We start from the raw sequence: 68,625 nt of genomic DNA on the forward strand, positions 1-68,625 counted from the left end.
GGATCATGGGCATTTTTCCCCGCCCATTTTAGCAACCTGAGCCTACCTAACCCGACCCGACTCGCACTGTAATCAATGTTGCGGGGCAACAGTCTGTGTGGGTCAGATTCATAAATCTGTCAGTTTAAACTTCTTGTCAAGAATAAAATTTGATTCAGGTAATTGTCTTTTTTAATGTTTTTTAAATCATTTCTTTTTAAATGGCTCACAAACAGTGTTTGAGTTGTTTTTGTAGTAACCGGAACCGACCCGACTCGCAGGGTGATTGACAGGGGGGGACTTTTTGTGCGTGATTATAGGGTTAGATTCACAATTCTGTTGATTATTGTTAAAGAATAAAATGTTTATAAACACGCATACATGAAAATTATATAAATGTATATAACACACACAATTATATTTCTTCTAATCCAATAATGAACTTTATTTCAGACTAGACAAGGGACATTAAATAACAAACATTGTAAATAAGAAACATTGTAAAACTCCCTGCAACTTAACACACACTAGGCCTTATCCCCCCGGCACTCTCTCGCCTGCCCCCTTACTACCAAAGATCCTATAGCAAAGCTATAAGATCTTTGCATACTACAATGTCCTCCCCCCCCCCCCCCCCCGCTACTATGCCCCTCGCCCCGCACTCCCCCTCCCCGGGCTGCTCTGCTCCGCTATAGGATCTTTCTATGGGATACGTCAAACCTCTTGAGCAAAGAGCCTGTAAGAACAAGACGGTTCCTCTCACGTGAGGTCGGTTCAGGGGCGGATTCATGGACGATTTTATGAGTCATTTTAGAAACCAGCCCCGCCATCTTGTACCGGCCAAAGATTCGATCCGCAGCGGGGAGAGGGAGTGTGGGGCCCGGGGAGAGGGAGTGCGGGGCCCCTCGGGGAGAGGGAGTGCGGGGCCCGGGGCAGCGGGGGAGAGAGTGTGGGGCCCGGGGAGAGGGAGTGTCATAATTCCGGGGAGAGGGAGTGTGCGGGGCCCGGGGAGTGGGAGAGGGAGTGCGGGGCCCGGGGAGAGGGAGTGCGGGGCCCGGGGAGAGGGAGTGCGGGGCCCGGGGAGAGGGAGTGCGGGGCCCCGGGGAGAGGGAGTGTAAATAACCCCGGGGAGAGGGAGTGCGGGGCCCGGGGAGAGGGAGTGCGGGGCCCGGGGAGAGGGAGTGCGGGGCCCGGGGAGAGGGAGTGCGGGGCCCGGGGGAGGGGGAGAGGGAGGGCGGGGCGGGGGGCAGCGGGGAGAGGGAGTGCGGGGCCGGGGGGAGGGGGGGAGAGGGAGTGCGGGGCCCGGGGAGAGGGAGTGCGGGGCCCGGGGGGAGAGAGAGTGTGGGGGCAGGGGCCCGGGGAGAGAGAGTGCGGGGCCCGGGGCAACGGGGAGAGGGAGTGCGGGGCCCGGGGCAGCGGGGAGAGGGAGTGCGGGGCCCGGGGCAGCGGGGAGAGGGAGTGCGGGGCCCGGGGCCCGGGAGTGCGGGGTGGGGGAGGGATGTGGGGGCCCGGGGGAGGGAGTGCGGGGCCCGGGGCGGCGGGGAGAGGGCGTGCGGGGCCCGGGGAGAGGGTGTGGGGGCCCGGGGAGAGAGAGTGCGGGGCCCGGGGCGGCGAGGAGAGAGAGTGCGGGGCCCGGGGCAGCGGGGAGAAGGAGTGTGGGGCCCGGGGCAGCGGGGAGAGGGAGTGGGGGCCCGGGGGAGAGAGGGAGTGCGGGGCCCGGGGAGGGGGAAAGGGGGCCCGGGGAGGGGGGGGGAGAGCGGAGTGCGGGGCCCGGGGAGAGGGGGGAGAGGGAGTGCGGGGCCCGGGGAGAGGGAGTGCGGGCCCCCGGGGAGAGAGAGTGCGGGGCCCGGGGGCCGGGGAGGAGGGAGTGCGGGGCCCCCGGGGAGAGGGAGTGCGGGGCCCCGGGGAGAGGGAGTGCGGGGCCCGGGGAGAGAGAGTGCGGGGCCCGGGGAGAGAGAGTGCGGGGCCCGGGGAGAGGGAGTGCGGGGTCCGGGGGAGCGGGGAGAGGGAGGGGGGGGCCCGGGGAGAGGGAGTGCGGGGCCCGGGGGGAGGGGAGAGTGGGAGTGCGGGGGCCCGGGGGGAGAGGGAGTGCGGGGCCGGGGCAGCGGGGAGAGGGAGTGCGGGGCCCGGGGCAGCGGGGAGAGAGAGTGCGGGGCCCGGGGCAGGGGGGGGAGGGGGGGCGGGGCGCGGGGCAGCGGGGAGAGGGAGTGTGGGGCCCGGGGCAGCGGGAGAGGGAGTGCAGGGTCCAGGGCCCGGGGCAGCGGGGAGAGAGAGTGCGGGGCCCGGGGCAGCGGGGAGAGAGGGAGTGCGGGGCCCGGGGGCAGCGGGGAGAGGGTGTGCGGGGCCCGGGGCAGCGGGGTGGGGAGGGAGTGCGGGGGCCGGGGCAGCGGGGAGGGAGAGTGTGGGGTCCGGGGCAGGGGGGACAGAGAGTGCGGGGCAGCCGGGGCAGCGGGGAGAGGGAGTGCGGGGCCCGGGGCAGCGGGGAGAAGGAGTGCGGGGTCCGGGGCAGCGGGGAGAGGGAGCGGGGAGAGGGAGTGCGGAGCCCGGGGCAGCGGTGAGAGGGAGTGTGGGGCCCGGGGCAGCGGGGAGGAGTGGGGGGCCCGGGGCAGAGGGGAGAGGGAGTGGGGAGAGGGAGAGGGGAGAGGGGCCGGGGCCCGGGGGCAGCGGGGAGAGGGGAGGGGAGCCCGGGGCCCGGGGAGAGGGAGTGCGGGGCCCGGGCAGCGGGGAGAGAGAATGCGGGGTCCGGGGCAGAGGGGAGGAGTGCGGGGCCCGGGGCAGAGGGGTGAGAGGGAGTGCGGGGCCCGGGGGGGGAGGGGGTGCGGGGCCCGGGGAGAGGGGAGTGCGGGGAGTGCGGGCCCGGGGAGAGGGAGTGCGGGGCCCGGGGCAGAGGGGAGGGAGGGAGTGTGCGGGGCCCGGGGAGAGGGAGTGCGGGGCCCGGGGGAGAGAGGAGTGTGGGGCCCGGGGGAGAGGGGATGTGCGGGGCCCGGGGGCCGGGGAGAGGGAGTGCGGGGCCCGGGGAGAGGGAGTGGTGGGCCCGGGGCAGCGGGGCGAGGGAGTGCGGGGCCCGGGGAGAGGGAGTGTGGGGCCCGGGGCAGCGGGGAGAGGGAGTGCGGGGCCCGGGGAGAGGGAGTGCGGGGCCCGGGGAGAGAGAGTGCGGGGCCCCGTGACCTCTGGGGCCTACACTTTGCCTGTGACAGGGCACAGAATAAAGATAAACAAGTGGGGAGGGCCCCGCAAACTGCAGCAGACGCCCGTGACTGAGGTGAACAGATAACGTCTGAACCTCACCGCAATGTCGGCGGTTGAAAACATACTGACGGTGTGATAATATTCAAGGCAAAGCATTTCCCAGTAATCTTGACTATCACCACCTCCTGCCCCATATCAGTGAGCAAGTTCTGATGTAGGCACAGAGTGCTGGAGTAACTCAGCGGGTCAGGCAGCATCTGTGGAGAACATGGATAGGTGACGTTTCACAGAGTGCTGGAGTAACTCAGCGGGTCAGGCAGCATCTGTGGAGAACATGGATAGGTGACGTTTCACAGAGTGCTGGAGTAACTCAGCGGGTCAGGCAGCATCTGTGGAGAATAAGGGGTCTGTGTTCATCAGCCAATGAAAGTAAGCATGCAGGTACAGCAGGCGGAAAATGGTGGCGCACCTGAATGCAGCGGCTTTGCTCCCCCCCCATGTGGATATTGTTTCGTCCGTCTGTCTGGGGACCTGCAACCGGACATACAACCGGCAGGACCTTTTAAGGATTGGGAAGTTGTGTAGCGAACTAGAGTTCGTAAGAAGCTACCACAACGACAATATCCCGCCAGAAATCACCCGCCCAGCGGAGTCCGAGTGGATCACCATACCGAGCGGACGGTGCGGGAGGCGGCGCAGATGGAGGCGGCAGAAGCGCGGTTGTCGAGCCGGCATTCACGCTAGGCTAAAGAAAGATCCTTACAGACCAGCGCTACCCAGCATCTTTCTGACGAACGCCAGATCGCTCAGAAACAAGATGGACAAGCTGAAGCTGATCAATGAAGAAAACACAACTGTGCAAACCTGCTCGATTATGGTGATAACTGAGACCTGGCTTCGCGCTGGGATCCCGGACGAGGCCATCAGTCTGGTAGGCCGCACAGCATACCGGGCCGACAGGAGCCGTGACTCTGGTAAGAACAGAGGAGGGGGGCTATGTATTTACTCTTGTGACAAATGGTGCACAAATGTAAACGTTGTCGAGAGACATTGTTCACCAGACATGGAGTTTATTACATTGAAATGTCGACCCTTCTATCTGCCGCGGGAGTTCACAGTTGTCATTATTCTGGCTGTTTATATTCCACCACGTGCTACCGTCAAGCTAGCACTGGACACCCTGCTAGCATCAATCAACAAACTACAGACTGTGCACCCTAATGGGATTTTCATCGTGGCTGGAGACTTCAACCAGGCTAATCTAATAACTGTCCTCCCTAATTTCCACCAGCATGTCACGTGTCCGACGAGAGGTCAAAATACGCTGGATCACGTGTACAGCAGCATTAGGGATGGATACAAAGCCTCCTCTCTCCATCCCCTCGGCCAGTCTGACCATCTATCACTCTTTCTCACCCCGGTATACAGACCTCTCATTATGACAACCAAGCCCAGTGTGAGAAACATAAAGACTTGGCCCGAGGGCGCTGCCGCCCAACTTCAGGACTGTTTTGAGCGCACCGAGTGGGACCTGTTTGCAAACCAGGACATACATGAATATACATCCACAGTCATGTTCTATATACAGAACTGTATTGACAACGTCACTGTCGACAGGGAGGTCAGGTGTTATGCAAACAACAAACCATGGATGACCCGGGATGTCAGGAAGCTGCTGAGGGAACGCAACTCAGCCTTTAGATCTGGCGATGATGAACTGTACAGCACTGCCAGATCTAAACTAAAGAGAGCCATCATGGAGGCAAAGACAGCCTATAGAAGAAGGTTAGAGGGGTATTTCAACGAGAGGGACCCTCGGCGTGTCTGGCAGGGCTTTCAGCAACTTACCAACTACAAGGGCAAGGAGGTGCCGACCATCAGCAGCAGTAACAACTCGCTAGCTGAGGAGCTCAACCACTTTTTCACCCGTTGTGAGCTGAATGAGGCAGAGCCTGCACCTGCAGCCGCACCCAGCACTGACGACCTGGCACTCACTGTGAGTACGGAGGACGTCAGAAGAACACTCCGCAGGGTCAACCCCAGGAAGGCTGCTGGCCCAGATGGCATCCCAGGGAGAGTACTGCGGGACTGTGCAGACCAGTTAGCGGAGGTTTTTAGCGACATCTTCAACCTCTCTCTGTCAACGTGCACTGTCCCTAAATGCTTCAAGACTGCCACCATCGTGCCTGTACCCAAAAACACATCCATCACCAGCTTGAACGACTACAGACCTGTTGCTCTCACTTCAACGGTGATGAAGTGTTTTGAACGGCTGGTCCTGGCCCACATTAAGTCCTCACTCCCATCCACCCTGGATCAGCATCAGTTTGCATATAGAGCTAATAGGTCAACGGAGGATGCCATCAACATGGTTCTATATTCTGCACTGACACATCTGGAGAGCCGTGACTCATATGTGAGGATGTTATTTGTGGATTTTAGTTCTGCATTTAATACCATCATCCCCAGCAGAATGGTGGGCAAACTGGCTGATCTGGGTATTAATGCCAACACATGCAGATGGATCAAGGACTTCTTAACAGACCGCCCACAGACTGTCAGGATGGGGTCCAATCACTCCCCAGTCCTGACACTCAGCACAGGAGTGCCACTAGGTTGTGTGCTGAGTCCCATCTTGTATACAATATACACCCGTGACTGTACACCAACACACAGTACAAACAGGATCATCAAGTTTGCGGACGACACGACTGTGGTGGGACTGATAAACAACAACGACGAGTCTGCCTACAGGGATGAAGTCCAAGAACTAACTGACTGGTGTACTATAAACAACCTGGTACTCAACCCTTCAAAGACAAAAGAACTGGTCGTTGACTTCAGGAGGAAGAAGAGAAAGGAACCTGTTCCTTTAAACATCAAAGGAGACACGGTGGAGAGAGTCACTGGCTTTAAGTTCCTGGGAATTTACATCTCCCAGGACCTCAAATGGAAAATGAACACCGACACTCTCGTGAAGGAGTCACAGCAGCAGCTGTATTTCCTGAAGTCTCTGCGGAGAGCAAACGTCTCACAGCCACCGCTGCTGTCCTTCTACCGATGGGCGGTGGAAAGTATCCTCTCCTATGGAATCCTGGTGTGGTTTACTAGCTGCACTGTGGCTGAGAGGAGAGCGCTGCAGGAAATTATAGAAACTGCACAGAGCATTACAAACACTCAACTGCCCTCCCTGGATGATATATACAGGGCCCGTGGCTTGCGCAGGGCCACAAACATCCAGCAGGACACATCCCACCCTGCCAATCACCTTTTCACTCTGCTACCCTCTGGGAGGCGATACAGGTCTCTGAAGGCTCGCACCGATAGACTAAAAAATAGTTTCTACCCATGTGCAATAGAAATGCTTAATTCCAACAGAGAACATTGGGGAAGCTAAATGTAATTCCAAGAAATGCAACATTCTTTTTAAATACTTATTTATTATTTTACTAATAAGTGTACATATGTGTCAATGGTTGTTGTGCTTGTATTTGTTTAACCGGAGGTGATGTAATGGAATTTCGTTGCACAGTATTCTGCAATGACAGTTAACGTATTCATTCATTCATTCATTAAAGAAAGCATGTTGGCCTTCATAACAAGTTGAGTATAGGAGCAAAGAGGTCCTTCTGCAGTTGTACAGAGCCCTAGTGAGACCACACCTGGAGTATTGTGTGCAGTTTTGGTCCCCTAATTTGAGGAAGGGCATTCTTGCCATTCAGGGGCGGATTAACCATTAAGCAGACTAAGCACGTGCTTAGGGCACCAGGGCCAAAGGGGCACCACAAAGATGGGAAAGGGTGAAAAGAAAAAAAAACGAATGAAGATTTGTAAAAAAATTCCGTATCTCCACTTTTTATGTAATTGTTGAAAAGTTAGAAATGGAAATGAGGAGACGAAAGGTGTACACTGAAATAGCAGACAGATTCTCTTGTCTGGCAGATGTTCCTAATGCCACCCAACAAGGTGCTAATTCCCAATTATCAGAAAGTGAAAGGTACTCAAAGACTTGTCAGACACTCATTGATGTTTATCCAGATGACATGAACACTTTGTCTACAGAGCTTCAGCAGTTCCATTCATATGCTCTTCATAAGTTTAAAACAACCAAGAAAACATATTTCACTCACATGGAACTTTACAACACAATTACAGAAGACAAACTAGAGAGTGCCTTTCCAAATGTTGAAATTGCCTTAAGAATATGTTTAACATTAATGGTCACCAACTGCACAACAGAGAGGTCTTTCTCACAACTGAAACGTATAAAAAACCCAAATAGATCAGTTATGCTTCAAGAAAGACTCGACTCACTGTGTATATTAATAATTCAAGCAGACATTCTGAGAAGTATTAATTTTAAGGATGTTATCAGTGATTTTGCGAAAATGAAATGTAGAAAAATGCCTTTCAGGTCATGAATATTGGAACTTTGATACATTTAACTTGTGAAATATTAAAATAGATGTTGTATTGCATTTTTGTAGAACTTTCTGTAGCCCAAGCTTGGTTTAGTTTGTACAGTATATTGTGTTATCATATGAATACATTTTTGTACTGCTGCAACCTGCATTGTATATCTGGTCAGACATGTCAACAACTAAAATCGACTGGATCAGTGTGGAAAGGAGGGGGGCACCAAGATTGGTCAGTGCTTAGGGCACCAGTGAGCCTTAATCCACCCCTGTTGCCATTGAGGCAGCGTAGGTTTACAAGGTTAATTCCCGGGATGGCGGGACTGTCAATGGAGCGGCTGGGCTTGTACACCCTGGAGTTTAGAAGGATGAGAAGGGATCTTATTGAAACATATAAGATTATTAAGGGTTTGGACACGTTTGAGGCAGGAAAGATGTTCCCAATGTTGGGGGAGTCCAGAACCAGTGGCCACAGTTTAAGAATAAGGGGTAAGCTATTTAGAATGGAGATGAGGAAGCACTTTTTCTCACAGAGAGTTGTGAGTGTGGAATTCTCTGCCTCAGAGGACAGTGGAGGCAGGTTCTCTGGATACTTTCAAGAGAGAGCTAGATAGGGCTCTTAAAAATAGCGGAGTCAGGGGATATGGAGAGAAGGCAGGAACGAGGTACTGATTGGGGATGATCAGCCATGATCACATTGAATGGCGGTGCTGGCTCGAAGGGCTGAATGGCCTCCTCCTGCACCTATTGTCTATTGGATAGGTGACGTTTCACAGAGTGCTGGAGTAACTCAGCGGGTCAGGCAGCATCCGTGGAGAACATGGATAGGTGACGTTTCACAGAGTGCTGGAGTTACTCAGCGGGTCAGGCAGCAACTCTGGAGAACATGGATAGGTGAACATGGACTATCCTTGATCAGACTTTACTGGCTTTACCTAGCACTAAAAATTACTCCCTTATCATGTATCTGTACACTGTGGACGGCGCGATTGTAATCATGTATTGTCTTTCCGCTGACTGGTTAGCACGCAACAAAAGCTTTTCACTGTACCTCGGTACACGTGACAATAAACTGAACTGCACTGAAGGGGATGTTTTGGGTCGGAACTCTTCTTATTTTAGTTTGTTGTCATGTGCACCAAGGTACAGTGAAAAGCTTTTTGTTGCATGCTAACCAGTCAGCGGAAAGACAATACATGATTATAATCGAGCCGTTTACAGTGTATGGATACATGATAAGGGAATAATATTTAGTGCAAGGTAAAGTCCAATTAATACGTGCGACACATTTATTGTTTGTAGGGAATAAAGTTTAGTGCAAGGTGCGGTGAGTAAAGTCCGATTAAATATAATCTGAGGATCCCCAATGAGGTAGATAGTCAAGTCAAGTTTATTTGTCACATACACATACAAGATGTGAAATGAACGTGGCAATGCCTGCAGATTGTGCAAAGAACTACAGAACAGAACCAGTATTTACATATTAGAAAAAAACCCAGCACTTTTAAAAAGACACAACACAAGATTAAATTAGTCCCTGGTGAGACACTAGTTCAGGACCGCTCTCTGTTTGTGGTAGGATGGTTCAGTTGCCTGATAACAGCTGGGAAGAAACTGTCCCTGAATCTGGAGGTGTGCGTTTTCACACTTCTGTACCTCTTGCCCGATAGTGGTTCGACAATTGAAAGATTCTGAAGAAGGGTCTCGACCCAAAACGTCGCCTGTCCATTTGCTCCTCAGGTGCTGCCTGACCTGCTGAGTTCCTCCAGCGCGTTGTGTTTTAACCTTGTTTAATCTCTTTCCCCTCGTTGCCCTTTGCCTGCCCATGCCGTCCTCCACCAGCTTTTGCTGAATCTTAAAACCTATAGTTCCAGTTCTGTTGCGTGATCGTAAGGGCACGCTTCTTGGTTTCATCCTAGGTTGACTAGATGGGCTGAATTCCATTCCTCTCAGCTGGTTCTGGTAACAGACTCCCCAATCCCATTCTCCCCACCTTCCCCACAACTTGTTACTTCCCCACATGCCCTTCACAAAAGGGCTATTTGCAGAGGTTTAGTATAGAGATACAGTGAGGAAACAGGCCCTTCGGCCCACCTAGTCCGTGCCGACCAGCGATCCCCGCACACTAACACTATCCTGCAAACACCAGTGCGGAAACAGGCCCTTCGGCCCACCTAGTCCGCGCCGACCAGCGATCCCCGCACACTAACACTATCCTGCAAACACCAGTGCGGAAACAGGCCCTTCGGCCCACCTAGTCCGTGCCGACCAACAATCCCCGCACACTAACACTATCCTACACACCAATTTACAATCTTTACCAAAGCCAACGAACCTATAAAGCTCCATCTTTGGAGCGTGGGAGGAAATTGGAGCACCCAGAGAAAAGCCACACGGTCACAGGGAGAAGGTACAAACTCCACCCGTAGACAATAGGTGCAGGAGGAGGCCATTCGGCCCTTCGAGCCAACACCGCCATTCAATGTGATCACGGCTGATCATCCCCAATCAGTACCCCGTTCCTGCCTTCTCCCCATATCCCCTGACTCCGCTCTTTTTAAGAGTCCTATCTAGCTCTCTCTTGAAAGCATCCAGACAACCTGCCTCCACTGCCCTCTGAGGCAGAGAAATCCACAGACTCACCACTCTCTGGGAGAAAATGTGTTTCCTCGTCTCCGTTCTAAATGGCTTGCTCCTTATTTTTAAACTCTGTGGCCCCTGGTTCTGGACTCCCCCAACATCGGGAACATGTTTCCTGCCTCTAGCGTGCCCAAGCCCTTAACAATCTTATACATTTCAATGAGATTCCCTCTCATCCTTCATCCATCACACAGAACAGTTTGTCGCTGTGTGCCACCACGCATCAAAGTAATGAACCAGTCTCAGGATAATTTACCGAAGAACAGGATAAAGTTATGACTTTTGACAAATTGTACGCTTTCAGTAATCGGGAAGGGTGCTATTTTAAGTACAGCAACATGTCACATAGCTCCAAAATAAAACACGACCTCGTCAGCAGAAGAGGATATTGCAAGGATGTGGTGGCCAAATATCTCTTAGCTTCGTCCCTCCTGGCAAATATAGAGTAAACTTGCCTTTGGCACCACTGTGCACTCTTATAGTGTCCAACTAGGACCCGACTATCACCAAACTGCAGAGCGGTCCTGACCTCCCATCTACCTCATCGCAAACCCTAATGCCCCTGTCCCACTTAGGAAACCTGAACGGAAACCTCTGGAGACTTTGCGCCCCACCCAAGGTTCCCGTGCGGTTCCCGGAGGTTGCAGGTGGTTCCCGGAGGTTGCAGGTAGTGGAAGCAGGTAGGGAGACTGACAAAAACCTCCGGGAACCGCACGGAAACCTTGGGTGGGGCGCAAAGTCTCCAGAGGTTTCCGTTCAGGTTTCCAAAGTGGGACAGGGGCATTAGACTATCTTTAATCGGACTTTACTGGACTATGTCTTGCACAAAAACGTTGTTCCCTTCATCCTGTGTCTTACACTGTGGACGGCCTGATTGTAATCAAGCACCAGCAATGGCTGCCTCGTCAACAGCCTGTCTGCCCCTTCCTTCTTTGTGTTTTGTTTAGTATGTGTTAAATGTATGTTTTTAGTGTTCTTTAGCTTGTTTTATGTGGGGGGTGGAGGTGGAAGTGGGGGGTTGTTGACGGGGATGTGATTTTTTTCCGTATCGTGTCTCCGTCCACACTGCGGCCTGACATCGAGGTGTTAGCGCCCCCTGTCGGGGGTCGACCTCGGAGTTACAACCGCAGGAGCCTGCGGACTTTAGCAATGAAGAGGATGTTAGGAGGCTGCGACGGGACTTGGATAGGCTGGGTGAGTGGGAAAATGCATGGCAGATGCAGTATAATGTGGATAAATGTGAGATTATCCACTTTGGTGGCAAAAACAGGAAAGTAGACTATTATCTGAATGGTGGCCGATTAGGAATTGGGAAGATGCAACGAGACCTGGGTGTCATGGTACACCAGTCATTGAAAGTTGGCATGCAGGGGCAGCAGGCAGTGAAGAAAACGAATGGTATGTTAGCATTCATAGCAAAACAATTTGAGCATAAGAGCAGGGAGTTTCTACTGCAGTTGTACAGGGACTTGGTGAGACCACACCTGGAGTTTTGCTTACAGTTTTGGTCTCTAAATCTGAGGAAGGTCATTATTACCATAGAGGGTGTGCAGAGAAGGCTTACCAGACTGCACCTTGGTATGACAGGACTGTCTTATGAAGAAAGCCTGCATAAACTTGGTTTATACTCTCTAGGATTTAGAAGATTGAGGGGGATCTTACAGAAACTTACAAAATTCTTAAGGGGTTGGACAGGCTAGATGCAGGAAGATTGTTCCCGATGTTGGGCAAGTCCAGAACAAGGGGTCACAGTTTAAGGATAAGGGGGAAGTCTTTTAGGACCGAGATGAGAAAAACATTTTTCACACAGAGAGTGGTGAATCTGTGGAATTCTCTGCCACAGAAGGTAGTTGAGGCCAGTTCATTGGCTATATTTAAGAGGGAGCTAGATGTGGCCTTTGTGGCTAAAGGGATCAGGGGGTATGGAGAGAAGTCAGGTACAGGATACTGAGTTGGATGATCAGCCATGATCATATTGAATGGCGGTGCTGGCTAGAAGGGCCGAATGGCCTCTACTCCTGCACCTATTTTCTATGTTTCTATTAACATTGTCCTGGTTAGAGAACGACTTCGGAATCTTCAGGCCGCAGGAGCTTCGACCGCCCCGACGCAGAAGAACAAGGAGGAAGAAGATTGGACTTTATTGCCTTCCATCACAGTGGGGAATGTGGGGAATCCACTGTGGTGGATGTTTATGTTAATTCTTATGTAGTTGTGTGTCTTGGTGCTTTTTTTATACGGATGTATGGTAATTCGGGTTTCACTGTACCTTAAGTGGTACACGTGACAATAAACTGACCTTTGAAACCTTTGTATCATTTTTCCACTGACTGGATAGCACGCCACAAAAAAACGATTTTCGCTGTACCTCGGTACACGTGACAATAATAAACGGAACTAAAGTAGATCTGGGACCTTCTTCCCCTCTGTTATTAGGCTTCTGAACAGTTCATAGGTTCATATGTTGTAGTAGAATTAGGCCATTCGGCCGATCGAGTCCACTCCACCACTCAATCATGGCTGATCTATCTCTCCCTCCTAACCTCATTCTCCTGCCTTCTCCCCATAACCCCTGACACCCGTACTAATCTAGAATCTATCTATCTCCACCTTGGGTGATCAGCCATGATCACATTGAATGGCGGTGCAGGCGCGAAGGGCCGAATGGCCTACTCCTGCACCTATTTTCTATGTTTCTATGTTAAAAAATATCCACTGACTTGGCCTCCACAGCCTTCTGGGGCAATGAATTCCACAGATTCACCACCCTCTGATTAAAGAGATTCCTCCTCATCTCCTTTCTAAAGGTACGTCCTTTAATTCTGAGGCTGTGGCCTCTGGTCCTAGACTCTCCCACTGGTGGAAACATCCACTCCACATCCACTCTATCCAGGCCTTTCACTATTCGGTGAGTTTCATTCAGGGCCCTCCGCTCCCCATTCTTCTACAGTCCAGCGAGTACAGGCCCAGTGCCGACAAACGCTCATCATAGGTTAACCCAAAGTTCATAGGTTGTAGCAGAATTGGGCCATTCGGCCTACCAAGTCTACTCCACCATTCAATTATGGCCGATCTATCTGGTATCCCTGTCACTAGGACATCTTCCCCAGCGGTTCATCCTCTCCACGTCCATTCTATCCAGATCTTTCACTATTCAGCCAGCGAGGAGACTGTCTGATTCCCCTCGACGCCATCGCAGACATTGGACTTTGTCTATGGAACTGGTCTAGAATGCTCAAAAACATTTGGACTGGTACATGGATAGGATAGGTTTAGAGGGATATGAGCCAAACGCAGGCCGTTGGGGCTAATGCAGGTGGGACATGTTGGTAGGCGGGGGCAAGTTGGGCCGAAGGGCCTGTTTTCATGCTGCATCTCTAAACTAAACTAAACTAAACTAAACATACAAACTGCGTACAGACAGTATCCATGGTCAGGATCTATCCTGGGTCTCTGGGGCTGTGAGGCAGCATTGGCCAGTGTGATGTCTTGTAATCACACTCTAACGAACGACAATGCTGTTGGCCAGCCCTGCCCTTCCACTTCAGTTCATGCCAACTTCAAAACATTCTCAGCTGGGCACAACATGTTGGAGTAACTCAGCGGGACAGGCAGCATCTCTGGAGAGAAGGAATGGGCGACCTTTCGGGTCGGGACCCTTCTTCAGACTGATGTCGTGGGACAAAGATAGAATGTAGTCGGAGACAGTAAGACTGGTGGGAGAACTGGGAAGGAAGGGGGAGGGGGGGATGGAGAGAGAGAGGGAAAGCAAGGGCTATCTGAAGTCTAAAAATTATCTGCCCCATCTGTCTCCTTTTAAGACAGAAACACTTGAGGATCAGTTGACAGATTCCTGGAAAGAACAGTGATCCGTGCTGAAGATTCAGATACTGAGAAGAGGCGGTTTGACATATACGGGGCAACGCAGGGCAATGGCTCCCTTCCATCATGTCTCTGGCCAACGCCACTCTCTGTCTGAACAGCTGCCAATCTGTCCATGGCCCCAGTTGTTCCATTGACTCACAGATTCACACAGATCACAAACAGGCCCTTCGGCCCCAGCGGTTCATCCTCTCCACATCCATCGTATCCAGGCCTTTCAATATTCGCCCAACGAGGGTACTGTCTGATACGCCTCGACACCATTGCGGACATTGGACTTTCAATTCAAGTCAAGTCAAGTCTATTTGTCACATACACATACAAGATGTGCAGTGAAATGAAAAGTGGCAATGCTTGCGGATTGTGCAAAAACTACAGAACAGAATAGATCAGAATCAGTATTTACACATAGGAGAAATAAACAGCGATTTTAAAAAGACACAACACCACAGTGAATTAGTCCCCGGTGAGATCAGAGTTTACGGTCCTAATGACCTGTGGGAAGAAACTCCGTCTCAACCTCTCTGTTTTCACAGCGTGACAACGGAGGCGTTTGCCTGACCGTAGCAGCTGGAACAGTCCGTTGCTGGGGTGGTAGGGAATCGCTGGTTGGTGTGGACTCGGTGGGCCTGTTTTGAATGAATGATGAATGAATGAATGATGAATGAATGAATGATGAATGAATGAATGAAATGAATGAATGCATGAATGAATGAATGAATGAATGAATGAATGAATGAATGATGAATGAATGAATGAATGAATGAATGAATGAATGATTGAATGAATGAATGAATGAATGAATGATGAATGAATGAATGAATGAATGATTGAATGAATGAATGAATGAATGAATGAATGAATGAATGATTGAATGTATGAATGAATGATGAATGAATGCATGAATGGTATATTTCAGTCACACATTAAAAAGAACAAAACATTACAATCTGTGTGAATATGAACCAACACTGTATCCATTTCACACGACGTTCACATAATCAATGACCGAACAAGGAATCGGCTGAAGCCACAAAGCTTATTTGTGCCTGCATGTTTAAACTAAACTAAACATACAAACTGCGTACCTACAGTACCCATAGTCAGGATCTATCCTGGGTCTCTGGGGCTGTGAGGCAGCATTGGCCAGTGTGATGTCCTGCAATCACACTCTAACGATCGACAATGCTGTTGGCCAGCCCTGCCCTTCCACTTCAGTTCATGCCAACTTCAAAACATTCTCAGGTCAACACAACATGCTGGAGTAACTCAACGGGTGAGGCAGCATCTCTGGAGAGAAGGAATGGGCGATGTTTCGGGTCGGGACCCTTCCTCAGACTGATGTCAGGGGACAAAGATAGAATGTAGTCGGAGACAGTAAGACTGGTGGGAGAACTGGGAAGGAAGGGGGAGGGGGGGATGGAGAGAGAGGGAAAGCAAGGGCTATCTGAAGTCTAAAAATTCTCTGTCCCATCCGTCTCCTTTTAAGTCAGAAACACTTAAGGATCAGTTGACAGATTCCTGGAAAGATCAGTGATCCGTGCTGAAGCTTCAGATACTGAGAAGAGGCGGGTTTGACATATACGGAGCAACGCAGGGCAATGGCTCCCTTCCATCATGTCTCTGGCCAACGCCACTCTCTGTCTGAACAGCTGCCAATCTGTCCATGGCCCCAGTTGTTCCATTGACTCACAGATTCATACACGACACGGTGGCGCAGCGGTAGAGTTGCTGCCTTACAGTGGATGCAGCGCCGGAGACCCGGGTTCGATCCCGACTACGGGTGCTGTCTGTACGGAGTTTGCACTGTGACCTGTGTAAGTTTTCTCCGAGATCTTCGGTTTCCTCCCACACTCCAAAGACGTGCAGGTTTGTATGTTAATTGGCTCGGTGAATAAAAATTGGCCCTAGTGGGTGTAGGATAGTGTTTATAGGATGATTTCATGAAAGGTCACTGGAGCGTAGATCCGCACCCACGTGACCGAAAATCTCAAGTGGAGGACATATGTCACTTCCGGTACATGTTAGTGGATGGGAAAACACACACTTTCCCACCCGTTAAAAACATCGAAAACGGCCAGTTTTTGAGCTGCAATTTACTGTGCCAGTCGGGGTGACCGTGAGGCACAGCTACCTAAATTTACAGTCCAAAAAAAAGATAGAAACTAAGGTAAATTAAAGAGGGAGCTGAAGGTGCCAATCCAGCGGAAGTGAACAGCGGACATTTGCCGTGGAGATTTAAAGGTCCAAAATATCGGGAATTATCGCGTTTGCTCGCTGCATTTCATCAAAAGTGAGGCATTATTGACTTACTTTTGATGAAATTCAGCGAGCAAACACGATAATTCCCGATATTTTGGACCTTTAAATCTCCACGGCAAATGTCTGCTAAGCACTTCACGGTCACCCCGACTAGCACAGAAAATTTCAGCTCAAAAATCGTCCGTTTTCCATGTTTTTAACGGGTGTGAAACTGCGTGTTTCCCCATTCACTAACATGTACCGGAAGTGACATATGTCCTCCAGTTAAATTTTTCGGTCACTTGTTGGGGGATCTACGCTCATTTGACCTTTGGTGAAATCACCCTATATCCGGGGATCGCTGGTCGGCTCGGACGCAATGGGCCGAAGGGTCAGTTTCCGCGCTGTATCTCTAAACCAAACTAATGATCATAAACAGGCCCTTCAGCCCAATCCGTCTTTAGTTTTTAGTTTCTTAGAGATACAGCGCGGAAACAGGCCCTTCGGCCCACCATGTCCGCGCCGACCAGCGATCCCCGCACATTAACACTCTCCTACACCCATTACGGACAATTTTTACATTCACCAAGCAAATTAATCTACAAACCTGCACGTCTTTGGAGTGTGCGAGGAAACCGAAGATCTCGGAGAAAACCCACGCAGGTCATGGGGAGAACGTGCAAACTCCGTACAGACAGCGCCCGTAGTCGGGATCGAACCCGGGTCTCCAGCGCTGCATTCGCTGTAAGGCAGAAACTCTACCGCTGCACCACCGTGACCGCCATCTTCATAAGATGAGAAGACATAGGAGCAGAATTGGGACATCTCTCTTCGGTGTGAACCAGCATCTGCAGTTGCTTCCCACACACATGGCAGATAGATGCAAAATGCTGGAGTAACTCAGCGGGACAGGCAGCATCTCTGGAGAGAAGGGATGGGTGACGTTTCGGGTCGAGTCACTTCCTACACAAGATCGTTAGTTAGACGAAAAATGCTGGAGCAACTCAGCGGGTGAGGCAGCATCTGTGGAGAAAAGGAATGGGCGACGTTTTGGGTCAAGATCCTTCTTCAGACTAATGTCGGGGGGGGGGGGGGGGGGGGGGGGGGGGGGTAGGGAAAAAGAAGGTGTAGGACTTGTGGGAGAACTGGGAAGGGGGAAGGGAAGGAGGGAGAAAGCAAGGGCTATGTAAAATTAGAGAATTCAATGTTTGGGCTGTAAACTGCCCAAACGAAACATGAGATGCTGTTCCTCCAATTTGCACTGGGCCTCACTCAGACAGTGGAGGAGGCCCAGGACAGACAGGTCAGTGTGGGAATGGGGGGGAGGGGGAGTTGAAGTGCTGGGCCACCGGGAGATCAGGTTGGTTAAGACGGAGTGAGCGGAGGTGTTTGGCGAAAACCTCCACTCAGTTCTTTCATGATCTATAGTTTAGTTTAGTTTAGTTTAGAGATACAGCATGAAAACAGGCCCTTCGGCCCACCGAGTCTGCACTGACCAGCGATCCCCGCACACTAACACTATCTTACACACACTAGGGACAATTTACATTTTTACATTGACATTTACATACCGAAATCATTTAAGCTGCACATCTCTGGAGTGTGGGAGGAAACCAGAGCACCCGGAGAAAACCCACGCGGTCCCAGAGAGAATGTACAAACTCTGTACTGACAGCACCTGTAGTCAGGATGGAACATGGGTCTCTGAAGTTGTAAGGCGGTCATGGTGGCACAGCGGTAGAGTTGCTGCCTTACAACGAATGCAGCGCCGGAGACCCGGGTTCGATCCCGACCACGGGCGCTGTCTGTACGGAGTTTGCACGTTCTCCCCGTGACCTGCATGGGTTTTCTCCGAGATCTTCGGTTTCCTCCCACACTCCAAAGACGTACAGGTTTGTAGGTTAACCGGCTTGGTGTAAATGTTGGCGATATGCAGAGTACTGCCCTGCCGACTACAACATTCGGAATGGTTCAGAAGGTTGTGAGGCAGCAACTCTACCGCTGCGCCACCGTGCCACCCGTTTTACCCCTCAACTCCAGTCTCCTGCTGTCAGCAAAGTTTAATTAAACAGGGCTCAATAACTTGCAATGTAACGCCGCACAATGAAAGTCAGGGGTTACGGAGAATGGGGTTAGGAGGGAGAGGTGCATCAGCCACGATTGAATGGCGGAGGGGACTCAATGGGACGCATTGGCTAATTCTACTCTTAGACAATAGGTGCAGGAGTAGGCCATTCGGCCCTTCGAGCCAGCACCGCCATTCAATGTGATCATGGCTGATCATCCACAATCAGTATTCCTGCCTTCTCCCCATATCCCCTGACTCCGCTATCTTTAAGAGTCCTATCTAACTCTCTCTTGAAAGTATCCAGAGAACCAGCCTCCACCGCCCTCTGAGGCAGAGAATTCCACAGACTCACCACTCTCTGTGAGAAAAAGTGTTTCCTCGTCTCCGTTCTAAATGGCTTACCCCTTATTCTTAAAATGTGTGGCCCCTGGTTCTGGACTCCCCCAACATGTTTCCTGCCTCTAGAGTGTCCAAGCCCTTAACAATCTTATATGTTTCTTATAACTTGTGAAGCTGTGAACTCACCTTGGAGGAATTACTCTAAATCATTCTGGTAAAGGGTCTGAAGAAGGGTTTCGGCCCGAAACGTTGCCTATTTCCTTCGCTCCATAAATGCTGCTGCACCGCTGAGTTTCCCCAGCATTTTTGTGTACCATCATTCTGGTAAACCTCCTCTGCACCCTCTCCAAAACCTCCATGTTCCTGTAATTAGATTGGATTCCTTTATTGTCATTCAGACCTTTCGGTCTGAACAAAATGTCGTTGCCTGCAGTCATACATATAATAATAATAAATAACAAAACACACAATAAACACAGTTTAACATTCCACCACAGTGAGTTCACCAGGCACCTCCTCACTGTGATGGAGGGCAAAAATCTTAAAGTCTCTGTCTCTTCCCTACTCGTTCTCCCTCTGCGCTGAGGCGATCCAGGCCTCCGCTGTTGTGACCCCGCCGGATGGTGGTAAGTAAGTCAATCCCGCGGCACAACCGTGCTCCGCGAACGGGCCGGTTCAAACTCCGTGGCCCGGGGTGATCCAAGTTTCCGAAGATGCCGCCCTCCAGTCCAGCGGACGCAGCTGTAGTTGCTGGAGCTCCGGAAAAAACAGGTCGCCAACCTGTGGGGTAATGGGGGGGTCGATAATAACGTCACGCAATACTCCCGGATCATCAATCAAAATAACTGGCAAAATCAAAATCAACTATCAGTACTCCACACCCAGGCAGTTAAAAGGAAAGCCAACCTCATTACACCCACCCCCTGCACAAGTCTTTCCAACTTCTGCCATCAGGCCGCCGATATAAAGTCCCCCTATCCAAGAAAAACATCCACAAAAACTCATTCATACCCATTGCCATAAACAGCTTAAATAAAAAATGAACGATGGACAAATTAACCCTGACGCATTGTCACTTTACACGTATCCACAACTTTTATCTTGTCTATTTTTACAGTTTTTAATCTTTATATTTGCTCTGAAGATCGATACACACTGTGTGTGCTCGCAGGAATCTGTGTTGTATGACTGCTTATCAGTACATTGTCCTGTCTGTATGTTGAGCCACGTCAAAGAAGATTTTCTGTTACGACAGACAATAAAGTTTTCTAAATCTGAATCTGAATCTGAATCTGAAATGCAGCCCGACCAAAGTCCTATTTCCATCAGAGTTTAACCATATAACCATATAACAATTACAGCACGGAAACAGGCCATCTCGACCCTTCTAGTCCATGCCGAACACATAATCTCCCCTAGCCCCATATACCTGCGCTCAGACCATAACCCTCCATTCCCTTCCCGTCCATATAACTATCCAATTTATTTTTAAATGATAAAAACGAACCTGCCTCCACCACCTTCACTGGAAGCTCATTCCACACAGCTACCACTATCTGAGTAAAGAAGTTCCCCCTCATGTTACCCCTAAACTTCAGTCCCTTAATTCTCAAGTCATGTCCCGTTGTTTGAATCTTCCCTACTGTCAGTGGGAAAAGCTTTTCCACGTCAACTCTGTCTATCCCTCTCATCATTTAAAAAACCTCTATCAAGTCCCCCCTTAACCTTCTGCGCTCCAAAGAATAAAGCCCTAACTTATTCAACCTATCTCTGTAACTTAGTTGCTGAAACCCAGGCAACATTCTAGTAAATCTCCTCTGTACTCTCTCTATTTTGTTGACCCCCTTCCTATAATTAGGCGACCAAAATTGTACACCATACTCCAGAATTGGCCTCACCAATGCCTTGTACAATTTTAACATTACATCCCAACTTCTATACTCAATGCTCTGATTTATACTAGTTTATTCTAGTTTAGTTTAGAGATTTGATTTAGAACTTGTTAAACAAGGGAATACTCGTGCTTCTGGTCACTGGAAGACCAGAGGCAAATTACTGATGTTCCAGAGTCGGCATGGAGCTCAGCTTGGATAGAGCGGATGTGGAGAGGATGTTTCCACTAGTGGGAGAGTCTAGGACTAGAGGGCACAGCCTCAGAATTAAAGGACGCTCCTTTAGAAAGAAGATAACAGAGGAATTTCGTATAGCGGGAGGGTGGTGAATTTGTGGAATTCATTGCCATAGTATTGGAATATTGTGAGCAGTTTTGGGCCCCATATCTGAGGAAGGATGTGCTGGCTCTGGAGAGGGCCCAGAGGAGGTTTACGAGAATGATCCCAGGAATGAGTGGGTTAACATTTAATGGCACTGGGCCTGTACTCGCTGGAGTTTAGAAGGATGAGGGGGAGACCTCATTGAAACTTACAGAATAGTGAAAGGCCTGGATAGAGTGGATTATGGAGCGGATGTTTCCATTAGTGGGAGAGTCTAGGACTAGAGGTCACAGCCTCAGAATAAATGGACATACCTTTAGAAAGAAGGTGAGGAGGAGGAATTTTTTTTAGGCAGAGGGTGGTGAATCTGTGGAATTTGATGCCACAGACGGCTGTGGAGGCCATGTCAGTCGGTATTTTTAGAGGGAGATTCTTGATTAGTTCGGGTGTCAGAGGTTTATGGGGAGAAGGCAGGAGAATGGGGTTGAGAGGGAGAGATAGATCAGCCATGATTGAATGGCGGAGTGGACTTGATGGGCTGAATGGCCTAATTCTGCTCCTATCACTTAAGAACATGACCTTATGATGGAGGGGATGGCGGTCACGGTGGCGCAGCGGTAGAGTTGCTGCTTTACAGCGAATGCAGCGTCGGAGACCCGGGTTCAATCCCGATTACGGGCGCTGTCTGTACGGAGTTTGTACATTCTCCCCGTGACCTGCGTGGGTTTTCTCCGAGATCTTCGGTTTCCTCCCCCATTCCAAAGACGTGCAGGTTTGTAGGTTAATTGGCTTGGTGTAAATGTAAAAATTGTCCCTAGAGGGACGGAGGTGGAACGTGTTTCCAGCTTCAGGTTTCTGGGGGTCAACATCTCCGATGACCTCTCTTGGACCCACAATACCTTAACTCTGGTCAAGAAGGCTGAACAGCGTCTCTTCTTCCTGAGGAGACTGAAGAAGGTCCGTCTGTCTCCTCAGATCCTGGTGAACTTCTACCGCTGCACCATCGAGAGCATCCTTACCAACTGCATCACAGTATGGTATGGCAACTGCTCTGTCTCCGACCGGAAGGCATTGCAGTGGGTGGTGAAAATTGCCCAACGCATCACCGGTTCCTCGCTCCCCTCCATTGAGTCTGTCCAAAGCAAGCATTGTCTGCAGAGGGCACTCAGCATCGCCAAGGACTGCTCTCACCCCAACCACAGACTGTTTACCCTCCTACCATCCGGGAGGCGCTACAGGTCTCTCCGTTGCCGGACCAGCAGGTCCAGGAACAGCTTCTTCCCTGCAGCTGTTACATTACTTAACTCTGCACCTTGGTGACTGCCAATCACCCCCCCCCCCCCCCACCGGACACTCCTCCCCCCAGAAAAAATTGCACTATGACGCCTGTATGTACTTAAATATATTTATTGCTCATATTCCATGTCGCTCTTCCAGGGAGATGCTAACTGCATTTTGTTATCTCTGTACTGTACACTGACAATGACAAAATTGAATCTGAATCTGAATCTGAAGGGCCCTGTTTCTGCGCTGTATCTCTAAAAGCTCGGTACCCGTGGTGGACTGGGCAGTGTTGGTAGAAGGAACTGCAGGTGCTGGATCTGGGGACAAGAGACAGATTGCTGGAGGAACTCATCAGGACAGGCAGGAGCATCTGTGGAGGGGAATGCACAGTGTGAACAACCTCTCCTGAAATGCCACCTGTCCCATTCCCTCCACAGATGCGGGCTGACCCGCTGATTTGCTCCTGCACTCTGCGGAAGGTTTAAATGTGCAATACTTCAGCAGGACGGGGCCAATCAGAAAGCTGACCCACAAATAAACTCTTTGTTTTAATTCTTTGCTTCGTAGGAAAAACATTTAAAATTGTACTCGCTTTGCTTTATCTTTTGTTTAATCTTCAGCAAAGTGTTTGGTTAAAGATTAGAGCCACCCTCAAACTCTGGAGACTGCTCTGGAGACTGCTACACACCGTTCAGGAAAGGCTACAAGGCCGTTTCACTCCCTCCCCTAAGAAAATCTGACCACGCTGCCATTTTCCTGTTGCTGGAGTATAAACAGAGGATAGTTCGGGAAGCGGTAGAGATGAGGGACGTAAAGCGGTGGTCCGACCAGTCAGAGGCCATGCTGCAAGATGCACTGAGTGATGTCGACTGGAATATGTTCGAAGCAAGTTCCAGTGACGTCAGTGAGTTCGCGGAAGCAGTCACGGACTTCATCGCAACAGTAACCGACAACATCGTCCCCACGGTAAGGGTAAGCACCTTTCCTAACCAAAAACCCTGGGTAGACAGGTCTGTTCGTGTGGCCCTGAATGCTCGCACCGCTGCCTACAACTCGGGCTTGGCATCAGGAAACATGGACGTCTACAAGGCAGAGTCCTACCGACTGCGAAGGGCAGTGAAAGACGCAAAGAGAAGGTACAGGGACAAGATGGAGTTACAGATGGAGCAGCAGGACACCAGAAGCCTGTGGCAGGGGTTACGGATTGTAACCAACTACCGGAGCACCCCTCCCACATCTGCATGTGCCGGCACCTCCCTAGCTGACGACCTGAACTCCTTTTACGCTCATTTCAAGAGGGGCAACACCACTCCAGGTCTGCCGACTATCGACAATACCGCCAGCGGGCTGGCTACCGAAGCTGAAGGGAGGAATGTGCACACATTCTCGCTGTCCGAGCACGACGTGAGGAGGGCTCTGACAAGGGTGAACTCGAGGAAAGCTGCAGGCCCCGATGGCATCTCGGGGCGAGTACTCAAGTCCTGTGCTACGCAGCTAGCTCCAGTGCTCACTACATTATTCAACCTCTCCCTGGACAAGTCCGTGGTCCCTGCCTGCTTCAAAAAATCCATCATTGTACCGGTACCAAAAAATGCCTCCCCAGCCTGTCTGAACGACTACCGTCCGGTGGCCCTTACCTCGGTAGTCATGAAATGCTTTGAGAGGCTGGTGAAGAATCACATCTGCGCCTTCCTCCCTTGCAACATGGACCCGTTACAGTTTGCATACCGTCCGAACAGGTCCACGGACGATGCGGTCTCCCAGGTCTTGCACACCGCTCTCTCCCATCTGGACAGCCAGAAGGGGGGCTACGTGAGGATGCTGTTCATAGACTACAGTTCAGCCTTCAACACGATAGTCCCCACCAGACTGGCCGGGAAGCTAATGGAATTGGGGCTCAACACCTCCCTGTGTGCCTGGGTCCTGGACTTTCTCACCGCCAGGCCCCAGGTAGTCAAGATGGGAGGGAATACATCGGAGTCCCTCACCTTGAGCACAGGATCGCCCCAGGGTTGCGTCCTCAGCCCCCTATTGTACTCCCTGTACACACATGACTGTGTGGCTAGGTTCAGCTCCAATTCAATAATTAAGTTTGCTGATGACACTGTGGTGGTGGGCCTGATCTCAGACAACGATGAGAAGGCCTACCGGGTGGAGTTGGCTGGTCTAGCACTCTGGTGCCAGGATAACAGCCTCCTCTTGAACATCAAAAAAACGAAGGAGCTGATCATGGACTTTAGGAGGGCACATCATCCGAGGACGTACACTCCATTGAGGATAAATGGGGATCCTGTGGATAGGGTGAACTGTTTTAAATATCTGGGAGTCCACATCTCTGAGGATATGACATGGGCATCACACGCCTCAGCACTCGTGAGTAAGGCAAGGCAGCGCCTTTACCACCTCAGGCAATTGAGGAAATTCAGAGTGTCTCCGAGGATCCTCCAGTGCTTCTACGCAGCGGCGGTGGAAAGCATCTTGTCCGGGAACATTACCATCTGGTTTGGGAATTGCTCTGCCAAGGACAAGAAGGCTCTGCAGAGAGTAGTGCGTTCGGCCGAACGCACTATGGGAACTTCATTCGCCCCCCTGCAGGAACTATAAAACAGGAGGTGCAACTCCAGAGCAAATAAAATCATCGGAGACCCCTTCCACCCCTGCAACGGACTGTTCCAGCTGCTACGGTCAGGCAAACGCCTCCGTTGCCATGCGGTGAGAACGGAGAGGTTGAGAAGGAGTTTCTTCCCAGAGGCAATTCGGACTGTAAACGCCTATCTCACCAGGGACTAACTCTACTGAACGTTTTTCCTTCCATTATTTATTATGTAAAAGAATATGTGTGTTATGATTGTGTTTATAATTTGTTTGGTTGTTTTGTTCTTTGTCTTTTGCACAAAAGTCCGCGAGCATTGCCACTTTCATTTCACTGCACATCTCGTATGTGTATGTGACAAATAAACTTGACTTGACTTGACTTGACTTGGAACCAAACAAATTCCATTACAACCAAACTTCAGGTTAATGCATATTGAAATCCATGGATGTGGAAACGGATGTTGAACAAATCAATGGGTGTTGAAACATATAAGATTGTTAAGGGCTTGGACGCGCTAGAGGCAGGAAACATGTTCCCGATGTTGGGGGAGTCCAGAACCAGGGGCCACAGTTTAAGAATAAGGGGTAAGCCATTTAGAACGGAGACGAGGAAACACTTTTTCTCACAGAGAGTGGTGAGTCTGGGGAATTCTCTGTCTCGGAGGGCGGTGGAGGCCGGTTCTCTGGATGCTTTCGAGAGAGAGCTAGATAGGGCTCTTAAAGATAGCGGAGTCAGGGGATACGGGGAGAAGGCAGGAACGGGGTACTGATTGGGGATGATCAGCCATGATCACATTGAATGGCGGTGCTGGCTCGAAGGGCCAAATGGCCCACTCCTGCACCTACTGCCTATTGTCTGAAATCCAGGTTCCATCCTGACTACGGGTGCTGTCTGTACAGAGTTTATACGTTCTCCCAGTGACCTGCGTGGGTTTTCCCCGGGTAGTCATAAGGTCATAAGTAAATGGAGCAGAATTAGGCCATTCAGCCCATCAAATCTACCCATGCCATTCAATCATGGCTGATCCATCTCTCCCTCCTAACCCCATTCTCCTGCCTTTTCCCCGTAACCCCTGACACCTGTGCTAATCAAGAATCTATCATGCTCTGTCTTACAAAAATATCCACTGACTTGGCCTCCACAGTCTTCTGTGGCAATGAATTCCACAGATTCACCACCCTCTGATAAGAGAAATTCCTCCTCATTTCCTTCCTAAAAGAATGTCTTTTAATTCTGAGGCTGTGATCTTTGGTCCTAGACTCTCCCACTAGTGGAAACATCCTCTCCACATCCACTCTATTCAAGCCTTTCACTATTCTGGATGTTTCAATGAGGTCCCACCCCCCCCCCCAAATCCTTCTAAACTCCACGAGTACAGGCCCAGTGCCGTCAAACGCTCATCATATGTTAACCCACTCATTCCTGGGATCATTCTTGTAAACCTCCTCTGGACCCTCTCCAGAGTCGGCACATCCTTCCTCAGATATGGGGTCCAAAATTGCTCAAAATATTCCAAATGTGGTCTTACCAGTGCCTTATAGTCAAGTCAAGTCACTTTTATTTCTATAGCACATTTAAAAAACAACTCTCGTTGGTCAAAGTGCTTTGCATTGGTGGAGGTACTAACGTTATACAACATTGGTTCGTAGATTAAGTACATACATAAATACATACATATAGCCCTCACTCACAGGACGTCAAGAAAGGCTTGAGAGTAAAGATGGGTTTTAAGTCTCGACTTAAAAGAGTTGATGGAGGGGGCAGTTCTGATGGGAAGAGGGATACTGCTGTTCCACAGTCTAGAATCTGCAACTACAAAGGCGCGGTCACCCCTGAGCTTATGCCCAGACCGTGGGATGTTCAGAAACCCCCAAGTCGGCCGATCTGAGGGACCTGGAGGTGGTGTGGTGGGTGAGCAGACTTTTGATGTAGGTGGGGGCAAGCCTGTTAAGGGCTTTGTAAACATAAAGAAGGATCTTGAAATTTATTCAGAGCGGCACAGGGAGCCAGTGGAGAGAGGCCAGGATCGGGGTGATGAGGTCCCTATTTCAGGTGCCCGTCAGGAGTCTCGCTGCGGCGTTTTGGACCAGTTGCAGGCGGGACAGGGAAGATTGGCTGATGCCAGTGTAAAGGGAGTTGCAGTAATCGAGGCGGGAGGAGATGAATGTGTGGATGATCTTTTCCAGGTCGTCAAACTGGAGGAATAGAGCCTTGACATTACATCCCTGTTTTTGTATACGAGCCCTCGTGAAATAAATACCAGCTTAAAGCTAGGCTTTTCTTGTACTTGAGACTTCCACCCTGGGAAAACAGAACTGACTGTCTATCCTGCCTTTGCCTCTCATGATTTTATACGCTTCTCTCAGGCCTTCCCTCAATCTCCAAAGCTCCAGTAAACAAAATCCAAGTCTGCACAACCACCAGGTGGCGCCAGCAATGGCTGCCTTGCTGTCATGTCCCTTCTCTGTTTTTAATATTTGAAGTATGTTTTAAATGTGTTTCGATGTTTCGAGGTTAGTTTATGTGGGGGGAGGTGGGGGCAATAGGGGAAAATCTTTATTCAGTCACATACCCTGACTGAGAGGCGACTTTCTCAGAGTCTCATCTCCCCCCCCCCCCCCCCCCATCCCCGTGCGGCCTAACAACTGGATTAGTGCGGCCTTTCCTGGAGACCGGCCCAAAATATAGAAACATAGAAATTAGGTGCAGGAGTAGGCCATTCGGCCCTTCGAGCCAGCACCATCATTCAATATGATCATGGCTGATCATCCAACTCAGTATCCTGTACCTGCCTTCTCTCCATACCCCCTGATCCCTTTAGCCACAAGGGCCACATCTAACTCCCTCTTAAATATAGCCAATGAACTGGCCTCAACTACCTTCTGCGGCAGAGAATTCCACAGATTCACCACTCCCTGCGTGAAAAATACCAGATGTTTTCCTCATCTCGGTCCTAAAAGATTTCCCCCTTATCCTTCTAGGGAGCTTCAAGCCGCGGGCGCGGCGCGGACTTCAACATCGCAGAGCTGCGATCCTTCGCCGAGGATCGGCAGTGAAAGCGCCCGATCGCAGGGCCTGTGGCCTTTAACACCATGAAGCCCGCGGTCTCCGGTAAGAAGAGGCCGACTCGGGAGCTCCATGCCGCGGAGTGTTCTGATCCGTCCCGACTCGACTCGAGGGCTTCAGACATCGGACCATCGGCAGTGGCGAACTGCGGAGAGTTCAAAGGTCCCGACCACGAGTGAACAAGGAGGAAGATGATTTAACTTTATTACTCCGCGGATTGTGGACTCCGCTGTGGTGGATGTTCGTGTTAAGTTTTATTTTATGTGGCTGTGTGTGTTGTTGGTTTTCACCTAGTATTGCTGTGTGGCAACTCAAATTTCACTGTACCTTAATTGGTGCATGTGACAATAAATTCGAACTTGAACGTGAACCTCTCCATGCAGCTTACACACCCTAATCCAGGCATCATTCTGGTGAACTTCTTCTGCACCCCACCACATCCTTGCTGAAATGGGGCGACCAGAACTGCTCGCAATACGGGTGCTGTCTGTGCCTTCTCTCCGTGACCGTGTGGGTTTTCTCCGGGTGCTCTGGTTTCCTCCCACATTCCAACAATGTACAGGTTTATCGGTTGACAAAAGCGCTGGAGTAACTCAGCGGGTCAGGCAGCATCTGTGGAGAACATGGATAGGTGACGTTTCACAGAGTGGTGGAGTAACTCAGCGGGTCACATGAATTTATGGAATTCCCTGCCACAGAGGGCAGTGGAGGCCAAATCACTGGATGGATTTAAGAGAGAGTTAGATAGAGCTCTCGGGGCTAGTGGAGTCAAGGGATATGGGGAGAAGGCAGGCATGGGTTATTGATTGGGGATGATCAGCCATGATCACAATGAATGGCGGTGCTGGCTCGAAGGGCCGAATGGCCTCCTCCTGCACCTATTTTCTATGTTTCTATGTCAGGCAGCATCTGTGGAGAACATGGATAGGTGATGTTGTACAGAGTGCTGGAGTAACTCAGAGAGTCAGGCAGCATCTGTGGAGAACATGGATAGGTGACGTTGTACAGAGTGCTGGAGTAACTCAGCGGGTCAGGCAGCATCTGTGGAGAACATTTCTAGTCAGTCCCGACCCGTCACCTATTCCTGTTCTCCAGAGATGCTGCCTGACCCACTGTTACACCAGCTTTTTTGTGTCGATCTTCGGTTTCAACCATCATTTACAGTTCCTTAGCGGGACAGGCAGCATCTCTGGAGAGAAGGAATGGATGACGTTTCAGGTCGAAGTTGCCTTGACCCAAAACCTCACCAATTCCTTCTCTCCAGAGATGCAGCCTGTCCCGTTGAGTCACTCCAGCATTTTGTGTCGATCTGGTATTTGAACCAGCAGCTGCAGTTTTTTCCTACACATTTACAGATCCCTCCTGCATGTTAATAAGTCACTTACTATGAGCCCTTCACGCAAGCGAATACAGTCCATAGTACATAGTTTAATTAGTTAAAACTAAATGATGCTTCTTGCAAAACACCAGAGTCACAGTGTCACACAGCACGGAGACAGGCTCTTCAGCCCAGCTTGACAATGCTGACCACAATACCTAGTCCCATATGCCTGTGATTGGCCCATATCCCTCCAAACCTGCTACACGCACTGGATATGAACCGCAACAATGATAGTGCTACTTGCTGTAGTTTTATAGGTAGATTTGACAATAGACAATAGACAATAGGTGCGGGAGTTTGAGCCAGCACCACCATTCAATGTGATCATCCCCAATCAGTACCCCGTTCCTGCCTTCTCCCCACATCCCCTGACTCCGCTATCTTTAAGAGCCCTATCTAGCTCTCCCTTGAAAGCATCCAGAGAACCGGCCTCCACCGTCTTCTGAGGCAGAGAATTCCACAGACTCACCACTCTCTGTGAGAAAAAGTGTTTCCTCATCTCCGTTCTAAATGGCTTACCCCTTATTCTTAAACTGTGGCCCCTGGTTCTGGACTCCCCCAACATCGGGAACATGTTACCTGCCTCTAGCGTGTCCAAACCCTTAATAATCTTATATGTTTCAATAAGATTCCCTCTCATCCTTCTAAATTCCAGAGTGTACAAGCCCAGCTGCTCCATTCTCTCAGCATATGACAGACCCGCCATCCCAGGAATTAACCTGGTGAACCTACTCTGCACTCCCTTAATAGCAAGAATGTCCTTCCTCAAATTAGGGGACCAAAACTGCACACAATACTCCAGGTGTGGTCTCACTAGGCCCCTGTACAACTGCAGAAGGACCTCTTTGCTCCTATATTCGATTCCTCTTGTTATGAAGGCTAACATGCCATTCGCTTTCTTTACTGCCTGCTGTACCTGCACGCTTACTTTCATAGACTGATGTACAAGGAAGGACTGATGTACAAGGACCCCCAAAGGTGGCAGCCTGTCGGTCTTTTATTTATTTTTTGTCTAGTTAAATGTAGTGTTTGGTGTTTTTTAATAGTGTTTTTAAATGTGTATATGGGGGGGGGGGGGGGGGGGGGAGGGGGGAAACTGTTTTAAATCTCTTCCCTGTCTGGGAGACCCGACCTTTTCCCTGTTGGGTCTCCGTTGTCGTTGGGGCCTAGCACCGTGGAGCGGCCTCCAACTTGAACGACCCGGGGGCTCAGGAGACTGCGGAGCTGCGGACTACTCACCATCGTGGGGCTGGCCGGCCTCGGAGCGTGGGGAGCGGTGGTGACTCGCTGCTGCAACGCGACTCCTGGGGCTCGGAGGCTCCAGCAACGCAGCCACAGGTCCGGTGGCCTGTCGGGACATCGGGAGCTTGCGGGTCCGGGGGGAGAGAGACCGCTTCCCGGAGCTCCCGCAACGCGACTTCTCCAGCCCGTGTCGCGGAGTTGGAACGACCCGGACCGGGACCGTACATCACCTGGCACGGCTTCATGGCCGTGTGACTCACCATCGCCCGCCGCGGGCTCCAACCTTGTACTTTCAGACCGGGAGCGGGGCCGTAAATCGCCCCGCGCGGCTTAAAATGGCCGTGGGACTTATCATCACCCGCCTGGGGCTTGGACATCGGGAGAGAAATTGAGAGCAGGGGAGAGAAAAGACTTTGCCTTCCATCACAGTGGGTTCACTGTGATGGAAGTTTGTGTGAATTTAATTGTGTGTATGTCTGTAGGACATTGTCTTTGTTTGTATGGCTGTGTAAACTAAATTCCGTTTGAGTCTCACTGGGGCTCAAATGACAATAAATTTGTATTGTATTGTATTGTATTGTAGATCCCATTGTACTTCCCCTCTTCCCAACTTGACACCATTTAGATAGTAATCTGCCTTCCTGTTTTTGCTGCCAAAGTGGATAACCTCACATTTATCCACATTAAGTATGCGAGTATGAGGATAGCTCCTCTCCTTGCTATTTGTTTTACTGGCTTTATGATTCATGGCTTGTTACTAGACTCAATGTGGGCTGTTCTGTTAGTGCCGGTCATTAAGGACAAAGCTGATAAAGTAGGCAGCCTAAATAATTACAGGCCCATAGCTTTAGCCAGCATATTGTCAAATGTTTTAGAAAGAGTTCCGCTGGATAGAATAAATGAGTTTGTTAACTCCACAGATAACCAGTTTGGCTTTAAAGCTAAACATGGCACTGATTTATGCATATATGCCCTAAAGGAGATTGTAAACAAATATAGAGGCAAAAACTATTCAATCCTTATGTGCTTTATTGATGCTTCCAAAGCCTTTGACCGTGTTAATCACAGAAAGCTGTTTGGTAAAATGAGTCAAAGAGGGGTGCCTAAATACATTGTGAGAATTCTGGCCTACTGGTATGCCCACCAGACTATGCAAATAAAATGGGGCAATAGGGTCTCAGCCCCATTTGGGGTTAGCAATGGTGTTAGACAAGGGGGAATTTTGTCCCCAGTCCTTTTTAATCTACATATTGATGATCTGTCTAAACAATTGAAAGCCTGTAACACTGGGTGCGTGATTGGTAATATTTTAGTGAACCATATTATGTATGCAGATGATCTTGTGGTCTTTAGTCCATCTAGCGCTGGTCTCCAGCATCTCCTTCCTATATGTTCTGTGTATGGTGTGGAACATGATATTAAATATAATGCTTGTAAGAGTGCTGTTACAACCCGTAGAACCAAAGAGGATAAATGTCTAAAATTTAAAAGGTAAAATATCTAGGGCATTTTATTACAGAACAAATGACAGATGATGAGGATATTTATAGGTAACGACGCATGCTGTATGTACAGGCAAATATTCTCTTGCGTAAATTTGGTGCGTGTGCAGATGTGGTGAAGATGTCGCTATTTAGAGCATACTGCACACCACTCTACACTGCACACCTGTGGTCGAACTATGGAAAGAGAAGCTTGCAGAGACTAAAGGTGGCATATAACGATGCCATGAGAATACTGCTAAAGAAACCTAGATGGTGTAGTGCCAGTAATATGTTTGTGGCTGCAGGAGTACTTTAGAAGCTATCCTAAGAAATCACATGTATAAATTCATTTGCAGGATACATGACTAAAAATGTGCGTATTGTGGTCTTGTCAAACATAAGGGTTAGCACTACACGCTACGAATCCCAGCTGTGGAGACACTGGTATCGTTATCTCGTTGTAGGATATTTTTTAATATGCAATGCATTTTTTTATGTAATGTTGCCCCTTGTCTGGACCTTGAGTCTGTAATTAAGATTATTATTATTATTATTATTATTAAACTGCATCTGCCATGCATCTGCCCACTCCCCCAACCTGTCCAAGTCACCCTGCATTCTCATAACATCCTCCTCACAGTTCAATTAGACATTAGAATTATGGGTGGCACCGGAGAGTTGCTGCCTCACAGCGCCAGAGACCAGGGTTCGATCCTGACTACGGGCGCTGTCTGTACGGAGTTTGTACTTTCTTCCCGTGACCGCGTGGGTTTTCTCCGGGTGCTCCAGTTTCCTCCCACACTCCAAAGACGTGCAGGTTAGTTGTATTCTGCAAAAAATTGTAAATGTGTGTAGGATAGTGTCAGTGCTCGGGGATCGCTGGTCGGCACAGACTCGGTGGGCCGAAGGGCCTGTTTCCTCTCGGTTTCACTCAACTAAAGAATGAAGAGAAATTTATTTTGCAGGGAGTGGTGAATCTGTGGAATTCATTGCCACAGAAGGCTGTGGAGACAATAGACAATAGGTGCAGGAGTAGGTCATTCGGCCCTTCGATCCAGCACCGTCATTCAATGTGATCATGGCTGATCATCCCCAATCAGTACCCCGTTCCTGCCTTATCCCCATATCCCCTGACTCCGCTATTTTTAAGAGCCCTATCCAGCTCTCTCTTGAAAGCATCCAGAGAACCTGCCTCCACCGCCCTCTGAGGCAGAGGATTCCACAGACTCACCACTCTCTGTGAGAAAAAGTGTTTCCTCATCTCCGTTCCAAATGGCTTGCTCCTCATTCTTAAACTGTGGCCCCTGGTTCTGGACTCCCCCAACATCGGGAACATGTTTCCTGCCAAGTCAGTGGATATATTTTTAAGGCAGAGATAGATAGATTCTTGATTAGTACGGGTGTCGGGGGAGAAGGCAGGAGACTGGGGTTAGGAGGGAGAGATAGAAACATAGAAAATAGGTGCAGGAGTAGGCCATTCGGCCCTTCGAGCCTGCACCACCATTCAATATGATCATGGCTGATCATCCAACTCAGTATCCTGTACCTCCCTTCTCTCCATACCCCCTGACTGATAAAAACTGACTGCAAAAGTTTTTATAGATATGTGAAAAGAAAGAGATTAGTTAAAACAAATGTAGGTCCCTTGCAGTCAGAAACAGGTGAGTTGATCATGGGGAACTAGGATATGGCGGACCAATTGAATAACTACTTTGGTTCCGTTTTCACTAAGGAAGACATAAATGATCTGCCGGAAATAGCAGGGGCCCGCGGGTCAAAGGAGGTGGAGGAATTGAGTGAAATCCAGGTTAGTCGGGAAGTGGTGTTGGGTAAATTGAATGGATTAAAGGACGATAAATCCCCAGGGCCAGATAGGCTGCATCCCAGAGTACTTAAGGAAGTAGCTCCAGAAATAGTGGATGCATTAGTAATAATCTTTCAAAACTCTTTAGATTCTGGAGTAGTTCCAGAGGATTGGCGGGTAGCAAACGTAACCCCACTTTTTAAGAAGGGAGGGAGAGAGAAAACGGGGAATTACAGACCAGTTAGCCTAACATCGGTAGTGGGGAAACTGCTAGAGTCAGTTATTAAAGATGGGATAGCAGCACATTTAGAAAGTGGTGAAATCATTGGACAAAGTCAGCATGGATTTACGAAAGGTAAATCATGTCTGACGAATCTTATAGAATTTTTCGAGGATGTAACTAGTAGCGTGGATAGGGGAGAACCAGTGGATGTGGTGTATCTGGACTTCCAGAAGGCTTTCGACAAGGTCCCACATAAGAGATTAGTATACAAACTTAAAGCACATGGCATTGGGGGTTCAGTATTGATGTGGATAGAAAACTGGCTGGCAAACAGGAAGCAAAGAGTAGGAGTAAACGGGTCCTTTTCACAATGGCAGGCAGTGACTAGTGGGGTACCGCAAGGCTCAGTACTGGGACCCCAGCTATTTACAATATATATTAATGATCTGGATGAGGGAATTGAAGGCAATATCTCCAAGTTTGCGGATGACACTAAGCTGGGGGGCAGTGTTAGGTGTGAGGAGGATGCTAGGAGACTGCAAGGTGACTTGGATAGGCTGGGTGAGTAGGCAAATTTTTGGCAGATGCAGTATAATGTGGATAAATGTGAGGTTATCCATTTTGGTGGCAAAAAACGGGAAAGCAGACTATTATCTAAACGGTGGCCGATTGGGAAAGGGGGAGATGCAGCGAGACCAGGGTGTCATGGTACACCAGTCATTGAAGGTAGGCATGCAGGTGCAGCAGGCAGTAAAGAAAGCGAATGGCATGTTGGCTTTCATAGCAAGAGGATTTGAGTATAGGAGCAGGGAGGTTCTACTGCAGTTGTATAGGGTCTTGGTGAGACCACACCTGGAGTATTGCGTGCAGTTTTGGTCTCCAAATCTGAGGAAGGACATTATTGCCATAGAGGGAGTGCAGAGAAGGTTCACCAGACTGATTCCTGGGATGTCAGGACTGTCTTATGAAGAAAGACTGGATAGACTTGGTTTATACTCTCTAGAGTTTAGGAGATTGAGAGGGGATCTTATAGAAACTTACAAAATTCTTAAGGGGTTGGACAGGCTAGATGCAGGAAGTTTGTTCCCGATGTTGGGGAAGTCAAGGACAAGGGGTCACAGCTTAAGGATAAGGGGGAAATCCTTTAAAACCGAGATGAGGAGAACTTTTTTCACACAGAGAGTGGTGAATCTCTGGAACTCTCTGCCACAGAGGGTAGTTGAGGCCAGTTCATTGGCTATATTTAAGAGGGAGTTAGATGTGGCCCTTGTGGCCAAGGGGATCAGGGGGTATGGAGAGAAGGCAGGTACGGGATAATGAGTTGGATGATCAGCCATGATCATATTAAATGGCGGTGCAGGCTCGAAGGGCCGAATGGCCTACTCCTGCACCTAATTTCTATGTTTCTATGTTTCTATGATCCCTTTAACCACAAGGGCCACATCTAACACTAGATTAGACCAACCATGATTTGAATGACGGAATAGAATTGATGGGCCGAATGGCCTAATTCTGCCCCTCGAATTTCTGAAGCAGCAAATTAGGTGTTTTGCTACTTTTGTCCCACATGTGTGGGATTATTGAAGACAAGTTTCTCTGAGGTTGTTTGAAGTTGATAAAGTCGAACAAGGCTGGGCTGGCTGGCCGCTGGGGTTAAGGTGCAGAGAAAGCAACGTGAGTGATGGAGAGAGGGAGGGAAGAAGAGAGAGAGACAGAGAGAGAGAGACAGGACAGGAGAAAGGAAGGAAGTCCCGCACCAGGAACTGCGGAAGCCGGAGTGCAGTGCCGGCAGGAGCTCAGCACAAGAGTCGGTGTTGACGGGGAGATACACGGCGCCGGGTCAAGTGGGTGACAGCTGCTGCAGACACACACAGAGGGAGATTGGAAGAGAGTTTGTGTGTTTGCTCAACAAGTCTGTAAGTGCAGAGGCCAATGCATTCTCCCCCAGTCTTTAAATATCGTGCACCAGCCCAGTGCTGGGGCCACTGACTCGGCAGGTCGGGCAGCATCTGTGGAGGGGGATGAGCGACCTGAACCTTACCTGGCCATCCCACCTGCACAGGTGTGCGGGACGGAACTGCACACCTGCTGGGCTAACACAGCCCAGTCTGAAGAAGAAGGGTCTCGACCCGAAATGTCACCCACTCCTTCTCACCAGAGATGCTGCCTGTCCCGCTGAGTTGCTCCAGCACTCCGCGTGTGTGTGAGCGTATGTATATGTGTGTGTATATGTGTGTGTGTATGTGCGTGCGTGTGTGTGTGTGTGTGTGTGTGGGGTGTGTGTGTGTGGGTGGGTGTGGTGTGGGTGTGTGTGTGGGGGGGGGTGGGTGTGGGGGGGGGGGGGGGGTGTGGGGTGTGTGGGTGGGGTGTGTGTGAGTGAGTGTGTGAGGGTGGGTGGGTGGGTGCAGGTATATGCGTGTGTGTGTTTGTGTGTGAGTGTGTGTATATGTATGTATGTGTGTGTGTGTGTGGGGGGGGTGGTGTGTCTGTGGGGTGTATATATGGTGGTGTGTGTGTGTGTGTGGGGCTGTGTGTGTGTGTGTGTGTGTGGGGGGGTGTGTGTGTGTGTGTGTGTGTGTGTGTGTGTGTGTGTGGGTGGTGTGTGTGGGGTGGGTGTTGTGTGTGTGTGTGTGTGTGTGTGGGTCTGTGTGTGTGTGTGTGTGTGTGTGTGTGTGTGTGGCTGTGTGTGTGTGTGTGTGTGTGTGTGTGTGTGGGGGTGTGTGTGTGTGTGTGTGTGTGTGTGTGTGTGTGTGTGTGTGTGTGTGTGTGTGTGTGTGTGTGTGTGTGTGTGTGTGTGGCTGTGTGTGTGTGTGTGTGTGTGTGTGTGTGTGTGTGTGTGTGTGTGTGTTGTGTGTGTGTGTGTGTGTGTGTGGCTCTGTGTGTGTGTGTGTTGCTCTGTGTGTGTGTGTGTGTGTGTGTGTGTGTGTGTGTGGCTGTGTATGTGTGTGTGTGTGTTTGTGTGTTGTGTGTGTGTGTGTGTGTGTGTGTGTGTGTGTGTGTGTGTGTGTGTGTGTGTGTGTCTGTGTGTGTGTGAGTGTGTTGGCTCTGTATGTATGTGTGTGTGTGTTATACAGGCAGTCTTGAAGGTGAACGATGAGAGTTGCATAACTTGGGCCTTTACTCGCTGGGGGCGAAGTCCTCAGTGAAGTTTGCACGGAGCTTTTTTGCGGCTGATTTATCAGACGGGCAGTGTATGTGTGTGTGTGTGTGTTGGCTCTGTAATCCCCAACCCACAGACTAAGAGAAAGCCGCGGGACTCTTTAAACTCCCCCTATTAAAACCTGACCAAACGCCGCAAAATAAAAAAAATAATACAAACGTAAACACTGCAGATGATGTCACGTTAACATGACCAAGGGCATGTGTGATCTCACTCATAGAAACAAGGAACTGCAGAGACTGCCATAGAGTGATACAGCGTAGAAACAGGCCCTTCAGCCCAACTTGCCCACACGGACCAACATGGTCCCACCTGCCTCTGAGGCAGAGAATTCCACAGACTCACCACTCTCTGTGTGAAAAAGTGTTTCCTCATCTCCGTTCTCAATGGCTCCCATCGGGCAAGAGGTACAGAAGTGTGAAAACGCACACCTCCAGATTCAGGGGCAGTTTCTTCCCAGCTGTTATCAGGCAACTGAACCATCCTACCACAACCAGAGAGCGGTCCTGAACTTCCACTGACTATCTTTGATTGGACTTTGCTGGCTTTACCTTGCACTAAACGTTATTCCCTTATCATGTATCTATACACTGCAAATGGCTCGATTGTTATCGTATTGTCTTTCCGCTGACTGGTTAGCACGCAACAAAAGCTTTTCACTGTACCTCGGTACACGTGACAATAAACTAGACTGCAAACGTAAATACCATTGTGGTTGTAGTTCTTTTGCACATTTTTGCTCCTCAGTTTAGTATTTTAGTTTAGTTCAGAGATACAGGGTGGAATCAGGCCCACCGTGTCTGCACCGACCAGCGATCCCCGCACACTAGCACTATCCTACACACACACACACACTAGGAACAATTTACAATGTTACAGTGCCAATTAACCTACAATCCTGTACATCTTTGGAGTGTGTGGGGAAACCGGAGCACCCGGAGAAAACCCACGCAGTTCATGGGGAGAAGGTACAAACTCCGTACAGACAGCTCTGGAGGCTGGATGGAACACGGGTCTCTGGCGCTGTGAGGCAGCAACTCTACAGCCCTGGCAATCCCTTGCACTCCCCTCTCCTCCCACAACTCCATCTCCGTCCCAGCCCACCGACCCCACTTCTAATAACACAGAAATAGTCACACTCTGTTCTGGGACCCGCGGAGAGTTAATCCCTGCACATTCCTATTCCTGCTGCAGCTTTATAGGAAAGATCTGTGGAGAACATGGATAGGTGACATTTTACAGAGTGCTGGAGTAACTCAGCGGGTCAATAGACAATAGACAATAGGTGCAGGGGTAGGCCATTTGGCCCTTCGAGCCAGCACCGCCATTCAATGTGATTATGGCTGATCATCCCCAATCAGTACCCCCGTTCCTGCCTTCTCCTCATATCCCCTGACTCCGCTATTTTTAAGAGCCCTATCTAGCTCTCTCTCTTGAAAGCATCCAGAGAACCGGCCTCCACCACCCTCTGAGGCAGGCAGGCAGCATCTGTGGAGAACATGGATAGGTGACGTTTCACAGAGTGCTGGAGTAACTCAGTCGGTCATAGAAACAGAAACATAGAAAATAAGTGCAGGAGGAGGCCATTCGGCCCTTCGAGCCAGCACCGCCATTCATTGTGATCATGGCTGATCGTCCCCTATCTATAAGCCGTGCCTGCCTTCTCCCCATATCCCTTGACTCCACTAGCCCCTAGAGCTCTATCCAACTCTCTCTTAAATCCATCCAGTGACTTGGCCTCCACTGCCCTCCGTGGCAGGGAATTCCATAAATTCACAACTCTCTGGGTGAAAAAAAAAATTCTCACCTCAGTCTTAAATGACCTCCCCTTTATCCTAAGGCTGTGGCCCCTGGTTCTGGACTCGCCCAACATTGGGAACATTTTTCCTGCATTTAGCTTGCCCAGTACTTTTATAATTTTATATGTTTCTATAAGATCTCCCCCTCATCCTTCTAAACTCCAGTGAATACAAGCCTAGTCTTTCCAATCTTTCCTCGTATGACAGTCCCGCCATCCCAGGGATCAATCTCGTGAACCTACGCTGCACTGCCTCAATCACAAGGATGTCCTTCCTCAAATTAGGAGACCAAAACTGTATACAATACTCCAGATGTGGTCTCACTAGAGCCCTATACAACTGCAGAAGAACCTTGTTACTCCTATACTGAAACCCAGGTCTCGCTGCACCTCCCCCTTACCTAACCTAACCCCATTGAGATAATAATCTGCCCCCTTCTTTTTGCCGCCAAAGTGGATAACCCCACATTTATCTATATTATACTGCATCTGCCACACATCTGCCCACTCACTCAACCTGTCCAGGTCACCCTGCAACCTCCTAACATCCTCTTCACAGTTCACACTGCCACCCAGCTTTGTGTCATCCGCAAACTTGCTAGTGTTGCTCCTAATTCCCTCTTTCCAAATCATTAATATATATGGTAAACAGTTGCGGCCCCAACATCGAGCCTTGCGGCACTCCACTCGCCACTGCCTGCCATTCTGAAATGTACCCGCTCACTCCTACTCTTTGCTTCCGGTCTGCCAACCAATTCCAACATGTCAACACCCTACCCCCAATACCATGTCAACACCCTAACCCCAATACCATGTGCTCTAATTTTAGTCACCAGTCTCCCATGCGGGACCTTATCAAAGGCTTTCCGAAAGTCTACATACACTACATCCAGGCAGGTCAGGCAGCATCTCTGGAGAACATGGATAGGTGACGTTGGTGTTTGTCTCCCCCTGCAGGCATGGATAGAGTACGTGTGGGGGTGATCGGTGCAGGCGTGGTGGGCCTGTCCACTGCCCTGTGCGTGGCCGAAACGCTCCCCAACTGCTCCGTCACCGTGATCGCAGAGAAGTTCTCCCCGCACACCACCAGCGACGTGGCTGCGGGAATCCTCAGCCCTCACCTCAACACAGGTGAGCTCCTCTCAAGGCACGGCAGCACGTTGTCGTTAGCGGGTGGAGTCCGTCATGCAGCCCAGTCTCCCCACCATTGTAGATGTAGCCCAGTCTATCACACACACCACACTCCCCACCATTGTAGATGTAGCCCAGTCCATCACACAGACCACACTCCCCACCATTGTTAATGTAGCCCAGTCCATCACACACCCCACACCACACTCCCCACCATTGTAGATGTAGCCCAGTCCCACACACACCACACTCCCCACCATTGTAGATGTAGCCCAGTCCATCACACACACCACACTCCCCACCATTGTAGATGTAGCCCAGTCCACCACACACCACACTCCCACCATTGTAGATGTAGCCCAGTCCATCACACACACCACACTCCCCACCATTGTAGATGTAGCCCAGTCCATCACACACACACACCACACTCCCCACCATTGTAGATGTAGCCCAGTCCATCACACACCACACTCCCCACCCATTGAATCCATCTCCATTTCACACTGACTCAGAAAAGCAGCCAACATAATCAACGTGTGTAGCAAGGAACTGCAGATGCTGATTTAAACTGAAGATAGACACAAAATGCTGGAGTGACACAGCGGGGCAGGCAGTGTCTCTGGAGAGAAGGAATGGATGACGTTTCGGGTCAAGGCCTTTCTTCAGACCAGTCAAGTCTGTAGAAGGGTCTCGACTCGAAACGTCACCCATTCCTTCTCTCCAGAGTTACTCCAGTAGTTTGTGTCTATCGTGGCTTGTTAGCGTTTGTTTTGGACGTGTGCCACCAAAGAAACTATCTGGCACTGTGGCATTTCACATAGAAACATAGAAAATAGGTGCAGGAGGAGGCCATTCGGCCCTTCGAGCCAGCACCGCCATTCATTGTGATCATGGCTGATCGTCCCCTATCAATAACCCGTGCCTGCCATCTCCCCATATCCCTTGACTCCACTAGCCCCTAGAGCTCTATTTAACTCTCTCTTAAATCCATCCAGTGACTTGGCCTCCACTGCCCTCTGTGGCAGGGAATTCCATAAAGTCACAACTCTCTGGGTGAAAAAGTTTTTTCCCACCTCAGTCTTAAATGGCCTCCCCTTTATTCTAAGACTGTGGCCCCTGGTTCTGGACTCGCCCAACATTGGGAACATTTTTCCTGCATCTAGCTTGTCCAGTCCTTTTATAATTTTATATGTTCCTATAAGATTTACCCCTCATCCTTCTAAACCCCATTTTACGGTGCTGCCAGATTCACCTCTACCCCATTGCGGACATTGGACTTTGTCTGTGGAACTGATGCGCTACAATGCTGAGAACTATATTCTGCACTCTGTATCTTCCCCTTTGCTCCACCTATTTCCGAGCGGCACGGTGGCGCAGCGGTAGAGTTGCTGCCTCACGGCGCCAGAGACACGGGTTTGATTCTAAACCGAATGAAATTCGATCTAAACCGAATGAAGCACTGGAGGCCACAACTTTAAGGTGAGAGAGGGGCAAAGTGCAGATGGGGAATAAAAATGAGCAAAGTCTGCTCTCTGCAAAGGCACCAATTATTTATTGATAGCCACAGAGTGCTGGAGTAACTCAGTGGCTCAGACATCACCTCTGGAGAAAGAGGATAGGTGACGTTTCGGGTCGGGTCCGTTCAGGTTCAGTCCCAAAATATCACTCATTCTTTTTCTCCACGGATCCTGCCTGACCAGCAGGGGGCGGCATGGCACGGTGGCGCATTGGTAGAGTTGCTGCCTCACAGCGCCAGAGGCCCAGGTTCGATCCTGACCTCGGGTGCTGTCTGTACGGAGTTTGTACCTTCTCCCCGTGACCGTGTGGGTTTGCTCCGGTTTGTAGGTTAATTGGCTTCCAGCATCTGCAGTTCGTTTGTGACTCTCGAGTGCATGCTCTCGACTGACTCTTGTTGTTCAACCAGAGAGCAGTCCTGAACTGCGATCTACCTCATTGGCGACCCTCGGTAGATCCTTGATCGGACTTTACTGGCTTTACAATAGACAATAGACAATAGGAGCAGGAGTAGGCCATTCGGCCCTTCGAGCCAGCACCGCCATTCAATGTGATCATGGCTGAACATCCCCAATCAGTACCCCGTTCCTGCCTTCCCCCCATATCCCCTGACTCTGCTATCTTCAAGAGCCCTATCTAGCTCTCTCTTGAAAGCATCCAGAGAACCGGCCTCCACCGCCCTCTGAGGCAGAGAATTCCACAGACTCACCACTCTCTGTGAGAAAAAGTGTTTCCTCGTCTGTTCTAAATGGCTTGCTACTTATTCTTAAACTGTGGTCCCTGGTTCTGGACTCCCCCAACATCGGGAACATGTTTCCTGCCTCTAGCGTGTCCAAACCCTTAACAATCTTATATGTTTCAATGAGATATCCTCTCATCCTTCTAAACTCCAGCGTGTACAAGCCCAGCTGCTCCATTCTCTCAGCATATGACAGTCCCACTATCCCGGGAATTAACCTTGTAAACCTACGCTGCACTCCCTCAATAGCAAGAATGTCCTTCCTCAAATTAGGGGACCAAAACTGCACACAATACTCCAGGTGTGGTCTCACTAGGGTTCTGTACAACTGCAGACGGACCTCTTTGCTCCTCTTAGTGACCTTGCACTAAACGTTATCCCCTTATCATGTATCTGTACACTGTGAACGGCTCGATTGTAATCATGTATTGTCTTTCCGCTGACTGGATAGCACGCAACAAAAGCTTTTCACTGTACCTCGGTACACGTGACTATAAACTAAACTGTGACTGTAAATGAATGGTTATTCATTTACAGTCACTCAGATCCAAACTAAAGAGAGCCATCAAAGAGGCAAAGGCAGCCTGAGGAAGAAGACTAGAGAGGCACACTTTAACGAGAGGGACCCTCGGCATGTCTGGCAGGGTATTCAGCAACTTACCAACTACAAGGGCAACGGGGGGCCAACCACCAGCAGCAGCAGCAACTCGCTAGCTGAGGAGCTCAACCACTGCTGGCCCAGATGGCATCCCAGGGAGAGTACTGCGGGACTGTGCAGACCAGTTAGCGGAGGTTTTTAGCGACATCTTCAACCTCTCTCTGTCAACGTGCACTGTCCCTAAATGCTTCAAGACTGCCACCATCGTGCCTGTACCCAAAAACACATCCATTACCAACTTGAACGACTACAGACCTGTTGCTCTCACTTCAACGGTGATGAAGTGTTTTGAACGGCTGGTCCTGGCCCACATTAAGTCCTCACTCCCATCCACCCTGGATCAGCATCAGTTTGCATATAGAGCTAATAGGTCAACGGAGGATGCCATCAACATGGCTCTACATTCTGCACTGACACATCTGGAGCGCCCTGGCTCATATGTGAGGATGGTACACAAAATTGCTGGAGAAACTCAGCGGGTGCAGCAGCATCTATGGAGCGAAGGAAATAGACGACGTTTCGGGCCGAAACCCTTCTTCAGACTGATGGGGGGTGGGGGGGGGGAGAAGGAAGGAAAAAGGGAGGAGGAGGAGCCCGAGGGCGGGGGGATGGGAGGAGACAGCTCGAGGGTTAAGGAAGGGGAGGAGACAGCAAGGGCTAGCAAAATTGGGAGAATTCAACATTCATGCCACCGGACGCAAGCAACCCAGGCGGAATATGAGGTGCCGTTCCTCAATTTCATATGTGAGGATGTTGTTTGTAGATTTTAGTTCTGCATTCAATACCATCATCCCCAGCAGAATGGAGGTGGAGCTGCTCACAGGATGGTGCAAATCCCACAACCTCATTCTTAACGTGGGAAAAACTAAGGAGATGGTGGTTGACTTCAGGAGGGCGGGGAAACAACACCATACACCTCTGCACATCGACGGAGCTGATGTGGAAAGGGTCAGCAGCATGAAGTTCTTAGGACTACACCTGTCTGATGACCTGACGTCCACGGCCAACACCACAGCTCTGGTCAAGAGAGCCCAGCAGCGACTTGTACCCCCCCGAAGACTACGGAAAGCAGGCCTCCCCAGCCACTGCTGCTACGGACTTTTTACAGGGGGACTGTTGAGAGCACACTGACATACGGCATCACTGGTCCTGGTTTCTAGCTGCAGCTGCAAGGCGTACGAACGGCACCAACTGGACAGAGAGTTAGTAAAAGACCGCAAGCAGGATTATTGGTGCTCCACTCCCCTTCCTGCTGGATATATACAAGAAGAGATGCAGAAAACAGAAATTATCTCCATCATCAAAGGCCCTTACCACCCTTCGCATGACTGCACCGCCATTTTTTCACCATCCTCCCATCTGGGAAGAGGTCCAGTACCTGCATTAGCTGCAAAACCAGCAGGATGCTCCTCAGCTTCTTCCCACAGGCTATAAGACCCTGTTAAATGAACTTTGCCCCCTGCCAAGTATCGCGCACAAACACCCCGCTGCCGGTCGGAACGGCTGTTGAATGTAATTGAATGTTATTAGAGGGTTAAATTGTTCATGACATGTATTTTAACTTTAATTGCTATTTATTTTGTAACGAAAACTGAATGGACACTGGTTGAGAAACGTTTTTTTGTTTCCTCTGAGTATGCGAATACTCAGGAAATGACAATAAAGATTTACAATTACAATTACAATTACAATTACAGAATGGTGGACAAACTGTCTGATCTGGGTGTTAATGCCAACACATGCAGATGGATCAAGGACTTCCTAACAGATCACCCACAGACTGTCAGGATGGGGCCCAATCACTCCCCAGTCCTGACACTCAGCACAGGAGCGCCACTAGGTTGTGTGCTGAGTCCCATCTTGTATACAATATCCACCCATGACTGTACACCAACACACAGTACAAACAGGATCATCAAGTTTGCGGACGACCCGACTGTGGTGGGACTGATAAACAACAACGATGAGTCTGCCTACAGGGATGAAGTCCAAAACCTGACTGTCTGGTGTACTAAAAATAACATAACCATATATAACCATATAACAATTACAGCACGGAAACAATCCATCTCGACCCTTCTAGTCCGTGCCGAACACGTATTCTCCCCTAGTCCCATATACCTGCGCTCAGACCATAACCCTCCATTCCCTTCCCATCCATATAACTATACAATTTATTTTTAAATGATAAAAACGAACCTGCCTCCACCACCTTCACTGGAAGCTCATTCCACACAGCTACCACTCTCTGAGTAAAGAAGTTCCCCCTCATGTTACCCCTAAACTTCTGTCCCTTAATTCTCAAGTCATGTCCCCTTGTTTGAATCTTCCCGACTCTCAGTGGGAAAAGCTTTTCCACATCAACTCTGTCTATCCCTCTCATCATTTTAAAAACCTTTATCAAGTCCCCCCTTAACCTTCTGCGCTCCAAAGAATAAAGCCCTAACTTGTACATCAAAGGAGACATGGTGGAGAGAGTCACTGGCTTTAAGTTCCTGGGAATTGACATCTCCCAGGACCTCAAATGGAAAATGAACACCGACACTCTCGTGAAGGAGTCACAGCAGCGGCTGTATTTCCTGAAGTCTCTGTGGAGAGAAAACGTCTCACAGCCGCTGCTGCTGTCCTTCTACCGATGGGCCGTGGAAAGTACCCTCTCCTATAGAATCCTGGTGTGGTTTACTAGCTGCACTGTGGCTGAGAGGAGAGCGCTGCAGGAAATTATAGAAACTGCACAGAGCATTACAAACACTCAACTGCCCATCCCTGGATGATATATACAGGGCCCGATGCTTGCGCAGGGCCACAAACATCCAGCAGGACACATCCCACCCTGCCAACCACCTTTTCACTCTGCTACCCTCTGGGAGGCGATACAGGTCTCTGAAGGCTCGCACCGACCGGTAGACTAAAAAATAGTTTCTACCCATGTGCAATAAAAATGCTTAATTCTAACAGAGAACACTGCGGGAACTCGGTACAAGAACTGTTCCAGAGCCGCTGCCTGAAAAAAGCTCTGAGAATAGCTAAGGACAAACTGCACCCCCTCCACACACACCTGGATCTACTGCCATCAGGCAAGAGATACCGTAGCATCAAAGCCCGGACTACCAGACTGCTAAACAGCTTCCTACCACAGGCTGTGAGGCTGCTAAACAGTCACTCCACCTGATTCTGTGGCTTTGCACTGACATTTTAATAACTCTGGCACTGGCCACTCAAATCAGATGCCCTGGACATTTTAATGACTGTTTTTACTGTATTTTAATGTTGCTGTTTTACCTGCTTTTAACTATTTATACTGTTTCATCAGGGACTGGATTGTTTTTATTGTTATTATGTGTGAAATGTTTAAGTTTTATGTGCGATGTCCGGTATTCCCTGGGAAACGTCTTCTCATTTTGCACTGTACAATTGTTGCTTTGCAAGATGACAATAAAGGTTGATTGATTGAAGCAAGATAATACACAATATTCTTTTAAAATATTTTTAATGCCTATTTATTATTTTCTTTAATGACTTGTGTATATGTGAGTCAATGGCTGTTGTGTTTTGTTCTTTTTAAATCTTGTATCCTGTGTCTTCCATGTACACACCGAAGGAGTTGCAATGGAATTTCGTCGTACAGTTGTTGTGCAATGACAATGAAGGTGTTTGATTTGATTTGATTTTGTTGAAATTAGTGACGCCGCTGGAAAGTCTGAGGCGCTGGTTTGCGGAGACGTTTGCCCACGTCTACTCCATTGCACGGTCGACCGAGGCTCCCGATGCTGGAGTACAGATCTTGTCTGGGTAAGTCAATAGACAACAGGTGCAGGTTAGTCACCCCGTCGAGCCAGCACCGCCATTCAATGTGATCATGGCTGATCATCCCCAATCAGTACCCCGTTCCTGCCTTCTCCCCCATATCCCCTGACTCTGCTATTTTTAAGAGCCCTATCTAGCTCTCTCTTGAAAGTATCCAGAGAACCTGCCTCCACCATCCTCTGAGGCAGAGAATTCCACAGACTCACCACTCTCTGTGAGAAAACGCGTTTCCTCGTCTCCGTTCTAAATGGCTTACCCCTTATTCTTAAACTGTGGCCCCTGGTTCTGGACTCCCCCAACATCGGGAACATGTTTCCTGCCTTTAGCGTGTCCAAACCCTTAATGATCGTATGTTTCAATGAGATGCCCTCTCATCCTTCTAAACTCCAGAGTGTACAAGCCCAGCCGCTCCATTCTCCATTCCCGAAAGGATGCCATTGCCATTACAACAGTACATTCAAGCTGGAAAGAGTGCACAGTACTTGTCCAGGCCCACCATAGAAACCATTCTATAGGACCCTTCCCCAGAGTGCAAGGCAGCTGGAATGTTTGAATGCAATTGTAAAGACTTCTGAAGAAAACAAATTCTTCACACAGAGGGTGGTGGGTGTATGGAACGAGCTGCCAGAGGAGGTAGTTGGGGCAGGGAGTTACCAGGATGCATCACAGCACGGTTTGGGAACAGCTCCATCCAAGACTGCAAGAAATAGCAGCGAATTGTGGACGCAGCCCAGACCATCGCACAAACCAACCTCCCTTCCATTGACTCCATCTACACCTCACGCTGCCTCGGCAAGGCCAGCAGCATCATCAAGGACCAGTCGCACCCTGACCACTCCCTCTTCTCCCCTCTCCCATCGGGCAAAAGGTACAATAGACAATAGACGCAGGAGCAGGCCATTCGGCCCTTCGAGCCAGCACCCCCATTCAATGTGATCATGGCTGATCATCCCCAATCAGTACCCAGTTCCTGCCTTCTCCCCATATCCCCTGACTCCGCTTTCTTTAAGAGCCCTATCTAGCTCTCTCTTGAAAGCATCCAGAGAACCGGCCTCCACCGCCCTCTGAGGCAGAGAATTCCACAGAAGTGTGAAAACGCACACCTCCAGATTCAGGGACAGTTTCTTCCCAGCTGTTATCAGGCAACTGAACCAACTAGAGAGCGGTCCTGAGCTACTACCTACCTCATTGGTGACCCTCGGACTATCCTTGATTGGACATTACTGTCTTTACCTTGTACTAAACGTTATCCCTTTATCATGTAAACGGCTGGATTGTAATCCTGTGTTGCCTTCGCTGACTGGTTAGCACACAACGAAAAGCTTTTCACTGTACCTCGCTACACGTGACAATAAACTAAACTAAACTGAACTGCCTGTCCAGCTGAGTTACTCGGGCATTTTGTGTCTATATTCGATGTGAATAAATAGTTGTGTCGTTAATGGCCTTATTTCCTCTCCGTTTAAAGATGGGAGATCTTCAAGCAGCCGCCTGAGGAAAGGATCCCGTTTTGGTCGGACATTGTGCTGGCCTTTCATGTAATGAGTGATTCTGAGTTGAAGCGGTTTCCAGAGACCACCTTTGGATGGATGTACACCACCTTGCTGTGTGAATGCCTCCTGTACCTGCCTTGGCTGGAGAAACGGTGAGTCTCGCCTCTCTGTTCAAGGAACCCAACATCCATCTACGTCACGGGTCGGCAACCTACGGCCCCCGGGCCGAATGCGGCCCGTCGCCCGAAATCATCCGGCCCGCAGACTTCCGCCATCTGCGGTACCTCCCGGGCCCGAGGCCGCGGTGCCCAGGCACGGTGACGCAAGGCCGCAAGGAGGCCCCCAAAGATCCTATAGTGAGCAAGATAGATCACTCGATGAAAAAGACGTAGTACGGTCATGGGTAGATTCATGGGTAATTTTCGGCCCCATTTCCGTAACCAGCTTCCGTCTCCGCACCAAAGATCCCGTAGGATAATAGTACGGAGACGGAAGCCGGTTACGGAAACATCCTCGTAAAAATAAAAGTTATTTGGTAAAACTCTTCTCCTCATTTTCAGAATTTAAATTTATTAACACAAACTGTTCCCCCGCAACGTTGATTACACTGCGAGTCGGGTCGGGTCGAGTCCGGTTACGGAAATGGATGAAAAAAAGGCCACGTTCTGCTCCGTTGCGTACTACACGTCAGCCCATTGTATTTAGCAGGAGTGGTCTATCTTGCTCCGCTATAGGTTCTTTGGGCGCGATGACGCAAGGAGGGCTGCACTGGCGCCCGCAATGGCGGAGCCGACGAGCAGCGCCGCCGAGCGCCGAAATCTGGCTGTACCGCGTCCTGCGCAAAGCTGCCGGCACTGCCTCACACCTTCTGTGTCTGGGCTTCACTGCCGGGATCGCGGTTGTCAATAGGCCGGGGGACGAGTGAGCGTGAGTATTTGAGCCACTACCTACAGGACAGAGCCAAGGCAATGGTCCGTTGGTGCGCCATGTTGGTGAGCGCCCGTAACTAGGGACGCCATGTTGGTGAGCACCCGTAACTAGGGACGCCATGTTGGTGAGCACCCGTAACTAGGGACGCCATGTTAGTGAGCGCCCGTAACTAGGGACGCCATGTTGATGAGCGCCCGTAACTAGGGATGCCATGTTGGTGAGCGCCCGTAACTAGGGACGCCATGTTAGTGAGCGCCCGTAACTAGGGATGCCATGTTGGTGAGCGCCTGTAACTAGGAAAGCCATGTTGGTGAGCACCCGTAACTAGGGAAGCCATGTTGGTGATCGCCTGTAACTAGGGACGCCATGTTGGTGAGCACCCGTAACTAGGGAAGCCATGTTGGTGATCGCCTGTAACTAGGGACGCCATGTTGGTGAGCACCCGTAACTAGGGACGCCATGTTGGTGAGCACCCGTAACTAGGGGCCAGGGCTCCGGGTGGCGTCCTCGAAGGGGCGGGATCATGACATGTGAGCACGTGATTTGATGCCTGCCATCCGGGGCGGGATCCATGTGTACACGTGATAGATGTGGCCCGCCATCCGCTCATAGACATGCGTCCGGCCCCGATGCAGAACAAGGTTGCCCACCCCTGATCTGCGTAAACACTATAAACGGCTCGATTGTAATCATGTATTGTCTTTCCGCTGACTGGTCAGCACGCAACAAAAGCTTTTCCCTGTACCTCGGTACACGTGTCAATAAACTAAACTGAAACTGTCTGTACGGAATTTGCACGTTCTCCCTGTGACCACGTGTGTTTTCTCCGGGCGCTCCAGTTTCCAACCAAAGAAGCGCAGGTTTTGACGTTAATTGGCTTCGGTAACTGAACTCAACATCCTCACTGGAGGGAAATCAAGTCGTTCAGTCCGGGTGAAAAGGACAAGGTTTTGGTGGCGTTGTGTAGGGTTTGTCTTGGTTTAGAGATACAGCGCAAAACAGGCCATTCAGCCCACCGAGTCCGCGCCGACCAGCGATCGCCCAGTACACCAGCACTATCCTACACCGTAACGTTGCACTAGTCGGGTCGGGTCGGGTCACTAGGGTCACTTGTGATCACTAGGGTCATTCTGAAGAAGGGTCTCGACCCGAAACGTCGCTCATTCCTTCTCTCCATAGATGCTGCCTGTCCCACTGAGTTACTCCAGCACTTTGTGTCTACCTTTGATTTAAACCAGCATCTGCAGTCCTTTCTTACACATTTTGTCAACTTCACTGCGAAATGTCCTCAAGGTCTGTCTACTTCGAAGAAGTTAGAAACATAGAAAATAGGTGCAGGAGGAGGGCATTCGGCCCTTCGATTGTGATCACGGCTTATCCCCAATCAATAACCCGTGCCTGCCTTCTCCACATATCCCTTGACTCCACTAGCCCCTAGAGCTCTATCTAACTCTTAAATCCATCCAGTGACTTGGCTTCCACTGCTCTCTGTGGCAGGGAATTTCACAAATTCGTGACTCTCTGGGTGAAAAGGTTTTTTCTCACCTCAGTCTTAAATGGCCTCCCCTTTATTCTAAGACTGTGGTCCCTGGTTCTGGACTCGGCCAACATTGGGAACAGTTCTCCTCCTATCTCTGACGATCAGTCCGAAGAAGGATCTCAACCCAAAACGTCACCCATTCCTTCTCTCCAGAGATGCTGCTGCCTGTCCCGCTGAGTTACTCCGGCAATTTGTATCTACACACTAGGGTTAATTCTTACTGAAGCCAATTAACCTATAAACGCGAATGTCTTTGTAGCGTGGGAGGAAACTGGAGCACCCGGAGAAAACCCACATGGTCAGAGAGTAAGTAAATAAGTCAGTAAGTAGGTTTATTGGCCAAGTATTCACATACAAGGAATTTGCCTTCGTGCTCCGCCCACAAGTAACAACATGACATACAGTGACAGTTACGAATGACTCAGAAAACACTAAACATTAATAATAATAAAACATTAATGATAAAACACCATTGATCAAGGATGTGAACCAACAAAATACCAGATCAAAGGGAGGCTACAGATTTTTGGCTGTTGAGTAGAGCAACTACTCGTGGATAAAAACTGTTTTTATGTCTGGCTGTGGCAGCTTTGACAGTCCGGAGTCGCCTTCCAGAGGGAAGTGATTCAAAGAGTTTGTGGCCAGGGTGAGAGGGGTCAGAGATGATCTTGCCCGCTCGCTTCCTGGCCCTTGCAGTGTACAGTTCATCAATGGAGGGAAGATTGCAGCCAATAACCTTCTCTGCTGATCGGAAGAGAGCCAAACATAGAAACATACATAGAAACATAGAAAATAGGTGCAGGAGTAGGCCATTCGGCCCTTCGAGCCTGCACCGCCATTCAATATGATCATGGCTGATCATCCAACTCAGTATCCTGTACCTGTCTTCTCTCCATACCCCCTGATCCCTTTAGCCACAAGGGCCACATCTAACTCCCTCTTAAATATAGCCAATGAACTGGCCTCAACTACCTTCTGCGGCAGAGAATTCCACCGATTCACCACTCTCTGTGTGAAAAATGTTTCTCTCATCTCGGTCCTAAAAGATTTCCCCCTTATCCTTGAACTGTGACCCCTTGTTCTGGACATCCCCAACATCGGGAACAATCTTCCTGCATCAAGCCTGTCCAACCCCTTAAGAATTTTGTCCGTTTCTATAAGATCCCCCCTCAATCTTCTAAATTCTAGCGAGTACAAACCGAGTCTATCCAGTCTTTCTTCATATGAAAGTCCTGACATCCCAGGAATCATCCTTCATGATGGAGAAGGTGAGGACAGACTCTACGATGGCCGTGTAGAATTGGACCATCATTGCCTGTGTCAGATTGTGCTTCCTCAGCTGCCGCAGGAAATACATCCTCTGTTGTGCCTTTTTGACTGTGGAGTCGATGGTAGCCCCCTACTTAAGGTCCTTGGAGATGATGGTTCCCAGGAACTTAGAAGACTGTTGTTGTGGTGGTGTTGGTGTAAACGTCCAAACTCCATGCAGACAGCACCCGTAGTCAGGATGGAACCCGGGTCTCAGCGGCTGTGAGGCAGCAACTCTATCGCTGCCCCATTGGGCAGGGCAGCAACACTCTGACCTCTAAACTCCAAATCACTGAGATCTTCATCCAGTGAACGATAGTTGGTGATTGGGGAACTTTGATAGATTATTCAGGGGGGATTACAACAGAATCAGATGTCTTCACTACCATGGTTTACACAGTATTACGATAATCTCTATGCTTAGAGCTAAGATCAGCGAGAAGCTCAAAAGGAATTAATCACTGGAAGTACTGAAGCTCGTGTTGGATTGATTGAATTGATTGAAAGATACACTTTGGAAAATGGCCCTTCGACCCACCAAATCCATGCTGACCATCGATCACTCCTACACTAGTTCTGTGTCCTACACACTTGAGGCAATTTACAGAAGCCAATTAACCTACAAACCTATAAATATATATAGACATATAAATACCTTGGAGTGCACCTTGATAACAAACTGGGCTGCTCTGTCGACTCTGACTCCCTCTACAAGAAAGGCCAGAACAGACTCTTTTTCCTCAGAAGGCTCAGATCCTTCAATGTGCGTAATGACATGCTGTACATGTTTGACAACACTGTGGTTGCAAGTGTCATTTTCTACGCTGTTCTCTGCTGGGGCAACAACATCAGTGTGAAAAACAGCAAGAAGCAAACTGGTAAAACGGGCTCGCTCAGTGCTGGAGGGGAGAGGATGTGCCTGAGAGGCAAGGTGCAGGCCATCCTTATAGAAACTTACAACATTCTTAAGGGGTTGGACAGACTAGATGCAGGAAGATTGTTCCTGATGTTGGGGAAGTCCAGAACAAGGGGTCACAGTTTAAGGATAAGGGGGAAATCCTTTAGGACCGAGATGAGGAAAACATTTTTCACACAGAGAGTGGTGAATCTGTGGAATTCTCTGCCACAGAAGGTAGTTGAGGCCACAGTTCATTGGCTATATTTAAGTGGGAGTTAGATGTGGCCCTTGTGGCTAAAGGGATCAGGGGGTATGGAGAGAAGGCAGGGATGGGATACTGAGTTGGATGATCAGCCATGATCACATTGAATGGCGGTGCAGGCTCGAAGGGCCGAATGGCCTACTCCTGCACCTAATTTCTATGTTTCTATGTTTCTTTGTATCCTGGAAAACCCTGGGCACCCCCTCCATGTAACCAACATCAACCGGCTCCTCTCCCTGCGCTGTAGAACGGAGCGGTTCAGGAGATCCTTCACCCCTACAGCCATTAGATTTTATATTCCTGACCACTAGGCTGTAAGGGGATGCGTTTGCATTTTTAGTAGTTGGTCTTTTTAAGTATTTATTGCTCTCAGGTATTGTCCATATTTTCTGTCTGCTTTCGTTCTGAATGCTTGGGTTTGTTGCTTGTTGGCTTCTGGACATCTGAATTTCCCTGAGGGGATCAATAAAGTATTTATTAATATTATTATTATTAACCGGTGGGTCAGGCAGCATCGCTGGAGAGAAGGAATAGATGACGTTTTGGGTCGAGACTCTTCTTCAGACTAGCTAGTCTGTAGAAGGGTTTCGACCCAAAAAGGCATCTATTCCTTCTCTCCAGAGGTGCAGCCTGACCCGCTGAGTTACTCCAGCACTTTGTGTCCATCTTCGGTGTAAACCAGCATCTGCAGTTCCTTCACACACATTTATCCGACCACTCCTGTACATCTTTGGGATGGGGGAGGAAACCGGAGCACCCGGAGAAAACCCACGTGGTCACAGCTCCGAGGGATCCGGTTTCCTCCCACGACCCAAAGATGTACAGGAGTTGTAGGATGAATGTACGGGTGTCACGGGTTACGGGGAGAAGGCAGGAGAATGGGGTTAGGAGGGAGAGATAGATCGGCCGTCCTTGTTCATCAGTCAATGAAAGTAAGCATGCAGGTACAGCAGGCAGTGAAGAAAGCGAATGGCATGTTAGCCTTCATAACAAGAGGAGCGGAGTATAGGAGCAAAAAGGTCCTTCTGCAGTTGTACAGGGGCCTAGTGAGACCACACCTGGAGTATTGTGTGCAGTTTTGGTCTGCAAATTTGAGGAAGGACATTCTTGCTATTGAGGGAGTGCAGCGTAGGTTCACAAGGTTAATTCCCGGGATGGCGGGAGTATCATATGCTGAGAGAATGGAGCGGCTGGGCTTGTACACTCTGGAGTTTAGAAGGATGAGAGGATATCTTATTGAAACACGTAGGATTATTAAGGGCTTGGACACGCTAGAGGCAGGAAACATGTTCCCTGATGTTGGGGGAGTCCAGAACCAGGGGCCACAGTTTAAGAATAAGGGATAGGCCATTTAGAACGGAGACGAGGAAACACTTTTTCACACAGAGAGCGGCGCCTTTGACAACACAAAATGAAAGCGTGAGAAGATATTTAAATTAAATTATTGCATGCTGGAAGATTTTTACCAAAGAACTTTTATTTTAACGAGGATGTTTCCGTAACCGGCTACCGTCCCCGCACTAGTATCCTACGGGATCTTTGGCACGGAGCCGGAAGCCGGTTACGGAAATGGGGCCGAAAATTGCCCACGAATCAGCCCATCACTTATAGAATCTGTACTCGCCTTTAACATCACATCCTGGTTCACCCTCACCTCTGTCAAAGACAAATCAAAGCTTTCCCGGATCATCAATCAGGCAAGCAAAATAACTGGCAAAACTCAAAATCAACTATCAGTACTCCACACCCAGGCAGTTAAATGGAAAGCCAATCTCATTACACAGGATCCCACCCACCCCCTGCACAAGTCTTTCCAACTTCTGCCATCAGGCCGCCGATATAAAGTCCCCCTATCCAAGAAAAACATCCACAAAAACTCATTCATACCCATTGCCATAAACAGCTTAAATAAAAAATGAACAATGGATAAATTAACCCTGTCGCATTGTCACTTTACACGTATCCACAACTTTTATCTTGTCTATTTTTACAGTTTTTAATCTTTATATTTGCTCTGAAGATCGATACACGCTGTGTGTGCTCGCAGGAATCTGTGTTGTATGACTGCTTATCAGTACATTGTCCTGTCTGTATGTTGAGCCACGTCAAAGAAGATTTTCTGTTACGACAGACAATAAAGTTTTCTGAATCTGAATCTGAATCTGAATGACCGCACTACGTCTTTTCCGCTCGCTATAGGATCTTTGATCGTAGGTGGTCGTAGATAGTCGTGGGTCGGTAACTGGCCCGAGAACAAAATTGCAAATATGACATAGTTTTATCGTGTGATCATTTTCCACTCGTGGCTAGTCAAAGTTGATCGCAGGTGTGGGAGAATGAGGTCGTAGGAGGTGTTTAAGAAGGAACTGCAGATGCTGGAAAATCGAAAGTAGACAAAAATGCTGGAGAAACTCAGCAGGTGCAGCAGCATCTATGGAGCGAAGGAAATAGGCAATGTTTCGGGACGAAACGTTGCCTATTTCCTTCGCTCCATAGATGTTGCTGCACCCGCTGAGTTTCTCCAGCATTTTTGTGCATAGTCGTAGGAGGTCTTTTACTTTGGCGAGTCAACGCGACCTTGACATTTTTTTTCCAACTCGTCTCGGGCCTTCTAAACTCGTGGGTTAGGTCGCCAAGTGGGACAGGCCCCGTTAGTGTAAACCCAGGAGAAAGCCCGGTGGAGTCGCAGGACCACTTGCTGCCACCAGGTGTCACACACGAGCTTCACCAGCGGCAGAGCCCACACACTGTGTCTCCATTGTCACAGAATGCTGGAGTAACTCAGCTGGACAGGCAGCATCCCCGGAGAGACACCCTTCTTCAGACCAATTCAGCTGTCGGCCCAGCTCCCATAGATTCAGTTCCCGATCTGTTTATCTTCAACATATACCAGGGTGCATTTAAATTCCTTCCTTCTCCCTTTGCCTTCTCTCCGGAGATGCTGCCTGTCCCACAGAGTTACTCCAGCATTTTGTGTCTATTTTCGGTATGTACCGGCATCTGCAGTTCCTTCCCACACATCTAAACTGCCTGTACATGATCCTCATGCCCCCATTCCCTACATTTATCTGTGTCGCCATCTAACAGCAAATACTAACATAGATACATAGATACATAGAAAATAGGTGCAGGAGTAGGCCATTCGGCCCTTCGAGCCTGCACCGTCATTCAATATGATCATGGCTGATCATCCAACTCATATCCTGTATCTGCCTTCTCTCCATACCCCCTGATCCCTTTAGCCACAAGGGCCACATCTAACTCCCTCTTAAATATAGCCAATGAACTGTGGCCTCAACAACCTTCTGTGGCAGCAAATTCCACAGATTCACCACTCTCTGTGTAAAAAATGTTTTCCTCATCTCGGTCCTAAAAGATTTCCCCCTTATCCTTAAACTGTGACCCCTTGTTCTGGACTTCCCCAACATCGGGAACAATCTTCCTGCATCCAGCCTGTCCAACCCCTTAAGAATTTTGTAAGTTTCTATAAGAATTTTATAAGTTTCTCCCATGCCTTCTCACCGGAGATGCTGCCTGCCCCGCAGAGTGATGCCCCTGTCCCACTTAGGAAACCTGAACGGAAACCTCTGGAGACTTTGCGCCCCACCCAAGGTTTCCGTGCGGTTCCCGGAGGTTGCAGGTGGTTGCCGGAGGTTGCAGGTAGTGGAAGCAGGTAGGGAGACTGACAAAAACCTCCGGGAACCGCACGGAAACCTTGGGTGGGGCGCAAAGTCTCCAGAGGTTTCCGTTCAGGTTTCCTAAGTGGGACAAGGGGCATTACTCCAGCATTTTGTGTCTATCTTCAGTATGTACCGGCATCGGCAGTTCCTTCCCACACATCGTAACTGCCTGCACATGATCCACATGCCTCCATTTCCTGCATTTATCTGTGTGCCCATCTAAAAGCAAATACTAACATTTATGGACAAAAATGCTGGAGACACTCAGCAGGTGAGGCAGCATCTATGGAGCATCTATGGAGCGAAGGAAATAGGCAACGTTATGGGCTGAAAGATAGCGGAGTCAGGGGATATGCATTTCGTTGTCTCTGTACTGTACATTGACAATGACAATTAAAATTGAATCTGAATCTGATATGAGGAGAATGCAGGAACGGGGTACTGATTAGGGATGATCAGCCATGATCACATTGAATGGCAGTGCTGGCTCGAAGGGCCGAATGGCCTACTCCTGCACCTATTGTCTATTGTCTATTGTTACGGGGAGAAGGCAGGAGAATGGGGTTAGGAGGGAGAGATAGATCAGCCACGATTTAATGGCAGCAGTAGACTTGATGGGCCGAATGGCCTAATTCTGCTCCATTTGCTTATGAACATGAGCTTTGCACCAGCGTTTTGTGATTTATTGCCCCTTCACTGGCACACTGCCCAGACCTGCCAAGTATTCTTGGACAAGCTGGAGAAAGCAGCCAAGAGCAGCGTTGTTCCTGTTGAGGGTAGAGGGACCAGTAGAATGTCCCTTGCAGCCGGGGTCCAGGAGGGCAAGGAGAACCACCACTCCACCTAGTGTCCGCAAGGGGAGGAGCGGCTCTGCTGTCAGCGACATTCTTGCTATTGAGGGAGTGCAGCGTAGGTTTACAAGGTTAATTCCCGGGATGGCGGGACTGTCATATGCTGAGAGAATGGAGCAGCTGGGCTTGTACACCCTGGAGTTTAGAAGGGTGAGAGGGGATCTCATTGAGACATATAAGATTGTTAAGGGTTTGGACACGCTGGAGGCAGGAAATATGTTCCCGATGTTGGGGGAGTCCGGAACCAGGGGCCACACAGTTTAAGAATAAGGAGTAAGCCATTTAGAACGGAGACGAGGAAACACTTTTTCTCACAGAGAGTTGTGAGTCTGTGGAATTCTCTGCCTCAGAGGGCGGTGGAGGCAGGTTCTTTCAAGAGAGAGCTAGATAGGGCTCTTAAAGGTAGTGGAGTCAGGGGATATGGGGAGAAGGCAGGAACGGGGTACTGATTGTGGATGATCGGCCATGATCACATTGAATGGCGGTGCTGGCTCGAAGGGCCGAATGGCCTACTCCTGCACCTATTGTCTATTGTTTATTGACTGGTGACAGGATCTAGGGAGTAGATAGGGCCAAAGATGTTCTGGTTGGGTTGCTCCTAGGCCCGGCCAAGCTGGCCATCCGCAAGTCACGGGGCCAGTCGGAAGGGGGCTCAGCCCGAGCCAGATGTTTGCCCTTTTACCGGGGTTGTATACTAGCTATTGGAATATTTGTAAAGGTCATTTAATAATAATAATAATAATAATAATAATAATAATAATAATAATACTATATTTTATTGTTATTGCACAGAGGTACGACGAGATTTGCTATGCAGCTTCCATCCCATATCATAACTTTATTAGCTAGAAATTTAGACACCCAGAGAAACAAGATTTTAAAAATGATGATTTTGTTACATGGTGGTGGGAACGTCACCACAGTTTTTTGTTTTTTTTTGGTTTTAGTATCGTGTTGAAATTAAATAAATTATTTTTTGAGACAATAAAAAAAAGAACATTGTATTTCCTGGGTGTTGGTTGCATTGATGAATAGAAACATAGAAACTAAGTGCAGGAGTAGGCCATTCGGCCCTTCGAGCCTGCACCGCCATTCAATATGATCATGGCTGATCATCCAACTCAGTATCCTGTACCTGCCTTCTTTCCATACCCCCTGATCCCTTTAGCCACAAGGGCCACATCTAACTCCCTCTTAAATATAGCCAATGAACTGGCCTCAACTACCCTCTGTGGCAGAGAGTTCCACAGATTCACCACTCTCTGTGTGAAAAAAGTTCTTCTCATCTCGGTTTTAAAGGATTTCCCCCTTATCCTTAAGCTGTGACCCCTTGTCCTGGACTTCCCCAACATCGGGAACAATCTTCCTGCATCTAGCCTGTCCGACCCCTTAAGAATGTTGTACGTTTCTATAAGGATGGCCTGCACCTTGCCTCTCAGGCACATCCTCTCCCCTCCAGCACTGAGCGGGCCCGTTTTACCAGTTTGATTCTTGCTGTTTTTCACACTGACGTTGTTGCCCCAGCAGAGAACAGCGTAGAAAATGACACTTGCAACCACAGTGTTGTCAAACAATCTTCCCGCATCTAGCCTGTCTAACCCCCTAATGTGCCGTTGTGGTTTGCAGGCTGAAGGAGGCGGGAGTGCAGATGGAGTCGGGGAAGGTGACGGACCTGTGGGAGCTGGAGGGGAAGTACGAGGTGGTGGTGAACTGCGCTGGTCTGGGCGCGGGGCCACTGGCGGGCGACCCGCTCCTGTACCCGGTGAGGGGGCAGGTCCACAAGGTCCACGCCCCCTGGTTGAAGCACTTTGTCCGCCGCGGAGACGGCAGCGCCTACATCTACCCGGGCGTGACGGGCGTGACTCTGGGCGGGACCAGGCAGGCGGGCGACTGGAGGCTGGACCCCGACGCGGGGGACGAGCGCTCCATCCTGGCCAGCTGCGGCGTGTACGAGCCCGGCCTGGCCCGCTGCCGGCGGCTGGGCAACGCTGGCGTGGGGCTGAGACCCACCCGCCGGGCGCTCAGGCTGGACGGGGAGAGGCTGGAGCGGGGGGGCCGCTCTATGCGGGTGGTCCACAACTACGGCCACGGTGGGGTGGGGGTCTCCCTGCACTGGGGGATGGCCAGGGAAGCTGCCCGTCTAGTGAAGGAGGCCGTGGCCCAGATTAGACTCCAACCCACCCATACAACGTCCAAACTGTGACACCCCCTCCCAACAATAGACCACAACACTCAGTCCCCACGGCCCACAAGCTTAACCCTGTCCCACATGGTCGCACTCGGTGGAGGTTTAGTAGAGAATCCCCACACACACACACACACACACACACACACACACACACACACACACACACACACACACACACACACACACACACACACACACACACACACACACCACACACACACACACACACACACACACACACACACACACACACACACACACACACACACACACACACACACACACACACACACACACACACACACACACACACACACACACACACACACACACACACACACACACACACACACACACACAATCAATGGGAGATATCGCAACCCGAAACGTCACCTATTCCTTCGCTCCATAGATACTGCCTCGCCCGCTGAGTTTCTCCAGCATTTTTGTCCACAATCTATTTATCACATGTACAACTGGGCAGCGAATTTATGTTTGCATATTTACACATAGGAACATAGACAATAGGTGCAGGAGGAGGCCATTCGGCCCTTCGAGCCTGCACCACCATTCAATGTGATCATGGCATTTCATCCCCAATCAGCACCCCGTTCCTGCCTTCTCCCCATATCCCCTGACTCCGCTATCTTTAAGAGCCCTATCTAGCTCTCTCTTGAAAGAGAAAAAGTGTTTCCTCATCTCCGTTCTAAATGGCTTACTCCTTATTCTTAAACTGTGGCCCCTGGTTCTGGACTCCCCCGACATTGGGAACATGTTTCCTGCCTCTAGCGTGTCCAAACCCTTAACCCTTAAAAATATTATATCTTTCAATGTGATCATGGCTGATCATCCCCAATCAGTACCCCGTTCCTGCCTTCTCCCCATATCCCCTGACTCCGCTATCTTTAAGAGCCCTGTCTAGCTCTCTCTCACAACCCAACAGTATGAATATTGACTTCTTCCATAAAATACCTCACATAGGAACCACATACAGAGCTACCACTGTACCTCAAGGAATGTCAGAGGCTACTTAGAAATGTGCTAGATAGAGCTCTAGGGGGGAGCGGAGTCAGGGGATATAGGGAGCAGGCAGGAACGGGGTACTGATTGGAGATGATCAGCCATGATCACAATGAATGGCGGTGCTGGTTCGAAGGGCCGAATGGCCTCCTCCTGCACCTATTGTCTATGTGTCACACCTGCAGCACCCAGTTAGACTCACTTAGAGTCACAGAGTGATACATCGTGGAAACAGGCCCTTCGGCCCAACTTGCCCACACCGGCCAACATGTTCTATCTACACTAGTACCACCTGCCTGCAATTGGTCTATATCCCTCCAAACTTGTCCTATCCATGTACCTGCTTAAGTGTTTCTCAAATATTGGGATAGTCCCAGCCTCAACTGCCTCCTCTGGCAGCTTGTTCCATACACCCACCACCCTCTGTGTAAAAAAGTTACCCCTCAGATTCCTATTAAATCTTTTCCCCTTCACCTTAAACCTGTGTCCTGTTCCTCGATTCCCCTACTCTGGGCAAGAGACTGTGTACGTCTACCCGATCTATTCCTCTCATGATTTTATACACCTCTATAAGATCACCCCTCATCCTCCTGCGCTCCAAGGAATAGAGACCCAGCCTGCCCAACCTCTCCCTGTAGCTCACACCCTCGAGTCCTGGCAACATCCTAGTAAATCTTCTCTGCACCCTCTGCAGTTTCTTCCTACACGAAAACAGGCCCTTCAGCCCAACTTGTCCATGCTAGCCATCTAAGCTAGACCACTTTGCCCTTGTTGGGCCCATATCCTAACCCTAACCCTCTAAACCTTTCCTATACATGTACCTGTTCAAGGGTCTATTAAATGTTGTTATTGTCCCTGCCTCAGCTATCTCCTCCGACTGCTCGTTCCATACACCCACCAAAGGGCCGAATGGCCTACTCCTACACCTATTTTCTATTTTTTTATTGTCTATTTCTTGATCTAATGCACCTCTATAAGATAGCCAATAGACAATAGGTGCAGGAGTAGGCCATTCAGCCCTTCGAGCCTGCACCGCCATTCAATATGATCATGGCTAATTCATTTCGTTGTCTCAAATTGAGACAATGACAATAAATTGAATACAATACAATCCAACTCAGTATCCTGTACCTGCCTTCTCTCCATACCCTCTGATCCCCTTAGCCACAAGGGCCACATCTAACTCCCTCTTAAATATAGCCAATGAACTGGCCTCGACTACCCTCTGTGGCAGAGAGGGTAGTCGAGGGTAGATGGCTGATCATCCCCAATCAGTACCCCGTTCCTGCCTTCTCCCCATATCCCCTGACTCCGCTATCTTTAAGAGCCCTGTCTAGCTCTCTCTTGAAAGCATACAGAGAACCTGCCTCCACCGCCCTCTGAGGCAGAGAATTCCACAGACTCACCACTCACTGTGAGAAAAAGTGTTTCCTCGTCTCCGTTCTAAATGGCTTACTCCTTATTCTTAAACTGTGCGTGGCCCCTGGTTCTGGACTCCCCCCCCAACATCGGGAACATGTTTCCTGCCTCTAGCGTGTCCAAACCCTTAACGATCTTAAAGGGATTATAGGGCCAGGAAACAATCTCGCTGGTCACTGCCACCGCTCCCCGAAATGACCAGCGAACAAGGTCGTGCTGTGGGAACCCACCCATGGAGGACATGGCCCGGGACGGCCGTTCGTTGATGGAAGACGCACGTGTAGAGACAAAAGAGGAGCTTGCCGGCTGCACGGAGGACAGAGACGTGTGGGGCGTCCGCCACCGCGCCCGTCGGAAACCAGCGTCACCGTGCCCATCGGAAACCAGCACCGCTGCCTCGCTAATGTCTTCAACAGTTTAATAATAAATAAGTAATAATAATACACACACTGGGGACAATTTTTACATTTAAACTGTAGGTTGGTTATTGCATGTGGACCAAACATAGTAGAAATAGTATCACCAACCCCAACCCTACTGTACGATTGATACTAACACTAACACCCACTTCCTACACTAATCAGTCTTGGAAGCGGTAACGATGAAATAACAACTAACGACATGTTGTACAGATATAAGGTCGTTACTGATTAAAGATGATCTTGATCTCCAGATTGTGTAGTCTGCTTATTTACATTTACCAAGACAATTAACCCACAAACCTGCACGTCTTTGGAGCGTGGGAGGAAACCGAAGATCTCACGGGGAGAACGCACAAACTCCATACAGACAGCACCCGCAGTCGGGATCGAACCCGGGTCTCCGGCGCTGCATTGGCTGTAAGGCAGCAACTCTACCGCTGTGCCACCGTGACGGTCGCCTTCATGTACAAATCAATGCAAGTATGAAGACGTGCTCTGTACATCTCGCAGGGCAGCGGTAGAGTTGCTGCCTCACAGCGCCAGAGGCCCGGGTTCCATCCTGACTCCAGGTGCTGCCTGGACGGAGTTTGTACCTTCTCCCCGTGACCTGCGCGGGTTTTCTCCAGGTGCTCCGGTTTTCTCCCACGCTCCAAAGATGTGCAGGTTTGTAGGTTAATAGTAAGATTAAACGAGAATTTACCAGTTCGAAGTTTGATCGTTATTTTATGAGGAGTAACGTTGAGGGAATACGTGAAGAACCCCGCCAGGACGCATGCGTGTCATTCTTCAAAGCAGCGGTGTGAAATCACAGATAACAGTAAATGACTGAACATAGTAAGATTAGAGAAGAGATACCAGTTGAACTTTATGACCAAGGGTGGGAGCCGAGCGCACGTAATCCCTCAACGTTACTCCTCATAAAATGATGATCAAACTTCGAACTGGTAAGTTCTCGTTTAATCATACTATTTTACGTGAGTGACTACGTGAAGATTTCAAACCTCTGTGATTTCATGCCGTGGAAACGAGTTCATGCATCACATCTGCCTTAATTGACTAAGGGAGGAATTGTGTTAACATATTTAAAGATGAATCCGACATTGAAAACCCATGATAAATTTATTAACAACAATTTATAGCCCCTATTTTATGGGGTGAAATCATAATACAGAGCTTTAAATTGTTTCTGCAAAAGTTCCAGGTTTAACCACTGGTTTATAGTAGAATTGTTGGAACGTTTTTTCCCTAGACCATCCTGCTGTCTCCAGGATTTGGTCCATTGGTACGTCCAATTACATAGCTGCCGATGTAGCTACAGCCCTGGTGGAATGAGATTTGAATATGTTAGTATCCACCCCAGCTGTTGTTAAAACCTGTTTCAGCCATCTGGAAATAGTTTGAACCGACACCTTTTTGTGGGGTTGTTTGTGGCTGATTAGTAGTGCCATCTCATTGCCTCTGATATTTTTGGTGTTCTCTGTGTATAACAATAAATGTCTTATTATACAGAGACGATCATCTATAGGGTAAGCCCTAAATTCTATTTTGAGGCCTGATGATCCCGGTCTGTTCTGTTTGACTAATTCGTGAATATGAAAAATTATATTTCTTGTTGAAGAAGTAATATTATCCAGCCTTAACTTATGTAAAGACTGTACCCTTTGGGCTGAGACCAAAGCCATCAGCATGACTGTTTGATGCGTCAGTTTTTGCAGGGACAGAGCTGTTGCTGGAGACCAGTTCCTTAGCAACGTTAGGACAATGCTCACATCCCATATTTGAGAGTACCTGGTTCTTGGGGGATTGGTATTAAAAATTCCCCTCATAAGTTTGGTTACCAGGGGGTGAGTCCCAACAGAATGACGCTCTGATCCTCGCCACAGATATGCTGAAAGGGCACTTCTGGCGCAGTTAATGGCACTGTAACTGAGCCCCTCATCATAATGGAGGCCTGCCAGGAATTCCAGAACAGACGTTATGTTCATCGTGCTGTAAGTGATGTTGTTTCTGTGACAATATATCACCCATTTCCCGATGTATACCAGATATTGTTTTTTGGTGGACTGCCTGTGAGCCGCTGAGATAATGTTCAATGTTCGGTCCGTCAGTCCCAGTTCCAGTAGAGGTTTCTTTAGACTCTACAAATTAATAAGTTTGTCATTTTATGACATGGATGGCTATCCCCAGTTACGGGATGAACCGGTAGGCGGCGCGGCTCTGGCCAGCAGCGGCCTCTGCAGCCTGTCCGCGTTTTTATTATTTTCTGTCTGTGTTTTAATGTAGTTTTTGTTATGTTTTGTTGGGGGTGTGTGTGTGGGGGGGTGGGGGTGGGGTGGGAGGGGGGGGGAAACTTTTTAAATCTCTCCCTGCACTGGAGACCCGACCTTTTCTTGTCGGGTTTCCATTGTCGTTGAGGCCGTAACGAGGAGCGGCCTCCAACAGGAGGAAGCCGGGGACTCAGGTGCTACTCACCGTCGCCGTCGCGGGGCTGGTCGAGTCCGGAGCGGGTTGCTGCTGCTGCTCCAGCTGCTGAGTCGGAGGCTGCTGCGGAGTCGGAGGCTGCTGCGGAGTCGGAGGCTGCTGCGGAGTCGGAGGCTGCTGCGGAGTCGGAGGCTGCTGCTGCGGGTCTGCGGAGAGCGGCGCCGGGAGCCCGCGGCTCCTCTGGAGAGAGACCGCTTTTCGGGGCTCCTGCAACGGCGAATTCTCCCGCCCGAGTTGCGGGGTCGAAGAGCTCCTGGAGCGGGGCCTAACACCATTGCCCCGCGCGGCTGGAACGGCTGCGGGACTTTACGAGCACACACCGGGGGCTCCAACACCAAGACCCGGTGTGCGACCTCGCACCGCCCGGCGTGGCTTTAATGGCCGCGGGACAATCGCCATCGCCAGCCGGGGGCTTTGACTTTGACCCTGACATAGGGGGGGGGGGAGAGTGCAGTGGAGAGATAAGTTTTTTTTGGCCTTCCAACACAGCTATGTGATGGATGTTTATGTAAAATGTAATTATGTTGTGTCTGGGGTCTATTTGTGTGTAATGTATGGCTGCAGAAACGGCATTTCGTTTGGACCTCCAGGGGTCCAAATGACAAATAAATTGACTCTTGACTCTTGACTCTTGAACCAACAAATCTGGTTGTTTCAGGATGGTGATACATGGTTCTAAGACCATGTCGAGTATCACAGGGAACCATGGTTGAGTAGGCCAATCGGGCACTACCAAAATACCAGACGCCGAGTCTTGTTGTATTTTGCGTAATACCCGACTGATGAGGCAGAAAGGAGGGAATGCATAGAAAAACAATTTCCCCCAATGCAGCGAAAAGGCATCTATCGCTGATGCCCCAGGGTCTGGTTCCCAATAAACATAGTTTGGTAACTGGTGATTGAGTCTAGATGCAAATAGATCGATATCTGGTGTTCCATACCGTGCTACAATTTCAGCAAATACTTTTATATCCAACATCCATTCGATGTATTAATTGAATTTGCATGACCTGGTGTCTGCCACTGAATTTAGGTTACCTGGTAGGTAAGTAGCTGATATCCAAATATTTCTCTGGATACACCATTGCCAAATTGTATTAGCCAGATTGTCACATGATGTCGATTTGATTCCACCCATGTGGTTAATATATGCCACCACGGTGGTATTGTCAATTTGTAGTCTAACATGCTGGTGATATATTCCAGAACAGTATGACTTTAGGCCATAGAACGCACCCAACATTTCCAGGTAGTTTATGCCAAGTGTCTGAAGTAATGATGCCTCCTGTGCATTCCATCTAACTCCACAGCTGGAGATGGAATCGGTTGCACCCCAACCAAGTGCACTGGCATCAGTTTGTAGCACCACTGAGGGGTTGCAGATAATGATAGGGCAGGAACAATGCCGAATGTTATCCCTCCACCATTTTAATTCCAAAATTGCTTTGATTGGTAGCTTCATTGGTCTGTTGAAATGACCAGCATTAATTTTGAGTGCTTGTATTTTTGCCCTGTGTAAATTTTGGTAAAACAAAGGTCCAAATTGTGTGGCTGGAAAAGCAGCCACTATTTTGTCAATTACCCTTGCTACCAATCTAATAGATGGTTCACTGATGTCAATGAGGTTGTTGCAGGCCTCAGTTAAGACTGTAGCCTTGTCCTTTGGTAAAGTCACCGACATGTGAACTGAGTCAATAGTGAACCCCAAATGATCCATTATGGTGGAAGGCGTTAATTTAGATTTAACTGGATGGATGATAAACCCCAGTTTCTCAAACAATTGTTTGGTGGCTGATACAGCTAGTTTGGCTAATTCCAAAGTTTTGCCCACAATCAATATGTCATCTAGATAGGCCATGACCATATGTTTTTGTTTCCGAAGAAACGCTAGGGCTGGTTTCAAAATTTTTGTAAACAGCCTGGGGGCTGATGTTAATCCATTTGGTAGAGCTCTATACTGCCAGTGCTGCCCCATCCAGTTGAATTTTAAATAACGTCTGTGGTCAGACCGTATAGGCACTGAATAATAAGCATCTTTTAAGTCGATGCTAGCCATGAAGTAGCCCTCGGAAATCAATTGTTTGGCAGTAACAAAGGTTTCCATTTTGAAATGAATATATTGCACAAATGTATTCAAGTTGGTCAAATCTATGATGATGCGACAACCACCATCTTTTTTGTTTTTGGTAAAGATATTAGACACAAATTCTATAGAATCGTGTGGGGTTTTTTCAATTACCCCCTTAGCGTGAAGTCTCACCAGTTCAGCATGTGCTTCTGATTTTTCTTTTCGTGAAAGTACGAGTGTTCGGTTCGGTACATGCTGAACTGGGGCTATTTTTGTGCACAAATTCAATGGTATATCCCTGGATACTGTTTAGGATATAAGTGTCTGTTGTTAATGCACTCCATGCCTCCCAAAAGAAGTGTAATCTCCCACCGATATGTGTATTATCCACACTTCATATAATTTGTAAGGGACCAGACCCACCTACCTCCATGGGTACTAGTGGAAAGTTTACTTCTTCCTGTGTGGTCTTCGAGGAGGTTGAGGCGCCGGTGGCCGGGTTTGGGTTTGGGGTTTGCGCATTTTCCACGAAGGCCGGTCTGGGCTATGGCCTAAAAAAGACCGCTGTCCTGTACGCCCGCCCGGCCTTTGAGCTTTCACCAGCTTCTGATTGTGTTGCTCTGCTGGTGGGTGCGTAAGGGTGCTGTCTTTGAGTGTAGGATGTCCTTCCTGTTGTCGCCTCCACTGTGCGAGCAAATGCTGTGATCCCTGCTGTTAGTAATCTTAGTACTTTCTGGAGTTTGACATCCAGGCTTCTAACTCCTGCTCCGACGTGTTTCCAAATAGAATTGTTCACCACTGGAACATTCAGGGATACGCAATTTCCTGGCGCCAGATATTTGGCAGTGGTGTCCATCACAGCCTGTTCCTGTAGTTGCTTGAATGATAAGAGATCAATGCTGGCAGCTAGTTTTTGTTCTAGATATTTTCCAGTCTGATCGGGCTGTATGTAGTTGGACACCATGTCCAGTAGATTTTCTCCTTCCTGCACCCCCTGCACACTTGTAGTTTGTTCAGCAAACCCCCCCTTCGGGGTCAGCCCAGAATTGACCCCCAGTACTCCCCTCTGACGAGGGAGATGCACTGTGCAGCCCTACGTAAGGTGCTGCTGTGGGTGCTTTGTATAACCCATGGTGACTAGACTCCACCTCCCGGAGTCTGTCACGTTCTTGCAGTCCGACTTGTCAGAGTCAACGGCTCTGTTCCGT

The 68,625-nt window shown here is 49.4% G+C and overlaps 1 protein-coding gene across 2 annotated transcripts; it reads left to right on the forward strand.

The window, feature by feature from the left end:
• The first annotated feature begins 35,761 nt into the window (after nt 1-35,761).
• Nucleotides 35,762-60,118, forward strand: ddo (D-aspartate oxidase). Of its 2 annotated transcripts, XM_055634946.1 has the most exons (5): nt 35,766-35,962; nt 39,962-40,135; nt 46,734-46,842; nt 48,326-48,502; nt 59,446-60,118. In XM_055634946.1, the coding sequence occupies exons 2-5, from the start codon at nt 39,964-39,966 to the stop codon at nt 60,020-60,022; spliced, it is 1,035 nt and encodes a 344-aa protein (XP_055490921.1). In that variant the 5' UTR covers nt 35,766-35,962; nt 39,962-39,963; the 3' UTR covers nt 60,023-60,118. The 2 variants fall into 2 exon arrangements, with proteins under 2 accessions (XP_055490923.1, XP_055490921.1); XM_055634948.1 differs by lacking the exon at nt 39,962-40,135 and having other exon boundaries at nt 35,762-35,962.
• Nucleotides 60,119-68,625: the final 8,507 nt, after the last annotated feature.

Source organism: Leucoraja erinacea, chromosome 5 (genome assembly GCF_028641065.1).
Source record: "Leucoraja erinacea ecotype New England chromosome 5, Leri_hhj_1, whole genome shotgun sequence".
Classification (NCBI taxonomy): domain Eukaryota; kingdom Metazoa; phylum Chordata; class Chondrichthyes; order Rajiformes; family Rajidae; genus Leucoraja; species Leucoraja erinaceus.

Bases quoted from the DNA above. Each gene is read 5' to 3' on its own strand.
- ddo (XM_055634946.1), top strand. From the start codon at position 39,964: ATGGATAGAGTACGTGTGGGGGTGATCGGTGCAGGCGTGGTGGGCCTG. The intron at 46,843-48,325 runs GTAAGTCAATAG...CTCCGTTTAAAG, and splicing joins GGAGTACAGATCTTGTCTGG to ATGGGAGATCTTCAAGCAGC. The intron at 48,503-59,445 runs GTGAGTCTCGCC...TGTGGTTTGCAG, and splicing joins CTGCCTTGGCTGGAGAAACG to GCTGAAGGAGGCGGGAGTGC.